This window comes from Malaclemys terrapin, chromosome 17 (assembly GCF_027887155.1).
Source record: "Malaclemys terrapin pileata isolate rMalTer1 chromosome 17, rMalTer1.hap1, whole genome shotgun sequence".
In the NCBI taxonomy this organism is placed as follows: Eukaryota; Metazoa; Chordata; order Testudines; family Emydidae; genus Malaclemys; species Malaclemys terrapin.
Window position 1 is genome coordinate 26762220 of NC_071521.1, and position 69558 is coordinate 26831777.

The 69558-nt window shown below is 48.2% G+C and overlaps 2 protein-coding genes across 3 annotated transcripts in view; one reads left to right on the forward strand and one right to left on the reverse strand.

Annotated features, from left to right (window-relative positions):
* Positions 1-4863, reverse strand: part of LOC128825297 (myelin-oligodendrocyte glycoprotein-like) — a 14933-nt gene extending 10070 nt beyond the window's left edge. The window contains exons 1-2 of the mRNA XM_054007662.1: positions 4769-4863; positions 4152-4262 (exon numbers count right to left, since the gene is read on the reverse strand). Coding sequence (XP_053863637.1) covers positions 4152-4257 — 106 coding nt within the window. The 5' untranslated portion in view covers positions 4258-4262; positions 4769-4863. The remainder of the gene's footprint in view (positions 1-4151; positions 4263-4768) is intronic.
* Positions 4864-27579: 22716 nt separating this feature from the next.
* Positions 27580-43626, forward strand: LOC128825291 (myelin-oligodendrocyte glycoprotein-like). 2 transcript variants are annotated; one of them, XM_054007656.1, is made up of 4 exons: positions 27580-27674; positions 28181-28291; positions 33934-34281; positions 42487-43626. In XM_054007656.1, the coding sequence occupies exons 2-4, from the start codon at positions 28186-28188 to the stop codon at positions 42558-42560; spliced, it is 528 nt and encodes a 175-aa protein (XP_053863631.1). In that variant the 5' UTR covers positions 27580-27674; positions 28181-28185; the 3' UTR covers positions 42561-43626. The 2 variants fall into 2 exon arrangements, with proteins under 2 accessions (XP_053863631.1, XP_053863630.1); XM_054007655.1 differs by lacking the exon at positions 42487-43626 and adding an exon at positions 38911-39174.
* The last annotated feature ends 25932 nt before the right edge of the window (positions 43627-69558 follow it).

The following is a 69558-nucleotide window of genomic DNA, read 5'->3' on the forward strand; positions in this document are numbered from 1 at the left end:
GGAGATTTGTTATTTTCTCCATGACAGGAGCTTAGGTGGGAAGGCTGTGACAGATACAGAGGCAGCAGTGGTAGTGAGACAAGGAATGGGTGAGACAATGAAGACAATCAGATGTGGAAGCTGCAGGATGTAAATTATCCAGAAGCGGGTACACAAAAAGAGCTTGGTTTGTATGAAGTGCCGCCTGTTAGACTAGATGGAAGAGAAGATCAGAGACTTGGAGATGCAAGTGGAAACTATGGTTGTTTAGTTTTGATGGGGATTCAAGCAGATGATGGAGGGAAGACAAGAGAAGGCTGAAGGGAAAAGTCAAGACTGGCAGATGCAAGCTGCACTGATGAACTCTGAGGGGAGACTGCTGGATGAGGAATGCGGCCACTGGGAGCATGTGACTATGAGAACCAGGCAGAGGGAAAGACTGGCTAATGAAGGAGAAATAGAGCTCAGGAATAGGTTTGCTGAGTTGGAAAATGAAGAAGGGGCACAGCAGGCAGTCACAGAAGGTGGGAAGTCAAGGAAGAAGAGAAGAACGGCTAGTCCTATAAGAAGAGGGGAAGGATACAGGATGACTCACAAAAGGTTGCAAGTGTGAACAAAAGACAAGAGGATTTGCAATCAGAAGGAACAGGAGGAAGCAGGGCCGGCTCCAGGCACCAGCACAGCAAGCTGGTGCTTGGGGCGGCTCATGGAAGGGGGTGGCACGTCCGGCTCTTCAACGGCAATTCGGCGGCAGGTCCCTCAGTCCCTCTCGGAGGAAAGGACCTGCCGCCAAATTGCTGCAGAAGAATGAAGCGGCGCAGTGGGGCTGCCGCCGAAGTGCCACCGATCGCGGCTTTTTTTTTTTTTTTTTTTTTTCCGCCGCTTGGGGTGGCAAAAAACCCTGGAGCTGGCCCTGGGAGGAAGGCCAGAAAATCACAACAAAACCAAGAAAAGGAAGGTCTACATGATTGGGGACTCCCTACTAAGAAGAACAGACAGGCCTGTCACCAGAGCTGATCCGGAGAACAGACGAATGTGCTGTCTGCCAGGAGTTAAGATACAGAATGTGGACCGGAGGCTGAAAAGAATTCTAATGGAAGCAGTAAAGAATTAACTGATTGTCCTTCACATGGGGAACAAATGATACTGCTAGATTCTCACTGAAATGCACCAAAGGAGACACCCCAAGCTGGGGAAGACACTTAAAGAAATGGAGGCTCAGGTGATCTTCAGTGGGATTCTGCCTGGCCCTAGAGGAGGAGAGTGAAGGCAAGACAAGATTATGATGATCAACAGATGGTTCAGGCAGTGGTGCTACAAAGAGGGTTTTGGGATATTTCATGACTGGGATGCATTCACGGACAGAGGACTGTTCTCATGGGATGGACTCCACCTGAATAGGGAGGGAAATAGACTGCTGGGGTGGAGGACGGCACAACTGATTAAAAGAGCTTTAAACTAGGAACTCGGGGGGAGACTGCTGGGAGATGCTCATGTAATCCTCATGCCTTATTCTAATATTGACCAGCAGGAAAGTCAAGAGAGAATACTCCAATGGGGAAAGGAAGAGCAGTATGTAGGAGAATGGACAGTAAGAGGAAAGATAGTGCCAATACCAATGAAGCTAAAGTCAAGTAGGCAATACTGTAAGTAGAATAACTGTACTCAATCGGGTGAGGAATCTGAGTGAAGCCAAGCAGCAACAGTTAAGATGTTTGTACACCAATGCAAGGAGCCTGGGTAACAAAATAGAGGAACTAGAACTACCAGTGCAGGAAGTGAAACCAGATATTATAGGGTTAACAGAAACATGATGGAATAGTAGTCATGAGTGGAGTACAGGAACTGAAGGGTACGTGCCATTCAGGAAAGACAGAAATAAAGGCAAAGGTGGTGGAGTAGAATCGTATATTAATAAGGAGTTAAACTGTAAAGAAATCAGAAGTGATGGAATGGATAAAACAGAGTCTGTTTGGGTCAAAATCACTTTGGAGAAGAAAGCTACCAGAGGCTCCCCTGGATAGTGCTTGGGGTATGCTAGAGACTCCCTCCCCCCACACATCTGATTTGGATATGGATAGAGACCTTTTTATGATTATGGGAGACTTTAACTTCCCAGATATAGATTGGAGGACAAGTGCTACTAATAGTAGGGCCCAGATTTTCCTGGATGTGATAGCTGACCAAATATTTCTTCACCAAATAGCCACCAAACCAAAAGAGCTGATGCTATTTTAGATTTGGCATTCATGAGTAGTGAGGACCGCTTAGAACAGCTAGTTGTAGGAGACAACCTTGGTTCAAGTGATCATGAGCTAATTCAGTTTAAACTAAATGGAAAGATAAAAAATAGATCTGCAATTAGGGTTCTTAATTTCAAAAGAGCAAATTAAAAAAAGTAAGGGAATTAGGGAACTGGACTAGACTGAGGAACTCAAGGATCTGACTGTGGAGGAGGCTTGGAATTACTTTAAGTCAAAGTTGCAGAAACTATCTGAAGCCTGAATCTCAAGCAAGGGGAAACATTTGTAGGGAAGGGTTACAGACCAAGTTGGATGAGCAAGCATCTCAAACTATTAAGAGAAAGCAAAAAACCAACAAGGAATGGAAGATGGGATGGATCAGTGTGACACTCTTTACTCAAATTAGCACCCTGGACCCCTCATATTCACTATGATCATGTGATTATGGTTTGTTTTGTAAAAAGTATGCCTTGTGAAGTATCATTTTAAAAGTGTGGATCTGTTGGACCTTAATATGCTGTGGATTTTATGTACTATCATTGTATGTGAAGTTATGAAGTATTGCTATACATGTTACTGAAATATGTTATGAGGTTGAGAGATGCCCACAGCTGGACTTTCAGTAGGGACAAAGAAGCCGCCATCGCTGGCCAGACAGGTGTTAATGGCTCATCAACACCCAGCCTTCTATCTCAGAGACTTCTTGTAGAAGGCACATATGCAATGGGGCAACCTAACTCACGTTACAGCAAGGATCTTTCTAGCATCCTGAAGAAAGCATAAAAGAGAGACAGTGACATCATCTCTTGGCCTCTCTCCCCGCCACCTCCATCTCAACACCTGGAAGATCGTCTGGAAGAGAATGGTCCCAGGCTGGAAGGGTGTCCAGTCCGTGTATTAAGGAACTGTAAGCTACCTGTAGGATCTGTTAGGGTGAGAGACAACTTGATTCAAATCTTACTTAGTCTGTTAAAGTTAAAATTTAGACTGCATTTCTATATTTATTACTTAGGTAACCAACTTTGATTTCTATGCCTGCTACTTATAATCACTTAAAATCTTAGTTAGCCTTTTTTGCATCTCCATCACATTGTTGACTCATATTTAAGGCTAAGATTTTGGTATGGGTATTTTTAATAAAAGTCATGGGCAAGATGTGGGCAATAAGCAATAAATCATGGAAGCCCAAGCCCCGCTATATGGGGCTGGAGCCTGAGCTCCACCTCCCAGGGCTGAAGCCTTAGCTCTGCCGCCCGGAGCTGAATCATAATTTTCAGGAAGTCATGGAGGTCCCATAAAATCATGGAATCCATGACCTCCATGACTGACTCATAGCCTTATTCATATTCAATCGGTGATCCACTGTAAGCCCCGGATCCTTTTCAGCAGTGTTACCATCTAGTCATTTATTTGCCATTTTGTAGCTGTGCGTTTGATTTTTCCTTCCTTAGTGAAGTGCTTTGATCTTGTCTTTATTGAAATCCATCCTGTTGATTTCGGACCAAATCTCCAATTTGTCCAGGTCATTTGGAACTCTTATCCTGTCTTCCAGAGTTGTAGCAACCTCTCCCAGCTTGGTGTCATCTGCAAATTTTATCAGCATACTCTCCAGTTCGTTATCCAAGTCATTAATGAAAATATTCAATAGTGATAGGTAGAGTCGCAAAAGTTTAAGATGAGACAGGAGGAAAGTTTAAGGTGAAATATGATGTAAAAGTCCACTGAGTACAGGTTACACTGAGACCAAGGGGAGTAAAAAGGGAGAAAAATCAATATCTTCCCCTGCCCCCCCCCCCCCAAAAAAAGATTTTCTTTCTCAAATTTACATAAAATGCTCTTATTATGAATTGTTTCAAAATAACAAAAGATCAATGGTATTCAAACTGTTAAGAGAAAGTAGAAGACACTCTGTGACAAGAGGCTTCCTACCTGATTCCAATGTAGAAACATGGACCGTAAAAAAGAAAAGGAGGTAACTGGACAGAGAGGGGTTGCCCATGGCACAATGCGAGTGGAAGGAAATCCTCATCTTCATTGTAACTTGATTCACACACCAGAAAGGAAAAGAAAAAACAAATTCCAAGTGAGCAACGTGCTGTAATTTGGGATACAAATTCATTGAGCACAATATGAACCCTAGGACATGTGTTCATTAATAATTGCATCAAAATGTGCGTGTTTGCTACTGTTTTTGTCAAAAGACATGTTACAAGACATAGCAAAACTCTGCTTCACTGTTCACCATCTCAAATTACAGTCCAATATTCTGGACAAAGGCCTTAATACTAGCATTTGCAAAATTCATTGAAAAATATCACAAAAATCACTAACTTTTTGGTTGTAAAATTACAAAGAGAAAGTAGCCAAGAAGAACAAATGTATTTTGTATCTGTTTTTATAATGCAGTGTGAGAAAAGGCATTGCAATTTCTGGGTCTGGGTCACACGGATAAATACAGAGCATCTAAAGTCATTAGTGAAGCTTTTCAAGTGGAAAAAGGAGCATTTTAAAAACAAATTAAAGGATGAGAACTTCCTGCCACGTACCTCATGAGCCCAGGAGAAACTTCCCAGCAGTTACAGGATCACTGGGACATTTCCAGCTTCTCACAGTCAGTGAAATGGACCCTTAGTCCGGGAGGTGCCTGACAATGAAAGAATTAAAGTTATAGTATAAAGCAAAAATAATTTAGGAAAAGAGAATCAGTTCAGTATCATCTGTCCTTGTGCACTTTTATGGTGATGTTTTTTAAACAGCAGCAGAATTTACTCTTTTCTCCTGCATGTAGCAAGGCTGAAGATGCAAGTGAAATTGTAAAGCAGAAAGCCACCATTATCGTTTAGATGGTGCTATGAAATTAAAGAGTCCTCATGGAAATCTGCACACAGCAATGTGCTTATCCTCTCAGACCTAGACGGCTTAGCCTCACACACACCCCGGTTGGAGCAGAGTCATTCCCACTGTGGAAGAGGCTGCTTCATCCCAGTATGATGGAGTGATGATAGTCACTCCATAGTTTAAGACTCTAATAGTTTCCTTTATAACCCTGATTTTTGACCCTACATCTATAAACTACAGGAAGATCCTATCAGCCTCAAAATTGGAACCTTAAATCTGGGACTGAAGTAAACTATTTCTACCAAATTTGATGTGAATTGGACAAGTGGTTGCTGAATTATAGCACCCTGGAAAGGAGGGTTCACCAAAGTTAAAAATCTTTTTTGCTGCTTTAAAGCATAAAGAACAACCACAACCACCCATTTTCTTATGGCTCCCTGGCCCCTCTGCTCCCTGGCCCCTCTACAGCAGAGGTTCAGGGGCTGCCCCACATATGCGATCCCCGGCACAGCGCCCTAACCCTCTGAACATTCTGCTTTCACGAGACTTGCCCAATGCTCAGCTCTTCCTGCAGCCTCTTGCCTCGTTCACGTGGCTGGGCAGGGGTAGCTCCATTGCACAGACAGCATAGCTAAGCTAGGGTTACCATATTTCAGCAAGCAAAAAAGAGGACGGGAGGAGCCCCGCCCCCGTCCTGCCCTGGCCCCGCCCCTGCCCCTCCCACTTCCCGCCCCCCTCAGGACCCCCAACCCTCCCCCGTTCCTTGTCCCCTGACTGCCCCCTCCTGGGACCCCTGCCCCTAACTGCCCCCCAGGACTCCACCCCCTACCTAAGCCTCCCTGCCTCTTGTCCCCTGACTGCCCCCTCCTGAGACCCTCCCCCCATCCTAACTGGCCATCTAGGAGCCTACCCCTACCTGTACCCTGATTGCCCCAACCCTTATCCACACCCCCACCCCCAGACAGACCCCTGGGACTCCCACGCCCCATCCAACCACTCCCCACCCCCTGACAGCCCCCCCAGAACTCCCAACCCTCCCTGCTCCTTGTCCCCTGACAGCCCCCCCAGAACTACCGACCCATCTAAACCCCTTTGCTCCCTGTCCCCTGACTGCTCCGATCCCTCTCCCCACCCCTGTCCCCTGACAGCCCCTCCAGAACTCCCAAATACCCCCCCCCCCGCTCCTTGTCCCCTGACTGCCCCCTCCTGGGACCCCTGCTCCTAACTGCCCCCCAGGACCCTACCCCCTACCTGTATCCTGACTGCCCAAAACCTTCTCCACCCCCCAAAAAGCCCCCCCCGTCTCTTGACTGCCCCCTCCAAAATCTCCCTGCCCCTTCTCCTGCCCCCTGGCCCCCTAACCCCACCGCTCAGAACATGGTGTTGGGCTCTGTGCAGAGCTGGACACGTGGCTGCGCTCCCCAGCGCAACACACAACCCGTTCCCTGCCCCCGCACAGTGCTGCCGGAGCGGGGCGCTGGGCTGCAGGGGAGGAGGAGCTGCCGAGGCCGATGCAAACGGCCCGGCAGGCTGGCCGGCTCAGAATGCAGGGGGGGGGGGAGGAGGAGCTCTACAGCTGCTCCGGAGTCCAGCCCGGCAAGCTGCAGGGGGAAGGGCTCTGGCTGCCAGAGCCCCATGCGAGAGGCTCTTTCCTGCAGCCCTCCCAGCCGCTCGCTCTGCTCTGCATGGGGGGGAAATCCCGGACATTTTTAGTGATTTACAAATTCCCCCCCCCGGACGCTATTTTTAACACAAAAAGGAGGACATGTCCGGGTAAATCCGGACGAATGGTAACCCTAAGCTAAGCACATAGATTTGGCACAGTCATTCCAAAAGGCAATGGCTAAGCGGGAGTGACTTGAGTCTGCCCCAGGAGAGACTGACCTTCTCTTCCTAACTCTGCTAGAAGTGAGCTTGAGCAGTGTTTCTGCTCCTCAGTTACCGCCTCTGTTAGAAGGGGGAGAACGGTACTTGTTGGCCTCCTAGGATAGGGACATGGGGTGGTATTCACAAAGGTACTTCGGTGCCTGAGTCCCATTTTTAGGCACTGCTGAGACCTACAAAACTGCTGCTTGGCTGCTGCCCAACCCTGTAGGTGCCTTGGCTCACTTGGCTACTTAGTGCCTAAGTTTCTGCAGCACAAATTCCCTACGTGCCTAAGTCTTTGCCTCCATGCATGTGCTCTGCTGCCTCCCTCTAGGTTTCCAGATGCCTATCCCCTGCCTAACCCCCAAATGTGTCCTTTATAAACAATTGATTAATATGGAGCTTCCCTGAAAGTTTTATTACTGGGGGCAGGAATAATTAACAATCAAACCCAGTGTCTTCATTTTAATTTCAAGGGTCAGTTTCCATATTATTCTAAATAAGGAGGATTTTGGGTCACATATTTGCAGATTTACTATGAAACAAGCGATTTTCTGTCTTTATCGAGTACCTCTATGCTTTGCCCTAGGGAGAAGGCTAATGAAAAAGAAAAGCAAACAGGGTGAGGCAGTGAAGTAGCTTCCTGCTCTGTAAAGCCTCCATCACACACAGCACATGCTAGTCAAGGGCTGTTAGAAAGAGTTCTTGGTTTCCCAGTTTGTAATCCAGGGATGACAACACACTCCTGCCTTTGAACCTGTGAAGGAAAAGCCCTGCAGAGGGGCTCAACCGGTCATGTTGATGGTGCCAACACTTGACCCCAATTCCCCACACAGCTTTGATGGCTGCTTGTTTTGGTGCCCTTAAGAGCCTCAACTGCTAATGAACAGCGCCCGGACACTTGTTTGTGCTGCAGACTTTGTGGAGAGTGATTCCCATATGGTTACAGAACTGCAGTAAAGTGGAACATTTTTCAGCTTGTGTGATTGGAGGATATCTGGATGCATATTATAAGACTGGTTTCAGAGTAGCAGCCGTGTTAGTCTGTATCCGCAAAAAGAGGAACAGGAGTACTTGTGGCACCTTAGAGACTAACAAATTTATTAGAGCATAAGCTTTCGTGGACTACAGCCCACTTCTTCGGATGCATATAGAATGGAACATATATTGAGGAGATATATATATACACATACAGAGAGCATAAACAGGTGGGAGTTGTCTTACCAACTCTGAGAGGCCAATTAATTAAGAGAAAAAAAACTTTTGAAGTGATAATCAAGATAGCCCAGTACAGACAGTTTGATAAGAAGTGTGAGAATACTTATAAGGGGAGATAGATTCAATGTTTGTAATGGCTCAGCCATTCCCAGTCCTTATTCAATCCAGAGTTGATTGTGTCTAGTTTGCATATCAATTCCAGCTCAGGAGTCTCTCGTTGGAGTCTGTTTTTGAAGTTTTTCTGTTGTAATATAGCCACCCGCAGGTCTGTCACTGAATGACCAGACAGGTTAAAGTGTTCTCCCACTGTTTTTTGAGTATTTTGATTCCCGATGTCAGATTTGTGTCCATTAATTCTTTTGCGTAGAGACTGTCCGGTTTGGCCAATGTACATGGCAGAGGGGCATTGCTGGCACATGATGGCATATATCACATTGGTAGATCTGCAGGTGAACGTGCCCCTGATGGTATGGCTGATGTGATTAGGTCCTATGATGATGTCACTTGAATAGATATGTGGACAGAGTTGGCATCAGGGTTTGTTACAAGGATAGGTTCCTGGGTTAGTGGTTTTGTTCAGTGATGTGTGGTTGCTGGTGAGTATTTGCTTTAGGTTGGGGGGTTGTCTGTAAGCGAGGACAGGTCTGTCTCCCAAGATCTGTGAGAGTAAAGGATCATCTTTCAGGATAGGTTGTAGATCTCTGATGATGCGCTGGAGAGGTTTTAGTTGGGGGCTGAAGGTGACAGCTAGTGGTGTTCTGTTATTTTCTTTGTTGGGCCTGTCTTGTAGGAGGTGACTTCTGGGTACTCGTCTGGCTCTGTCAATCTGTTTTTTCACTTCAGCAGGTGGGTATTATAGTTTTAAGAATGCTTGATAGAGATCTTGTAGGTGCTTGTCTCTATCCGAGGGATTGGAGCAAATGCGGTTATATCTTAGAGCTTGGCTGTAGACAATGGATCATGTGGTGTGTCCTGGATGGAAGCTGGAGGCATGTAGGTAAGTGTAGCGGTCAGTAGGTTTCCGGTATAGGGTGGTATTTATGTGACCATCGCTTATTAGCACAGTAGTGTCCAGGAAATGTGATCTAGGCTGAGGTTGATGGTGGGATGGAAATTATTGAAATCATGGTGAAATTCCTCAAGGGCTTCTTTTCCATGGGTCCAGATGATGAAGATGTCATCAATGTAGCGCAAGTAGAGTAGGGGCGTTAGGGGACGAGAGCTAAGGAAGCGTTGTTCTAAGTCAGCCATAAAAATGTTGGCATATTGTGGGGCCATGCAGGTACCCATAGCAGTGCCGCTGACTTGAAGGTATATATTGTCCCCAAATGTGAAATAGTTGTGGGTGAGGACAAAATCACAAAGTTCAGCCACCAGGTTAGCTGTGACATTATCAGGGATACTGTTCCTGATAGCTTGTAGTCCATCTTTGTGTGGAATATTGGTGTAGAGGGCTTCTACGTCCATAGTGGCCAAGATGGTGTTTTCTGGAAGATCACCGATGGATTGTAGTTTCCTCAGGAAGTCAGTGGTGTCTCGAAGATAGCTGGGAGTGCTGGTAGCGTAGGGTCTGAGGAGAGAGTCTACATAACCAGACAAGCCTGATGTTAGGGTGCCAATGCCTGAGATGATGGGGCGTCCAGGATATCCAGGTTTATGGTTCTTGGGTAGCAAATAGAATACCCCTGGTCGGGGTTCTAGGCATGTGTCTGTACAGATTTGTTCCTGTGCTTTGTCAGGGAGTTTTTTTAGCAGATGGTGTAGTTTCTTTAGGTAATCCTCAGTGGGATCAGAGGATAATGGCCTGTAGAATGTGGTGTTAGAGAGCTGTCTAGCAGCCTCCTGGTCATATTCCAATTTATTCATGATGACGACAGCACCTCCTTTGTCAGCCTTTTTGATTATGATGTCAGGGTTGTTTCTGAGGCTGTAGATGGCATTGTGTTCAGCATTGCTGAGGTTATGTGGCAAGTGATGTTGCTTTTCCACAATTTCAGCCTTTGCACGGTGACGGAAAGGCTGTTTCTGCACCCCAAACCCCCTCCTGTACCCCAACCCCCGGTCCCAGATCAGAACCCCCTCCTGCACTCTAACTCCCTCCCACAGCTTGCACCCCAACCCCCTGCCCCATCCCGGAGCCCACACCTCCTCCCGCGCCCCAGCCCTGAGCCTGCTCCTGCACGCCGAACCCCTCGGCTCCAGCCCAGAGCCCCCTCCTGCACCCCAAACCCCTCATCCCCATTCCAGAGCCCGCACCCCCTCTCGCACCCGAACCCCCTGCTCCAGCCCAGTGAAAGTGAGAGAGGGTGGGGGAGAGGGAGTGATGGAGGGAGGAGGGATGGAGTGAGTGGGGGGCAGGGCCTTGGAGGAGGGGTGGGGCATCAGGGAAGGGGTGGGGCGGGAGGTGGGGCAAGGGTGTTTGGTTTCCTGGGATTAGAAAGTTGACAATGGCGAGAGCCATCCAAGGGGGATCGGTATTTACAAGGGTAAGGAGAGCACCAGATCTGCCCGTTGAGAGCTGCATTGAGATGCGGGGAGCTTAGGGCAGAGAGCTCTTTGGGGAGGAACATAAAGAGTGGGGGTGGGTGCACACCACGGGAAAGTCCCAGCTATTCTTCAGCATGTTCATAAGTCCCTCCTTAAGGACAGCATCATCCTTTACTTTAGATTTCCACCAGGGAAGGGCATGAACTTCATGAGCAGCTGCTTGGATTGACTCTGCCACTTCTAGTGACTCCCATTCGGGGACCATCCAAGCTGGGTTTCCTCACCTTGCCTTTCCACTCAATCCCCTCCTGATTTACCTGAAAAAAATTCCCAACCACCCTCAATCATTCCCTTTTTTAACGAGCCTGGGTGGGAAGCAGGAGAGAGTTTGCATTAGGGTAAAGCTGTAGCATGAATGACTGCTAGGTAAATATGTATGCAGCGGTGGTGTAGCTGGGTGGGTCCCAGGATATTCGAGAGAGAAGGTGGGTGAGGTAATATCTTTTATTGGACCAACTTCTGGTGCTGAGAGAGACAAGCCTTTGAGCTACACAGAGCTCTTCTGCAGGTCGTTATTTGCTAGGCAAATAGTGAGACTCTTCTGACTAACCACGAGCTGGGTTCTCGGAACCTTGCGGTGCATACAAATCTTCGGGGCTGTGTCTGGGGCTCCTGTGTCTCCTCTTCGGGACGGAAACAGGCTGTTTGTCTCAGGCCCACAGAGGTACGTCCTGACTGGGTTTTAGCCCCTGCTCGCTGGGTCTCACACAACCGCACCGAAGTTTTACATAAAGTTATGAAATGGGGAAGTGTGGAAAGAACCCAGCAAACCAATTTCATTCACGAATGACTGAACTCAAGTACAGCTTAAACTACGGCTCATGGAGCCTGAGTCTCTTTGCTGCCCAAATAGACTCTGCTTAAAGAGGAAAGTTGGTCTTGTGGTTCAGGCACATGACTGGGGGTCAGGCAGGTCGGATTTGATCCTCCCTGACCTTGGGAAACTCCGCTAAAGCCAAGTTTCCAGAGGGGTCACTGATTTTCAGGTGGGCACTTCGGGCTGGATTTTGCAGAGGGATTGAGCCACTGGTTTCAACGGGAGGTGTGAGCGCTCAGACATTCTGGAAATCAGGTGTCGCAAGCCAGGTACACAAAAGCAGGGACTGCTCTTGAAAATGCCAGCCAGACTTCCTCATCTGTAAAACAGGAATAATTACCTGCTTCATTGAGATGTGCAAAGTGCTTTGAGATCCTTGGATGGGAGGTATTACTAGATTACAAATCGTATTTACTTAACCCAGCTAAAAAAGAGGTGTGGATGGTGTGGATCTTTGGGGTGTCTACACAGCAGCTGGAAGCATGGGTTGCAGCCCCCCCCCACCCCCAGACTGACACACGCTAGCTCTGCTTGAGAGAACATGCTAAAAAAATCAGTATGGCCACAGCGTCCCAGGCTAGCCTTCTCTCAGGGGCTTGGGTGGGTTTGGACTTGGGTGGCTAGCCCAAGCTGATGTTTTGAGCACAGTGCGAGCCTGTTGACCCACACTGGGAAGCCCACTCCCAGCTGCAAGTGTAGACGGACCCTGTAAGTCTTGGGCAAGGGTTTAACCTGTCAGCTGAATTCAGTGAATTTGGAAATATATTTAGTCATTTTGTGCCAGTTTGACAGTGCTGGGGACCAGCATCTCCTGTTTATCCACAGACCAGGTAGGGTGGCAGTGACAGTGCTGCCCATTCGGTGCGACCATTTCTAGAGGTGTAAAGAGAGGTCAGTCTGCAGGGTTCATTCAGTGCTTGGCCTCTGAGCCCAAATTGCCATCAACGGGGCCAGGGGCATTGGTGGCTTCTGTGATGCAGAGACTCCTGTCTGCTAGAGATTGGATTCAGCCCCACCAGTGCACAGCACAAGGGGCACCAATCACCCATTGGGTTGCAGTGACTTGCAGGCACTTCCAAAGTTAGCAAAGGCAGAAGATTTCACATCCTGCACTGCCACTGGATTGAATTCAGCATTGAATTACACGTCCGTCGGGGCAGATGAGCACTTTGGTCCGGTTGTATTTATATTGTGCTGGGCCATCTGCCAGCCTGATGGCTGTGTTTTGTGATGCTAAAGAAGCTCGCAGTGCACTGTAATAATGAGCGTACAATGCTTTGCCATGCTCTAGTTTCCGCTCTCTGAGGAGCTCAAAGCATTTTTACAAACAGTGACAAATTAAATCTCACAACCCACTGATAGGTAAATCACTGGTATCCCCATTTTACAGATGGGCAAAGAGAGGCACGGAGAGGTCACGTGACTAACCTAAGGTCACACAGTGAGTCAGGAGTCCTGACTCCCAGTCCTGTGATTTAACCACAAGGTACTCTTGAGTTCTGCCTTTTCAGTTCTCCTTATGGGAAATGTGTTTACATTGGAAACATATTTTGCTTCCAACACCCTAGCACATTCAGCAGGAGTCGGATATACAACCCCCCTCCTCCTGCGAATGTTGCTTTTCCACAATTTCAGCCTTTGCACGGTGACGGAAGCAATCTATGTAGAAATCCAGTCTGTTGTTTCGACCGTCCGGAGGAGTCCACGCAGAATCCTTCTTTTTGTAGTGCTGGTAGGGAGGATTCTGTGGGTTAGTATGCTGTTCAGAGGTATGTTGGAAATATTCTTTGAGTCGGAGACGTCGAAAGTAGGATTCTAGGTCACCGCAGAACTGTATCATATTCATGGGTCTGGAGGGACAAAAGGAGAGGCCCCGAGATAGGACAGACTCTTCTGCTGGGCTAAGAGTATAGCTGGAAAGATTAACAATATTGCTGGGTGGGTTAAGGGAAGTACTGTTGTGGCTGCTTGTGGCATGTAGCAGTTTAGATAGTTTAGTGTCCTTTTTCCTTTGTAGAGAGGCAAAGTTTGTCTTGTAAATGGCTTGTCTAGTTTTTGTAAAGTCTATCCATGAGGAAGTTTGTGTGGAAGGTTGGTTTCTTATGAGAGTATCCAGTTCTGAGAGCTCATTCTTAATCTTTCCCTGTTTGCTGTATAGGATGCTGATCAGGTGGTTTCGCAGTTTCTTTGAGAGTGTGTGACACAGTCTCTCAGCATAGTCTGTGTGATATGTAGATTGTAATGGATTTTTTACCTTTACTCCTTTTGGTATGATGTCCATCTGCTTGCATTTGGAAAGGAAGATGATGTCTGTCTGAGGAAAAGTTGAGGTGCCTTTATTATTCTTTTGTTCCATTCTTTGTTTCTATGGAGAATTTGCCAATGCAATATTACTGTCTTCCTTTTAAAGAAATAAAACTAAAACTAAAAAAAAAAGCAATGGCTGTTGAAAATAGCAATTTCAGTCCTAATAACCACTGGGAAGCATTTCTTGCTCAATTTATTCTACTTTTTCTACAGCAAGTTACAGTGGATCAGTATATTTGATTTGGGGGAAATGAAGTAACAGCTGCCCAAATTGCGCTTGAGCACTCCTGAATTTTGAGGGTGTTCAAATCTGGAAGGCAGGTGCTAGATTCCCTTTCTGAATATTAGCTATATCTGAAAAAAGAAAAGTCAATTTCTGCTTCCATGGCTCAGAAGTGTAAATCCTCCTACGTGCCTGGTACTGTATCTAAAGCTGCCCAGGTCCTAGTAGAGCCTCCCCTCCCTTACTTTTCCGTTTAAATTCTAGTGGGATCCACATACCTCCCTTGCTAGGCTTCAGATAGAGAGGTGCACTGTCCATTTAGTCCACCCAATTCTTTCTTTGGGGGAGAGCCCAAAGCTGGGGTGGCAGGAGGTGCGGGGGAGGGGGAGCCCAGGGCTGGGGCAACAGGAGGTGCAGGTGGGGACCAGAGCTGGGGCAGTAGAGGGTGCGGGTGTGGGGGGGAAGAGCCCAGGGCTGGGGTGGCAGGAGATGTGGATGGGGGCCAGAGCTGGGGTGGCAGGAGGTGCAGGTGGGGGCCAGAGCTGGGGTGGCAGGGGATGCAGGTGCAGCGGGGGAGAGCCCAGGGCTGGGGTGGCAGGAGATGCGGGTGGGGAGAGAGTCCAGGGCTGGGGCAGCAGGGGGGTGCAGATGGGGGCCAGAGCTGGGGCAACACGGGGTTGCGGGGGGAGCGCTGGGGTGGGGAAGCAGCAAAAAACCTAGAGCTGGCTCTGCCCCTACCATTCACAGCAAGCTGCAGCATGAGGTTTCAGTTCCACACTCCTTCCCCCTCCCTTTCCTGTTAATTGCGGCTGAGGGAATGCTGGGAAATGTAGTTCTTTCCCTGCTCCAGGGCTGGCAGTATAGGCAGGGAGCTAACTAAGGAACTACAGCTCCCAGGGCCCCCTGTTGGTTCTCAGCTCCCATGCTGGATTCTGCAAATTTGCGGCCCCAAGCAACTGCTTGGTTTGCTGGTGCCTACAGCCGGCCCTGGGTAGGGTGCCCTGGGAGGTTGGGGTCAGGGGAAGATGGGAGGATTGGCGGGTGGAGGGGGGCTGGAGAGCTGCAGCAACCAAGGCAGTGAAGGTGGCCACGCACATGTTCCCAGAATGCCGAGGGACAGGGCGGGGAGGTAATATCTATTATTGGAATAAATTCTTTTGGGGAGAGAGACAAGCTTTTGAGCCAGGCAGGGCTCTTCTAAAGGGCAGGTAAAGGTGCTCAGAGTGTCACAGCTAAATACCAGGTGGAGTCCTCTACCCAGAACACCAGCCATTCCAGTGCTTCTGGGTACAGCGTGGACCCATCTGCACCCATATTACCAACCCTAGTGCCTAACCCAGAGGTGGTGCCACCAGGGGGCACTGCCACAGTGGTGGGGGTTTACACAGGCCACTGCCCTAAATGACCATCAGGGGTCACACAGAGTGCACTGTGTTATTTGGCCACCAGATGTCACAGCCCAACAGGTGGGGTACACACAGGCAGGGCCGGCTCCAGGCACCAGGCCACCAAGCTGGTGCTTGGGGCGGCACCTGGAGGGGGGCGGCGCAGCGCTCCAGCCCGAGAGCGGGGCTGCGACCGGGCTCGCCGCCCTCCCCCTGGCCCTGCCTCTGGCCACCGCGGAGAGCGGAGCCCCGGCGCAGCCTCTGGCCGCCGGGGAGAGCAGAGCCCCGGCCGGGCTTGCCACCCTCCCCCCGGTGCTCTGGCCGCCGGGGAGAGCTGAGTCCCGGTGGGGCTCTCCGCCCTCCCACCGGCGCAGCCTCTGGCCCCCGGGGAAAGCGGAGTCCCGGCGGGGCTCGCCGCCCTCCCTCCGGCGCTCTGGCCGCCGGGGAGAGCTGAGTCCCGGTGGGGCTCTCCACCCTCCCACCGGCGCAGCCTCTGGCCCCCGGGGAAAGCAGACGCCCGGCTCTGGCAGCCGGGGCTCTGCTCTCCCCGGCGGGGCTCACCGCCCTCCCCTGCGGGGGGGGGGGGGGCGGGGCGGCGGGAGGCTTTTTTGCCTGGGGCGGCAAAAAAGCCAGAGCCGGCCCTGCTCACCGCACCCCTAGCAGAATTAGGGCTGTGATGACCATGGCACTCAGGATCCCCAGGCCTGGGTCCCGCAGCGGTACCAAGACAGCCGCTGCCCCAAAGAGCTTCCGATCCTTGGCAGGAGAGGATGGGGGCAGTAGGGTGACCAGATGAGAGGAAAAAAATATCGGAACACATGGGGTGCGCCATGAAATATCAGGACAAATTGCATCCCGACTAATCATCAGTCGGGACGCGGGACAAACGCCTAAATATTGGGACAGTCCCAAATTTATCGGGACGTCTGGTCACCCGGGGGGGAGGAGGGGACCTGCAAGAAACAACCAGGCCCCACTGGTTAGCGCAAGAGGCCGAGCGCGCAAGGCAGCAAAGTCTGTCAACGTGCGCTCAGAGGCTCGCTGCTGCAGGCGGTGTAGAGACTCCCTTAGACACGTAATTCCCATTGAAATCGACGTCAGGTAGGTGCCTAAATACCTTTGGGGAGCTGGGCCTCACAATCTTTAATATATTTACCCTCACAACACCCCTGTGCAATAGGGAAACGCTATCATCCCCATTTTACAGATGGGAGACTGAGGCACAGAGCAGCTAAGGCCTAAGCACCAGACCATGTTGTGTGTGACCAAAGCTCTCCAGGAAAATAGGTGGTTTTTCTAGCTGCCCGCCCTGCAAACTCAGCCTGAGATCTGAGAGACAGATTAACGCATTGCCAACAATACTGATCCTGGAGCTAGGACGTTGTAGGGATGTGTGCACTGGTTTTAGGGGTGTTGTTTTTTAAGCATAGCAGAGTCTTACAGATTTGCATACAACCTTGTAAAGGCCTCCATGTTTTCTTCACCCTATGAGAAAAGCAGTCTAAGTACGGCCAGCCCCAAGTGTTCCAAAATCATGAGTCATCCCCGCAAAAAAAGACTATGAGATTGGCTTCAAAATCATGAGACTGAAACCAAAAATAATGAAGTTTGGTTACTTGTTATCTTACTTCTGTGTTTTGAGCCTTTGAGCTACACTCGGATCATGTTTTTGAAGCCCAGACCTTACCCTTTTAAAAATATGAATAGTCACGTGAATCTGGGAGCTGGGGCTTTAAGAAAAAAAACAACAACCAAATACCATGAGAGTCGGGATAAAATTGTGAAAGTGGGCAACACTATAAGTGTCCCTGGAGCCAAATTCTTTTTGGAATTAAATGCTCACCCCAGTTTTTAGGCGTGATTCTTATTTCTTTCCTCCGCGAAGATAAATGATTTAGAAATATTTCCAGCTTTACTCACCAGTGCTGATCACAGTGAGCTGCCTTGTACTTCACCGCGCTCTGCATTTAGCTTCATCGCGGCTTGGGATTTGGTGAAACTCCTTTCATTCGGGCCAGTCCACGGGCTTGTCAAACCCAAAGGGCCGGGGAGCGCTGAACTTTGGCAGTTTTCTTTTCCTGTAATTGATCCTGCTCCAGAAGGAGTTTATCTCGGACACCGTCATGTGCCAGTGGCAAAGAATCCTAGAGAGCATCACTTTCTTCCAACACGGAACATGGACCTTTATTAGAATAAGCAACGCAATGCTAACCCTAAAGCTCCTCTGTTTCTGCTTTACTGTAGAGCTCTGCCTAGAAGCTCCCCAAGCCTCAGTGCTGCCTGGCGGATTGCTACAGATTTAAAGAAACAATACCCATAACGTCACCGTTTCGTTAATTCTTTTGACCATGAGCAACACAGACTAGAATCCGGATCTCTCTCTCTCTCTCTCGATGCTGCGTTGGTTCTGCAAGGAGAAGAGGCATATAAGGCAGGTGCTCAGAGGCTACAGTGGTGAAGACCAAAGTACTGAGGAAGAGAGAAGTAGTAAGCACTCATTTTACTCATGAAAGTGAGCCGATCTGACTCTGAACACACACGGGCAGCAGGTCAAGTGAGAAAGGAGGAGCCGATAGTCACTTGCTTTTAAACTGGGGCCCAACAAGCTCTGTATGGCCTGTCCTCACCAGGGTTCATAACCACATTTGAAAGGGTTGGTGGTGGCTTGCATCCATGCAATGGTTTCAAACACAGCTGAAGTAGCACCTAGCAAGCTGGAGGGTGAGAAGCGCCATTAGTGGTTTACAGCAATTGTTCCCAAGCACCTCCAGGTACTGATTCCACGGGCCTCGGAGCCTGTAGCTGGCCCGTTCCTGCCTTAATAGTTGGACCCTGATGCGCTACTGCATCTGACTCAGCTGCCCCCACCCTCGGGCTCAGGGGAGCTGAGTCGGCTCCGAATAGCAGTCACGATTTCCCAGCCAGCCGGGTTAGAGAGCGCACAGCAGACCAGGAAGCAGCTGCTGACAATCTACAGAAACCTTCACACCATTTTGCAGACTACAACCTATGGCACCTTGCCTCAGGAGAGCTGTTCCGTGTAACCGACATCAGGATCTGAATGCTGCCATCTCTAGGGTGGAGGGCAGCAGCTAACTGGTGAAAAATAAGGAGAATATACTTCAGTTAAAGACAGAGCCAAGTCCTGACCCACACAAACAGGGGATGAGGAATCAAGTTGTTAGCCTGGCAAATGAGTACAATCGGGGTCAGCCTTACACACAATCTGAACGCAAGTATCAGAGGGGTAGCCGTGTTAGTCTGAATCTGTAAAAAGCAACAGAGGGTCCTGTGGCACCTTTAAGACTAACAGAAGTATTGGGAGCATAAGCTTTCGTGGGTAAGAACCTCACTTCTTCAGATGCAAGTGTCCCAGGACAGCTCACCTAGGGCCTGTGTCCCTATCATGCTGTGATACCAGCGTGGGATGGAGAACCTCATCTCCAGCCACACAGGGGAGCAATTCGTAGACTGATCCAGCCCTTCCAGCAGCTGGTTCTAGCTTGGGGTCTTGCGAACTGCAAGACTGGCCGTGGGTACCAAAAACTCATGGGCCAATCCAGCTCCCAGTGAGCATTTTGCCCTAGGGTCAGGATGGGGCCATTATTTTGTGTCCAGACATCTTAGCTGTGTTTTGAACAATTTCTGTTTTGCCCGCACGGTCTCCTTAAACCCAAAATTCCCACCTGTGTTGTTTTGTTTTGTTTTGTTTTGTTTTGTTTTTCATTCTCTTGGAGACTGGGCAATTCTCCTTTTCCCTTGGAAGAGAACATAGGGGTGTGCCTGTTATCACATCTCTCCTGCCAATCTCCTTATCAGCAGCTGCTTTCGCAGGAGGAGGGGGGTTGTATATCCGACTCCTGCTGAATGTGCTAGGGTGTTGGAAGCAAAATATGTTTCCAATGTAAACACATTTCCCATAAGGAGAACTGAAAAGGCAGAACTCAAGAGTACCTTGTGGTTAAATCACAGGACTGGGAGTCAGGACTCCTGACTCACTGTGTGACCTTAGGTTAGTCACGTGACCTCTCCGTGCCTCTCTTTGCCCATCTGTAAAATGGGGATACCAGTGATTTACCTATCAGTGGGTTGTGAGATTTAATTTGTCACTGTTTGTAAAAATGCTTTGAGCTCCTCAGAGAGCGGAAACTAGAGCATGGCAAAGCATTGTACGATCATTATTACAGTGCACTGCGAGCTTCTTTAGCATCACAAAACACAGCCATCAGGCTGGCAGATGGCCCAGCACAATATAAATACAACCGGACCAAAGTGCTCATCTGCCCCGACGGACGTGTAATTCAATGCTGAATTCAATCCAGTGGCAGTGCAGGATGTGAAATCTTCTGCCTTTGCTAACTTTGGAAGTGCCTGCAAGTCACTGCAACCCAATGGGTGATTGGTGCCCCTTGTGCTGTGCACTGGTGGGGCTGAATCCAATCTCTAGCAGACAGGAGTCTCTGCATCACAGAAGCCACCAATGCCCCTGGCCCCGTTGATGGCAATTTGGGCTCAGAGGCCAAGCACTGAATGAACCCTGCAGACTGACCTCTCTTTACACCTCTAGAAATGGTCGCACCGAATGGGCAGCACTGTCACTGCCACCCTACCTGGTCTGTGGATAAACAGGAGACGCTGGTCCCCAGCACTGTCAAACTGGCACAAAATGACTAAATATATTTCCAAATTCACTGAATTCAGCTGACAGGTTAAACCCTTGCCCAAGACTTACAGGGTCCGTCTACACTTGCAGCTGGGAGTGGGCTTCCCAGTGTGGGTCAACAGGCTCGCACTGTGCTCAAAACATCAGCTTGGGCTAGCCACCCAAGTCCAAACCCACCCAAGCCCCTGAGAGAAGGCTAGCCTGGGACGCTGTGGCCATACTGATTTTTTTAGCATGTTCGCTCAAGCAGAGCTAGCGTGTGTCAGTCTGGGGGTGGGGGGGGGCTGCAACCCATGCTTCCAGCTGCTGTGTAGACACCCCAAAGATCCACACCATCCACACCTCTTTTTTAGCTGGGTTAAGTAAATACGATTTGTAATCTAGTAATACCTCCCATCCAAGGATCTCAAAGCACTTTGCACATCTCAATGAAGCAGGTAATTATTCCTGTTTTACAGATGAGGAAGTCTGGCTGGCATTTTCAAGAGCAGTCCCTGCTTTTGTGTACCTGGCTTGCGACACCTGATTTCCAGAATGTCTGAGCGCTCACACCTCCCGTTGAAACCAGTGGCTCAATCCCTCTGCAAAATCCAGCCCGAAGTGCCCACCTGAAAATCAGTGACCCCTCTGGAAACTTGGCTTTAGCGGAGTTTCCCAAGGTCAGGGAGGATCAAATCCGACCTGCCTGACCCCCAGTCATGTGCCTGAACCACAAGACCAACTTTCCTCTTTAAGCAGAGTCTATTTGGGCAGCAAAGAGACTCAGGCTCCATGAGCCGTAGTTTAAGCTGTACTTGAGTTCAGTCATTCGTGAATGAAATTGGTTTGCTGGGTTCTTTCCACACTTCCCCATTTCATAACTTTATGTAAAACTTCGGTGCGGTTGTGTGAGACCCAGCGAGCAGGGGCTAAAACCCAGTCAGGACGTACCTCTGTGGGCCTGAGACAAACAGCCTGTTTCCGTCCCGAAGAGGAGACACAGGAGCCCCAGACACAGCCCCGAAGATTTGTATGCACCGCAAGGTTCCGAGAACCCAGCTCGTGGTTAGTCAGAAGAGTCTCACTATTTGCCTAGCAAATAACGACCTGCAGAAGAGCTCTGTGTAGCTCAAAGGCTTGTCTCTCTCAGCACCAGAAGTTGGTCCAATAAAAGATATTACCTCACCCACCTTCTCTCTCGAATATCCTGGGACCCACCCAGCTACACCACCGCTGCATACATATTTACCTAGCAGTCATTCATGCTACAGCTTTACCCTAATGCAAACTCTCTCCTGCTTCCCACCCAGGCTCGTTAAAAAAGGGAATGATTGAGGGTGGTTGGGAATTTTTTTCAGGTAAATCAGGAGGGGATTGAGTGGAAAGGCAAGGTGAGGAAACCCAGCTTGGATGGTCCCCGAATGGGAGTCACTAGAAGTGGCAGAGTCAATCCAAGCAGCTGCTCATGAAGTTCATGCCCTTCCCTGGTGGAAATCTAAAGTAAAGGATGATGCTGTCCTTAAGGAGGGACTTATGAACATGCTGAAGAATAGCTGGGACTTTCCCGTGGTGTGCACCCACCCCCACTCTTTATGTTCCTCCCCAAAGAGCTCTCTGCCCTAAGCTCCCCGCATCTCAATGCAGCTCTCAACGGGCAGATCTGGTGCTCTCCTTACCCTTGTAAATACCGATCCCCCTTGGATGGCTCTCGCCATTGTCAACTTTCTAATCCCAGGAAACCAAACACCCTTGCCCCACCTCCCGCCCCACCCCTTCCCTGATGCCCCACCCCTCCTCCAAGGCCCTGCCCCCCACTCACTCCATCCCTCCTCCCTCCATCACTCCCTCTCCCCCACCCTCTCTCACTTTCACTGGGCTGGAGCAGGGGGTTCGGGTGCGAGAGGGGGTGCGGGCTCTGGAATGGGGATGAGGGGTTTGGGGTGCAGGAGGGGGCTCTGGGCTGGAGCCGAGGGGTTCGGCGTGCAGGAGCAGGCTCAGGGCTGGGGCGCGGGAGGAGGTGTGGGCTCCGGGATGGGGCAGGGGGTTGGGGTGCAAGCTGTGGGAGGGAGTTAGAGTGCAGGAGGGGGTTCTGATCTGGGACCGGGGGTTGGGGTACAGGAGGGGGTTTGGGGTGCAGAAACAGCCTTTCCGTCACTGTGCAAAGGCTGAAATTGTGGAAAAGCAACATCACTTGCCACATAACCTCAGCAATGCTGAACACAATGCCATCTACAGCCTCAGAAACAACCCTGACATCATAATCAAAAAGGCTGACAAAGGAGGTGCTGTCGTCATCATGAATAAATTGGAATATGACCAGGAGGCTGCTAGACAGCTCTCTAACACCACATTCTACAGGCCATTATCCTCTGATCCCACTGAGGATTACCTAAAGAAACTACACCATCTGCTAAAAAAACTCCCTGACAAAGCACAGGAACAAATCTGTACAGACACATGCCTAGAACCCCGACCAGGGGTATTCTATTTGCTACCCAAGAACCATAAACCTGGATATCCTGGACGCCCCATCATCTCAGGCATTGGCACCCTAACATCAGGCTTGTCTGGTTATGTAGACTCTCTCCTCAGACCCTACGCTACCAGCACTCCCAGCTATCTTCGAGACACCACTGACTTCCTGAGGAAACTACAATCCATCGGTGATCTTCCAGAAAACACCATCTTGGCCACTATGGACGTAGAAGCCCTCTACACCAATATTCCACACAAAGATGGACTACAAGCTATCAGGAACAGTATCCCTGATAATGTCACAGCTAACCTGGTGGCTGAACTTTGTGATTTTGTCCTCACCCACAACTATTTCACATTTGGGGACAATATATACCTTCAAGTCAGCGGCACTGCTATGGGTACCTGCATGGCCCCACAATATGCCAACATTTTTATGGCTGACTTAGAACAACGCTTCCTTAGCTCTCGTCCCCTAACGCCCCTACTCTACTTGCGCTACATTGATGACATCTTCATCATCTGGACCCATGGAAAAGAAGCCCTTGAGGAATTTCACCATGATTTCAATAATTTCCATCCCACCATCAACCTCAGCCTAGATCACATTTCCTGGACACTACTGTGCTAATAAGCGATGGTCACATAAATACCACCCTATACCGGAAACCTACTGACCGCTACACTTACCTACATGCCTCCAGCTTCCATCCAGGACACACCACATGATCCATTGTCTACAGCCAAGCTCTAAGATATAACCGCATTTGCTCCAATCCCTCGGATAGAGACAAGCACCTACAAGATCTCTATCAAGCATTCTTAAAACTATAATACCCACCTGCTGAAGTGAAAAAACAGATTGACAGAGCCAGACGAGTACCCAGAAGTCACCTCCTACAAGACAGGCCCAACAAAGAAAATAACAGAACACCACTAGCTGTCACCTTCAGCCCCCAACTAAAACCTCTCCAGCGCATCATCAGAGATCTACAACCTATCCTGAAAGATGATCCTTTACTCTCACAGATCTTGGGAGACAGACCTGTCCTCGCTTACAGACAACCCCCCAACCTAAAGCAAATACTCACCAGCAACCACACATCACTGAACAAAACCACTAACCCAGGAACCTATCCTTGTAACAAACCCTGATGCCAACTCTGTCCACATATCTATTCAAGTGACATCATCATAGGACCTAATCACATCAGCCATACCATCAGGGGCACGTTCACCTGCAGATCTACCAATGTGATATATGCCATCATGTGCCAGCAATGCCCCTCTGCCATGTACATTGGCCAAACCGGACAGTCTCTACGCAAAAGAATTAATGGACACAAATCTGACATCGGGAATCAAAATACTCAAAAAACAGTGGGAGAACACTTTAACCTGTCTGGTCATTCAGTGACAGACCTGCGGGTGGCTATATTACAACAGAAAAACTTCAAAAACAGACTCCAACGAGAGACTCCTGAGCTGGAATTGATATGCAAACTAGACACAATCAACTCTGGATTGAATAAGGACTGGGAATGGCTGAGCCATTACAAACATTGAATCTATCTCCCCTTATAAGTATTCTCACACTTCTTATCAAACTGTCTGTACTGGGCTATCTTGATTATCACTTCAAAAGTTTTTTTTCTCTTAATTAATTGGCCTCTCAGAGTTGGTAAGACAACTCCCACCTGTTTATGCTCTCTGTATGTGTATATATATATCTCCTCAATATATGTTCCATTCTATATGCATCCGAAGAAGTGGGCTGTAGTCCACGAAAGCTTATGCTCTAATAAATTTGTTAGTCTCTAAGGTGCCACAAGTACTCCTGTTCCTCTTTTTGCGGATACAGACTAACACGGCTGCTACTCTGAAACCAGTCTTATAATATGCATCCAGATATCCTCCAATCACACAAGCTGAAAAATGTTCCACTTTACTGCAGTTCTGTAACCATATGGGAATCACTCTCCACAAAGTCTGCAGCACAAACAAGTGTCCGGGCGCTGTTCATTAGCAGTTGAGGCTCTTAAGGGCACCAAAACAAGCAGCCATCAAAGCTGTGTGGGGAATTGGGGTCAAGTGTTGGCACCATCAACATGACCGGTTGAGCCCCTCTGCAGGGCTTTTCCTTCACAGGTTCAAAGGCAGGAGTGTGTTGTCATCCCTGGATTACAAACTGGGAAACCAAGAACTCTTTCTAACAGCCCTTGACTAGCATGTGCTGTGTGTGATGGAGGCTTTACAGAGCAGGAAGCTACTTCACTGCCTCACCCTGTTTGCTTTTCTTTTTCATTAGCCTTCTCCCTAGGGCAAAGCATAGAGGTACTCGATAAAGACAGAAAATCGCTTGTTTCATAGTAAATCTGCAAATATGTGACCCAAAATCCTCCTTATTTAGAATAATATGGAAACTGACCCTTGAAATTAAAATGAAGACACTGGGTTTGATTGTTAATTATTCCTGCCCCCAGTAATAAAACTTTCAGGGAAGCTCCATATTAATCAATTGTTTATAAAGGACACATTTGGGGGTTAGGCAGGGGATAGGCATCTGGAAACCTAGAGGGAGGCAGCAGAGCACATGCATGGAGGCAAAGACTTAGGCACGTAGGGAATTTGTGCTGCAGAAACTTAGGCACTAAGTAGCCAAGTGAGCCAAGGCACCTACAGGGTTGGGCAGCAGCCAAGCAGCAGTTTTGTAGGTCTCAGCAGTGCCTAAAAATGGGACTCAGGCACCGAAGTACCTTTGTGAATACCACCCCATGTCCCTATCCTAGGAGGCCAACAAGTACCGTTCTCCCCCTTCTAACAGAGGCGGTAACTGAGGAGCAGAAACTCTGCTCAAGCTCACTTCTAGCAGAGTTAGGAAGAGAAGGTCAGTCTCTCCTGGGGCAGACTCAAGTCACTCCCGCTTAGCCATTGCCTTTTGGAATGACTGTGCCAAATCTATGTGCTTAGCTTAGGGTTACCATTCGTCCGGATTTACCCGGACATGTCCTCCTTTTTGTGTTAAAAATAGCGTCCGGGGGGGGAATTTGTAAATCACTAAAAATGTCCGGGATTTCCCCCCCATGCAGAGCAGAGCGAGCGGCTGGGAGGGCTGCAGGAAAGAGCCTCTCGCATGGGGCTCTGGCAGCCAGAGCCCTTCCCCCTGCAGCTTGCCGGGCTGGACTCTGGAGCAGCTGTAGAGCTCCTCCTCCCCCCCCCCTGCATTCTGAGCCGGCCGGGCCGTTTGCATCGGCCTCGGCAGCTCCTCCTCCCCTGCAGCCCAGCGCCCCGCTCCGGCAGCACTGTGCGGGGGCAGGGAACGGGTTGTGTGTTGCGCTGGGGAGCGCAGCCACGTGTCCAGCTCTGCACAGAGCCCAACACCATGTTCTGAGCGGTGGGGTTAGGGGGCCAGGGGGCAGGAGAAGGGGCAGGGAGATTTTGGAGGGGGCAGTCAAGAGACGGGGGGGGGCTTTTTGGGGGGTGGAGAAGGTTTTGGGCAGTCAGGATACAGGTAGGGGGTAGGGTCCTGGGGGGCAGTTTGGGGGGGATCTTAGGAGGGGGCAGTTAGGGGACAAGGAACAGGGAGGCTTAGGTAGGGGGTGGGGTTCTGGAGGGCAGTTAGGAGCAGGGGTCCCAGGAGGGGGCAGTCAGGGGACAAGGAGCGGGGGGGGGGTATTTGGGAGTTCTGGAGGGGCTGTCAGGGGACAGGGGTGGGGAGAGGGATCGGAGCAGTCAGGGGACAGGGAGCAAAGGGGTTTAGATGGGTCGGTAGTTCTGGGGGGGCTGTCAGGGGACAAGGAGCAGGGAGGGTTGGGAGTTCTGGGGGGGCTGTCAGGGGGTGGGGAGTGGTTGGATGGGGCGTGGGAGTCCCAGGGGTCTGTCTGGGGGTGGGGGTGTGGATAAGGGTTGGGGCAATCAGGGTACAGGTAGGGGTAGGCTCCTAGATGGCCAGTTAGGATGGGGGGAGGGTCTCAGGAGGGGGCAGTCAGGGGACAAGAGGCAGGGAGGCTTAGGTAGGGGGTGGAGTCCTGGGGGGCAGTTAGGGGCAGGGGTCCCAGGAGGGGGCAGTCAGGGGACAAGGAACGGGGGAGGGTTGGGGGTCCTGAGGGGGGCGGGAAGTGGGAGGGGCAGGGGCGGGGCCAGGGCAGGACGGGGGCGGGGCTCCTCCCGTCCTCTTTTTTGCTTGCTGAAATATGGTAACCCTAGCTTAGCTATGCTGTCTGTGCAATGGAGCTACCCCTGCCCAGCCACGTGAACGAGGCAAGAGGCTGCAGGAAGAGCTGAGCATTGGGCAAGTCTCGTGAAAGCAGAATGTTCAGAGGGTTAGGGCGCTGTGCCGGGGATCGCATATGTGGGGCAGCCCCTGAACCTCTGCTGTAGAGGGGCCAGGGAGCAGAGGGGCCAGGGAGCCATAAGAAAATGGGTGGTTGTGGTTGTTCTTTATGCTTTAAAGCAGCAAAAAAGATTTTTAACTTTGGTGAACCCTCCTTTCCAGGGTGCTATAATTCAGCAACCACTTGTCCAATTCACATCAAATTTGGTAGAAATAGTTTACTTCAGTCCCAGATTTAAGGTTCCAATTTTGAGGCTGATAGGATCTTCCTGTAGTTTATAGATGTAGGGTCAAAAATCAGGGTTATAAAGGAAACTATTAGAGTCTTAAACTATGGAGTGACTATCATCACTCCATCATACTGGGATGAAGCAGCCTCTTCCACAGTGGGAATGACTCTGCTCCAACCGGGGTGTGTGTGAGGCTAAGCCGTCTAGGTCTGAGAGGATAAGCACATTGCTGTGTGCAGATTTCCATGAGGACTCTTTAATTTCATAGCACCATCTAAACGATAATGGTGGCTTTCTGCTTTACAATTTCACTTGCATCTTCAGCCTTGCTACATGCAGGAGAAAAGAGTAAATTCTGCTGCTGTTTAAAAAACATCACCATAAAAGTGCACAAGGACAGATGATACTGAACTGATTCTCTTTTCCTAAATTATTTTTGCTTTATACTATAACTTTAATTCTTTCATTGTCAGGCACCTCCCGGACTAAGGGTCCATTTCACTGACTGTGAGAAGCTGGAAATGTCCCAGTGATCCTGTAACTGCTGGGAAGTTTCTCCTGGGCTCATGAGGTACGTGGCAGGAAGTTCTCATCCTTTAATTTGTTTTTAAAATGCTCCTTTTTCCACTTGAAAAGCTTCACTAATGACTTTAGATGCTCTGTATTTATCCGTGTGACCCAGACCCAGAAATTGCAATGCCTTTTCTCACACTGCATTATAAAAACAGATACAAAATACATTTGTTCTTCTTGGCTACTTTCTCTTTGTAATTTTACAACCAAAAAGTTAGTGATTTTTGTGATATTTTTCAATGAATTTTGCAAATGCTAGTATTAAGGCCTTTGTCCAGAATATTGGACTGTAATTTGAGATGGTGAACAGTGAAGCAGAGTTTTGCTATGTCTTGTAACATGTCTTTTGACAAAAACAGTAGCAAACACGCACATTTTGATGCAATTATTAATGAACACATGTCCTAGGGTTCATATTGTGCTCAATGAATTTGTATCCCAAATTACAGCACGTTGCTCACTTGGAATTTGTTTTTTCTTTTCCTTTCTGGTGTGTGAATCAAGTTACAATGAAGATGAGGATTTCCTTCCACTCGCATTGTGCCATGGGCAACCCCTCTCTGTCCAGTTACCTCCTTTTCTTTTTTACGGTCCATGTTTCTACATTGGAATCAGGTAGGAAGCCTCTTGTCACAGAGTGTCTTCTACTTTCTCTTAACAGTTTGAATACCATTGATCTTTTGTTATTTTGAAACAATTCATAATAAGAGCATTTTATGTAAATTTGAGAAAGAAAATCTTTTTTTGGGGGGGGGGGCAGGGGAAGATATTGATTTTTCTCCCTTTTTACTCCCCTTGGTCTCAGTGTAACCTGTACTCAGTGGACTTTTACATCATATTTCACCTTAAACTTTCCTCCTGTCTCATCTTAAACTTTTGCGACTCTACCTATCACTATTGAATATTTTCATTAATGACTTGGATAACGAACTGGAGAGTATGCTGATAAAATTTGCAGATGACACCAAGCTGGGAGAGGTTGCTACAACTCTGGAAGACAGGATAAGAGTTCCAAATGACCTGGACAAATTGGAGATTTGGTCCGAAATCAACAGGATGGATTTCAATAAAGACAAGATCAAAGCACTTCACTAAGGAAGGAAAAATCAAACGCACAGCTACAAAATGGCAAATAAATGACTAGATGGTAACACTGCTGAAAAGGATCCGGGGCTTACAGTGGATCACCGATTGAATATGAATAAGGCTATGAGTCAGTCATGGAGGTCATGGATTCCATGATTTTATGGGACCTCCATGACTTCCTGAAAATTATGATTCAGCTCCGGGCGGCAGAGCTAAGGCTTCAGCCCTGGGAGGTGGAGCTCAGGCTCCAGCCCCATATAGCGGGGCTTGGGCTTCCATGATTTATTGCTTATTGCCCACATCTTGCCCATGACTTTTATTAAAAATACCCATACCAAAATCTTAGCCTTAAATATGAGTCAACAATGTGATGGAGATGCAAAAAAGGCTAACTAAGATTTTAAGTGATTATAAGTAGCAGGCATAGAAATCAAAGTTGGTTACCTAAGTAATAAATATAGAAATGCAGTCTAAATTTTAACTTTAACAGACTAAGTAAGATTTGAATCAAGTTGTCTCTCACCCTAACAGATCCTACAGGTAGCTTACAGTTCCTTAATACACGGACTGGACACCCTTCCAGCCTGGGACCATTCTCTTCCAGACGATCTTCCAGGTGTTGAGATGGAGGTGGCGGGGAGAGAGGCCAAGAGATGATGTCACTGTCTCTCTTTTATGCTTTCTTCAGGATGCTAGAAAGATCCTTGCTGTAACGTGAGTTAGGTTGCCCCATTGCATATGTGCCTTCTACAAGAAGTCTCTGAGATAGAAGGCTGGGTGTTGATGAGCCATTAACACCTGTCTGGCCAGCGATGGCGGCTTCTTTGTCCCTACTGAAAGTCCAGCTGTGGGCATCTCTCAACCTCATAACATATTTCAGTAACATGTATAGCAATACTTCATAACTTCACATACAATGATAGTACATAAAATCCACAGCATATTAAGGTCCAACAGATCCACACTTTTAAAATGATACTTCACAAGGCATACTTTTTACAAAACAAACCATAATCACATGATCATAGTGAATATGAGGGGTCCAGGGTGCTAATTTGAGTAAAGAGTGTCACACTGATCCATCCCATCTTCCATTCCTTGTTGGTTTTTTGCTTTCTCTTAATAGTTTGAGATGCTTGCTCATCCAACTTGGTCTGTAACCCTTCCCTACAAATGTTTCCCCTTGCTTGAGATTCAGGCTTCAGATAGTTTCTGCAACTTTGACTTAAAGTAATTCCAAGCCTCCTCCACAGTCAGATCCTTGAGTTCCTCAGTCTAGTCCAGTTCCCTAATTCCCTTACTTTTTTTAATTTGCTCTTTTGAAATTAAGAACCCTAATTGCAGATCTATTTTTTATCTTTCCATTTAGTTTAAACTGAATTAGCTCATGATCACTTGAACCAAGGTTGTCTCCTACAACTAGCTGTTCTAAGCGGTCCTCACTACTCATGAATGCCAAATCTAAAATAGCATCAGCTCTTTTGGTTTGGTGGCTATTTGGTGAAGAAATATTTGGTCAGCTATCACATCCAGGAAAATCTGGGCCCTACTATTAGTAGCACTTGTCCTCCAATCTATATCTGGGAAGTTAAAGTCTCCCATAATCATAAAAAGGTCTCTATCCATATCCAAATCAGATGTGTGGGGGGAGGGAGTCTCTAGCATACCCCAAGCACTATCCAGGGGAGCCTCTGGTAGCTTTCTTCTCCAAAGTGATTTTGACCCAAACAGACTCTGTTTTATCCATTCCATCACTTCTGATTTCTTTACAGTTTAACTCCTTATTAATATACGATTCTACTCCACCACCTTTGCCTTTATTTCTGTCTTTCCTGAATGGCACGTACCCTTCAGTTCCTGTACTCCACTCATGACTACTATTCCATCATGTTTCTGTTAACCCTATAATATCTGGTTTCACTTCCTGCACTGGTAGTTCTAGTTCCTCTATTTTGTTACCCAGGCTCCTTGCATTGGTGTACAAACATCTTAACTGTTGCTGCTTGGCTTCACTCAGATTCCTCACCCGATTGAGTACAGTTATTCTACTTACAGTATTGCCTACTTGACTTTAGCTTCATTGGTATTGGCACTATCTTTCCTCTTACTGTCCATTCTCCTACATACTGCTCTTCCTTTCCCCATTGGAGTATTCTCTCTTGACTTTCCTGCTGGTCAATATTAGAATAAGGCATGAGGATTACATGAGCATCTCCCAGCAGTCTCCCCCCGAGTTCCTAGTTTAAAGCTCTTTTAATCAGTTGTGCCGTCCTCCACCCCAGCAGTCTATTTCCCTCCCTATTCAGGTGGAGTCCATCCCATGAGAACAGTCCTCTGTCCGTGAATGCATCCCAGTCATGAAATATCCCAAAACCCTCTTTGTAGCACCACTGCCTGAACCATCTGTTGATCATCATAATCTTGTCTTGCCTTCACTCTCCTCCTCTAGGGCCAGGCAGAATCCCACTGAAGATCACCTGAGCCTCCATTTCTTTAAGTGTCTTCCCCAGCTTGGGGTGTCTCCTTTGGTGCATTTCAGTGAGAATCTAGCAGTATCATTTGTTCCCCATGTGAAGGACAATCAGTTAATTCTTTACTGCTTCCATTAGAATTCTTTTCAGCCTCCGGTCCACATTCTGTATCTTAACTCCTGGCAGACAGCACATTCGTCTGTTCTCCGGATCAGCTCTGGTGACAGGCCTGTCTGTTCTTCTTAGTAGGGAGTCCCCAATCATGTAGACCTTCCTTTTCTTGGTTTTGTTGTGATTTTCTGGCCTTCCTCCCAGGGCCAGCTCCAGGGTTTTTTGCCACCCCAAGCGGCGGAAAAAAAAAAAAAAAAAAAAAAGCCGCGATCGGTGGCACTTCGGCGGCAGCCCCACTGCGCCGCTTCATTCTTCTGCAGCAATTTGGCGGCAGGTCCTTTCCTCCGAGAGGGACTGAGGGACCTGCCGCCGAATTGCCGTTGAAGAGCCGGACGTGCCACCCCCTTCCATGAGCCGCCCCAAGCACCAGCTTGCTGTGCTGGTGCCTGGAGCCGGCCCTGCTTCCTCCTGTTCCTTCTGATTGCAAATCCTCTTGTCTTTTGTTCACACTTGCAACCTTTTGTGAGTCATCCTGTATCCTTCCCCTCTTCTTATAGGACTAGCCGTTCTTCTCTTCTTCCTTGACTTCCCACCTTCTGTGACTGCCTGCTGTGCCCCTTCTTCATTTTCCAACTCAGCAAACCTATTCCTGAGCTCTATTTCTCCTTCATTAGCCAGTCTTTCCCTCTGCCTGGTTCTCATAGTCACATGCTCCCAGTGGCCGCATTCCTCATCCAGCAGTCTCCCCTCAGAGTTCATCAGTGCAGCTTGCATCTGCCAGTCTTGACTTTTCCCTTCAGCCTTCTCTTGTCTTCCCTCCATCATCTGCTTGAATCCCCATCAAAACTAAACAACCATAGTTTCCACTTGCATCTCCAAGTCTCTGATCTTCTCTTCCATCTAGTCTAACAGGCGGCACTTCATACAAACCAAGCTCTTTTTGTGTACCCGCTTCTGGATAATTTACATCCTGCAGCTTCCACATCTGATTGTCTTCATTGTCTCACCCATTCCTTGTCTCACTACCACTGCTGCCTCTGTATCTGTCACAGCCTTCCCACCTAAGCTCCTGTCATGGAGAAAATAACAAATCTCCAAACACCCCCCCCCCCCGAACACCAAAGCAGAAACAGACCACTACACACTCCCTTCCCCAACCTCCCACTCAAACGCCCCTGTTTTCAGCTCTGTTTGCTGGTTCCTGTGCCACTGGATGGCTGCTTGGCTGCCTTTATAGACCCCCAATCAGAGAAGCCCCACTGCCTAATCAGGGAAGCCCTGCCCCCTAATCTGAACTCTGCTTCTCTCACAAAAAACTATGCCCTACCAGCCTCTGCAAACTGAAGAAAAAAGGAGAAAAAAAAAAGAAAAAAATCCACACAAACCTACAAAAACTCACTCACTGTCCCCTATGGAATAGGTGCTTGCCTCCTTCCTTCTCCTCCTACTGAACTCCCACTCAAACTCCCCTGTTTTCACCTCTTATTTATTTATTTACTTATTTTTGCTGGCTTCTGTACCAGCCATTGGATTGTGTTATAGCTTTCTCTGCTAAATTGAGCTCATTATCAAGTCATTCCTTAATCTTCTCATAGCTCTTCTCTGAACCCGCTCCAATTTATCAACATCCTTCTTGAATTGTGAGAACCAGGACTGGACACAGAATTCCAGCAGGGGTGTCACCAGTGTGAAATACAAGGAAGTTCTGTGACCTGTGTTACACAGGAGATCAGACTAGATGATCACTTCTGGCCTTGGAATTTATGAATCTATGCTGCAAAAGTTTGAATTGCACATTACACAAATAAGTCAAATATATGAAACAGAGTGATTTGAACTGACTGTGACTGACACATGCTGTAAATTCATTTTGTGTGATGTGCTACCAAGCAGAGAATGTCATAAGTGGAAGGGGTAAAGAAGGATTTTGTACTATATTTGATTGTTTTTCAAATATCTATATTTGAAAGGATACATAGCAAGTTACAAATATAAAACAAAGTACTTTTTTTTTTCAGTTTAGCTTATGTCACTGGGGAAGGGGTTTAAGGCAAACTGAAAAAGGTCACTATTATACCAGAATAAGGGGGTCCACATAGGAGTTATACCAGTATAATTACACCTGGATAACCAGTAAAACTTTCCCATGTAGACCAGGCCTTAAGCTCCACAGCATGTCACAGACACAGCCTCTCCTTTCAGGTGTTCTGTATCATCCTTCTCTCTAGAGGCCACCTGCCTCGGTTCCAGTCTAGCAAACAGTCTTCCACAGGTTAATTGTTCTGCTTTCAGCCATTAACCAGCTCACAACATTTAGAGACAGAGATCACCCATTTTTTAATTCTCTCTGGATTGGTATTGACTAGGAAAAGTGGCTGAGTTTAGCTCAAGGGTTAGCTAACATGTGCTAGCTAAGCCTGTCCTAACTTGACCTGTTTTCCAGTGCAGATACAGTGAGACACCATTAGCTCAGTTTTAGCTGGTCAAGTTGCAGCCTAGGCAGTTGTGAGAGATCACCATTCATTACCTATGAAAGCAATCCAGCTCCCCTCTGGTCTAATTTTCTGTGTGTCTTGGTTCCTTTAACAGTGAATTTCAAGGTGATTGGACCTGATCATCCCATCATGGCCTCTGCAGGTGAAGATGCCCTGTTACCCTGTCACCTCTTCCGTAACACAAGTGCTCAGAAGTTGGAGGTGCGCTGGTACCGATCCAAGTTCTCTGAACCTGTCCATCTGTATCAGAATGAAAAAGATCAGGCTGAGCAGCAAATACCAAATGATCAGGGCAGAACAGAGCTGCTGAAGGATGGTATTGTGGATGGAAGCGTTGTCCTGCGTATACACAACATCACCCCCTCTGACCATGGGCAGTTTATCTGTTTCTTCCGATCAAGCAGATTTTATGCGGAAGCCACTCTGGAACTGAAGGTGACAGGTCAGTAACTTGGGCTGCTAATTTGAATTCCCAGCAGAATAATAATTTATTTTGATGTGGAACTTGATGTGTCTCATTTTCATGCGAGTATTCAGAATTCCCTTCTATCTGCCAGTTATTTCCCATCAGTTGTTCAGGAGCCTATGCCCTGGGCATAAGCTAACAGATTTCAATGTGTGTCTCTCCACATTCATAGATTCATAGATTCTAGGACTGGAAGGGACCTCGAGAGGTCATCGAGTCCAGTCCCCTGCCCGCATGGCAGGACCAAATACTGCCTAGACCATCCCTAATAGACATTTATCTAACCTACTCTTAAATATCTCCAGAGACGGAGATTCCACAACCTCCCTAGGCAATTTGTTCCAGTGTTTAACCACCCTGACAGTTAGGAACTTTTTCCTAATGTCCAATCTAGACCTCCCTTGCTGCAGTTTAAACCCATTGTTTCTGGTTCTATCCTTAGAGGCTAAGGTGAACAAGTTCTCTCCCTCCTCCTTATGACACCCTTTTATATACCTGAAAACTGCTATCATGTCCCCTCTCAGTCTTCTCTTTTCCAAACTAAACAAACCCAATTCTTTCAGCCTTCCTTCATAGGTCATGTTCTCAAGACCTTTAATCATTCTTGTTGCTCTTCTTTGGACCCTTTCCAGTTTCTCCACATCTTTTTTAAAATGCGGCGCCCAGAACTGGACACAATACTCCAGCTGAGGCCTAACCAGAGCAGAGTAGAGCGGAAGAATGACTTCTCGTGTCTTGCTCATTCTGGGTGTTCTTTTCACATCTTTGTTGTGCAAGAACTGTGAGAAAATCTATAAGTACCTACATGGGAACATATATTTGATAATGGCTCTTCAGTCTAGCAGAGAAAGGTGTAACACAAGCTAATGGCAGGAAGTCGAAGCTAGAGAAATTCAGACTGGAAATAAGGCATAATTTTTTAATAGTGAGAGTAATTAACTATAGCAGTGGTTCTCAAATTGTGGTCCGCGAGCTCCATTCAGGTGGTCCGCAGATAGTTCCCTCTAAGGCCGCACGTGAGAGAATGAAGGGCCACCCACCCAGGCGTGGCTCCACTAATTAGGTGCCTGGACCCTGGAGAAGACACACATGTAAGGTGAGGTTGTGGCCTTGAGGGGAATATGGGGTAAGAGGGAGGGGGCAGTGGGGTGAGAAGAGGAGGTGGGGGGAATTTGGGATGTACAGGGCTGCAGCAGCCAAAGAAAGGCGACTTTCCCCAGCTCCAGGGCTGCGGCTGCTGGGGAGGGAAGGCCCTCCTTCCCAGCCTCAGCTGTCTGGCTGCTGGGGCTGGGGAGAGACCCCCCTCCTTCCCAGTCCCAGCTCTGTGGCTGCTGTGGTGAGGGAGAGACCTCACTCCTTCCCAGCCTCAGCTCTCTGGCTGCTGGGGCTGGGGAGAGACCCCCCTTCTTCCCAGTCCCAGCTCTGTGGCTGCTGTGGTGAGGGAGAGACCCCCCTCCTTCCCAGCCTCAGCTGTCTGGCTGCTGGGGCTGGGGAGAGACCCCCCTCCTTCCCAGTCCCAGCTCTGTGGCTGCTGTGGTGAGGGAGAGACCTCACTCCTTCCCAGCCTCAGCTCTGTGTCGGCTGTGGTGGGGGAGAGAGGCACATCCATCGCATTAGAAAGGTAAGAATACTGATATTAAAATATGAGTTGTGTGCTTTTATTTGTAGAACAAAAAAAAATGTTAATTATTATTAAGGTGTTTTTTTATCCAACGCGCTTTACAATAGCTAGTTAATGGTACAACAACGTTTGGAAAGATCGTTAAGTGGTCCGCTGACACCCTCAGCAATTTTCAAGTGGTCCCCAAACAAAAAAGTTTGAGAATCACTGAACTATTGGAACAACTTACCAAGGGTTGTGGTGGTGTCTCCTTCACTGGCAATTTTAAAATCAAGATTGGCTGTTTTTCTAAAAGATCTGCTGTCAGAATCATAATGGTCCCTTCTGGCCTTGCAATCTATGAATCTGTGAATGAACCTAGGAAAGACTTTTAAAGACTATTAGACCTTTAATTTTGGAGAAAACAGAAGAGGAGATAAAAAGGTGAAGAAAAATGCTTGAAAATCAGCTCTTGTTTCTTGCCACACAACTTCTAAGGGTGTGTGCAGGAGAAAGAGAAACATCCTTTTCTGATGACTTGAAGTGTCCATCCTAGAAAGGGCTGGAAACTACAGAGAGAGCAGCACCTACAGCAGCAGGACCAGATCTTTTATTGCTTCTTTTGATTATGTTTCTTTGTCTTTGACCTACACTGACTGAGATCCAAATCCATTCTGGGACTCGTGTGAAGTGAGGGGTTTCCCCTGGAAAAATACTCAGGGCTCAGAGAGGGGGTAGCTCCAGGTTATTACAACAAAGGCAATGCCGATTCTTTGATTAGAGAATGAATTGTCAGTTGCCTCCCTGCCATGCTTTGTGGGGACATTCTATGAATACTTGAGAGTCCCCAACCCAACTCCCCCCAGTGTGCAAACAAGGCCTAGCAGAGCCCCGTGTGATATTGCTAGATACAGGATTGATTTCTGGGAGCTGTAGTCTTTGAGGTTAGAGAACTAGCAGGAAGGCAAAGCGCATCTGTATGTGCTGAGGCCAGGGGCTGCTGCAGCAGCTGCTTCTGGAGCTGTTTGATGTTGGATTTCACTTTTTTGGTCTCGGCCTCCACTGCTCAACAAAGTGGTGACTAGGATGGCTCTCCTGCCCCTGAATCCACCTGCACCCTTTCTTCAAAGCCTAGGAGAGCTTCCAATTGCTTTTAATGCTTGGATAAGAGTATCTGAGTACGATGTCCTTGCAGCTAATGACAGAGAACTCTCTGAAGTAAGAAAATGTGCTTTGCTTATGTAAGTGCCTTGGAGCAGAAGGGCAGCTATATGTTACACTCTTCCCTTCTGAAGAATAACTATGATACAGCACTCTCTGCATTCATTTTTGTGTGTGTCTAAAGTGAATGTGGTAGCTGCATGCTATAAATTCCACCAGCGTGGAAACCAGGGGAATTGACAGATCAGTATATTGCTGCTTTAAGGGAACTGATTGTCACATGGGATTTTTGGCAACATGGCAGATGAAATTCTTTGAGATCGGCTCATGGAGAAAACAGCTGTGCCTCGTATTAGAGAACATCTACTGCTTGAACCAGAATTGAAATGGCAGAAAGCTGTAACCATTGCTAATCACATCGAGTCAGCAATGGTGGAGGTGAATAGAATGAGCTCAGGGAACAGCAGGTGCGATGCAAGCCGTGCAACCACTGCATCTGGACTACAACAAGGCAACTGAAAAATTACAAGGGCAATGTAAATGAGAAGTAACATGCCCAGTGATTTCAAAACACACAAGGAAAAGAATGTCACCACAGTGAATGTAACACCCCACTACAGACTACACAGGGATCGGCAACTTTTGGCACGTGACCTGCCAGGGAAAGCCCCTAGCAGGCTGGGCCAGTTTGTTTACCTGCCGCATCCGCTGCTTTGGCCGATCGCAGCTCCCGCTGGCCGCGGTTCACCATCCAAGGCCAATGGGGGCTGTGGGAAGGGTGGCCAGCATATCCCTCGGGCTGCGCCGCTTCCTGCAGCCCCCATTGGCCTGGGACAGTGAACCGCAGCCAGTGGGAGCCGCGATCAGCCGAACCTGTGGACGCAGCAGGTAAACAAACCAGCCCAGCCAGGCCCGCCAGGGGCTTACCCTGGCAGGCTGTGTGCCAAAGGTTGCCGATCCCTGGACTATACTGGAAAGCTTGCAGAGGGAGCTCAGTGGCCTGCAAAAAGAGCGGACATTTCCCTAAGGTATGCTAAAGCAACCCATCCTAATCAACAAGTCCGTGCGGTTACCATGCCAGAGGTAACTTACTGCATTGGGTGTGGATGGAAGCAGCTCCACAGACACTGGATAAAATACCGTGTGCTGTTCATGGCTCTGCTGCAGGAGTGAAGCCCCAGGTGGTGGAAGGAATGTTGAACACTGGCTCAGCAGTTTCTAGACCACCTGAATTGATTTGCTTGCAATACTTTGGACATGTATCAGTTACTGAACTGAGCTTACCCCTAGTGTGCTACTTGATGAACCACATCCCTGTGCTTGGTTGACTACCTGCAACCCTGACATTTGATACATAATGTGTACCGGCAGAATTCTGTCCTATGCCTGGGGTACTGCTATCCTAAACAGCGAGTGTAGGCAGGCAATGGGCACATTGCTTTTACCCCACCTGGCACCACTACAGCACAAACTCTGGTCTCTGCTCTTAACGAGGATGGTACAGAGGAGCCCCAGTGGCTGTGCATTTGGATTTGCTCACGAAATTAAATTTTGACCTCAAGTGACAGCTGTATGACAGAATTTCCCTCTCTACCATTCTCCGTCAGGGATGCTGTAGCACAAGAGGTTAAAAAATTAGTACAAAATGGTGTTATTGAAGAGATTGCATCATCTGAATGAGTCTCACCAATAATAGTGATAAAGAGAGACTGGAGGTGTTTGTCTTAGCATAGATTTTAGGGAGCCTAATAAAGCCATTGTGATTGACAGCTATCCACTCACACACAGAAGAAGCATTGGTGGATCTTTGTGACACAAAGACATTTTCTACTCTCGATCTACAGAATGCATATCACCAAGTTATACTACAGGAGGACAGAGAGATCTCACAGCATTATTACACTTGAGGATCTATTCCACTTGAAACATGCACCATACGGACTTGTATTGGCACCCAGCATTTTCCAAAGAATAATGTCAGTGATTCTGAAGAATCAGCCTGGAGTCCAGTATTATTTGGATGAAATTATTGTGTTTGGGAAGACTTGCGAGGAACATGAAAAACATTTCCATGCAGTACTAAATAGGGTGACCAGACAGCAAGTGTGAAAAATCAGGACACGGGGTGGGGGTTAATAGGAGCCTATATAAGAAAAAGACCCAAAAATCGGGACGGTCCCTATAAAATCGGGACATCTGGTCACCCTAGTACTAAACCACATCAAAACTGCAGGGCTGAAACTGAATTTCGCCAAATGCCAATTCTGACAAACAGAGTTGTTATTTCCGGGGCACATAATTTTGGAGACTGGATTGAAACCTGACCTGGACCACATCATGGTGGTTAAAAACCACCACCTCCAAGAGACACACAAACCTTACATGCTTTCTTAGTTTTTATGTCATTGTATGCCAAGTTTATTCTGAACAACACTTCAGTCACCGTTACAAACATACTCCAGGGAATCTCGAGCTTGGCCTGGATGACTGTTGCACAAGTTGTTTTGAAACAGTGAAAGATTTGATTGAAAATAGTCCAGCACTTGCATTGTTTGACCCTGCCTCAGACTACAGACTGTGAGCAACACTTACTCAAATCCAGGATGACAACATGGAGGACACTGTTGCATTTGCTTGAAGAACACTTACAGAAGCTGAGAGGAAGTATTCATCTGTTGAAAAGAAAGCACTTGCTTGCTATGGACTATGGAAAAATGGAGAACTTAGCTCTGGGGCCAGACTTTCAAGTTGCATACAGATCATAGCTCTTTGACGACACTGTTAACTTCTAAAGGACTTGGATGAGTGGGAGGCCAGATTGCTAGATGGTCAGCAAGACTACTGTCTTTCATGTATGTCACAGAATAAAGGCTGGGAATTCAAAATATGATGCTTGTCCTGCCTGCCCTTGCCGACAGATGGTGACAATGTAGTTGCACTTATAGCAGGCACCCCCACATCCGTTACACAAGAATAATTCAAAGCTGCTTACTTAGCATGCCCCATTCAACAAAGATTGCAGGAACAGCTGATAACAAAATGGCTACACAACCCCAAATGCTTGATCCAGCTTTGCCCCTGTCAAGGCTGTATCCCCACTTTGAACTTTAGGGTACAAATGTAGGGGCCTGCATGAAAACTTCTAAGCTTAACTACCAGCTTAGCTCTGGTCCGCTGCCACCATTTCCCAATTGGATTCCCTCCCTGGGAAGCCTTGAGAAACCTTTCACCAATTCCCTGGTGAATACAGATCCAAACCCCTTGGATCGTAAAACAAGGAGAAATTAACCATCCCCCCTCCTTCCTCCCACCAACTCCGGGTGAATACAGATCCAACCCCCTTGGATCTAAAACAAGGAGAAATTAACCATTCCCCCTCCTTTCTTTCACCAACTCCTGGTGAATACAGATCCAACCCCCTTGGATCTAAAACAAGGAGAGATTAACCATTCCCTCTCCTTCCTTTCACCAACTCCTGGTGAATACAGATCCAACCCTCTTGGATCTAAAAACAAGGAAAAATCAATCAGGTTCTTAAAAAGAAGGCTTTTAATTAAAGAAAAAGGTAAAAATCATCTCTGTAAAATCAGTATGGAAATTAACCTTACAGGGTAATCAAACTTAAAGAGCTCAGAGGACTCCCCTCTAGTCTCAGGTTCAAAGTACAGCAAACAAAGATAAACACTCTAGTAAAAGGTACATTTACAAGTTGAGAAAACAAAGGAAAACTAAGACGCCTTGCCTGGCTATTTACTTACAAGTCTGAAATAGGAGAGACTTGTTTAGAAAGATGTGGAGAACCTGGATTGATGTCTGGTCCCTCTCAGTCCCAAGAGCGAACGCCCTCCCAAAACAAAGAGCACAAACAAAAGCCTTCCCCCTCCCCCCCCGCAAAGATTTGAAAGTATCTTGTCCCCTTATTGGTCCTTTAGGTCAGATGCCAGCCAGGTTACCTGAGCTTCTTAACCCTTTACAGGGAAAAGGATTTTGGAGTCTCTGGCCAGGAGGGATTTTATAGTCCTGTACACAGGACAGCTGTTACCCTTCCCTTTATAGTTATGACAGCCCCTTTACTGTAGCGTACTCAAAACAATTCTGTACTAGACGGATGGGTATTATGAGGTACTGACTGGTTGATTGTACCCGACACACTGCAGACAAAATTCATACATCTGGCACATGATACACATCAAGGGACTGACAGAATGAAAGAGTGTCTATGTGACCTGTATTGGGGCCAAGAATGCATGCTCAGGTTGAAGCAGCTGTAAAAACGTGCATTACTAGCCAGTTACATGACAAAATGGTGGTGATCATGTGCCACCATTACAGCCTGTTCTTCTTCCAGATGCCATATGGGAAAAGCTTGCCATTGATATTATATGTCCATTATTATATTTATATGTCATCTCTGCTACACTCATCAAGTTCGTGTCGATTGTCTTTAGCAGGGAAGGGAACCTGAAAAATTTGTGTTGGACAATGGAACACAATTTTCCTCACTGGAATTTGAAACCTTTCTGGCAGAAGGGAACATAAGTGGCTCTGTTGATATGGGGAAAGTCGTGGACGTGATATAGCTTGACTTTAGCAAAGCAGACTTACACATTCTTGCCAGCAAGTTAAAGAAGTATGGATTGGATGAATAGACTATAAGGTGGATAGAAAGCTGGCTAGATCGTCGGGCTCAATGGGTAGTGATCAATGGCTTGATGTCTAGTTGGCACCCGGCAACAAGCGGAATGCCCCAGGGGTCGGTCCAGTTTTGGGCACCCCCACTACAGAAAGGATGTGGACAAATTGGAGAGAGTCCAGCGGAGGGCAACAAAAATGATTAGGGGGATAGGGCGCATGACTTATGAGGAGCGGCTGAGGGAACTGGGGTTATTTAGTCTGCAGAAGAGACGAGTGAAGGAGGATTTGATAGCAGCCTTCAACTACCTGAAGGGGGGTTCCAAAGAGGATGGAGCTCGGCTGTTCTCAGTGGTGGCATGTGACAGAACAAGGAGCAATCATCTCATGTTGCAGTGGGGAGGTCTAGGTTGGATATTAGGAAAAACTATTTCACTAGGAGGGTGGTGAAGCACTGGAATGCGTTACCTAGGGAGGTGGTAGAATCTCCATCCATAGAGGTTTGTAAGGCCCAGCTTGACAAAGCCCTGGCTGGGATGATTTAATTGGGGATTGGTCCTGCTTTGAGCAGGGGGTTGGACTAGCTGACCTTCTGAAGACTCTTCCAACTCTAATCTTCTACGATTCTATGACACTTTAACATTACATGTAGAAAATAATCATGTATTACAATCAAATTGATTGAGAAATTGAACAATTCCATAGAAGTTTGAAAGACAGTCTGGAGACAGCTATGCTGGAAAGAAAAGTGTGAACAACCTTCACTACGATTACTTTTAAATCTACAGGGCTACACGCCATGCCACAACACAAAAGTCACCTGCTGAATTATTGCACGGTAGAGAGATGCATACTAAATTAAACATTGCTGGATTACATGGGCCTATATCTGATATATCATTGCTGCCGGATATCAGACAAACAGTTCAATGAAAACCACAAAAATATAAGATGCAGATAAATGCTGTGGGGTCAGGGAACTGAAATTCAAATGTGGCTTGTTTATAGAAGTATGAAAACCTGGAATGTTAGGAAAAGGAGAACCCAGGTTCACTTCCCCACTGAAAATTGTTTCTAAAAAGGACTATGACACTCCGTACCTCAGAGTAGCACTCTGGAACTCCCATATTCATCACTGTCATAGAATTATGATATGTTTTGTACGAAGTTTGCCTTGAGAAGTATCATGTTAAAAGTCTTGATCTGTTGAACATTAATATCCTGTTGGATTGTATGTGCTATCATGGTATAGGAAGTTATGAAGTTTTGCTATGTATGTGTTACTGAAATATGTTGTGAGGTTGGGAACACCCACAACCAACCTTTCAGGTGCAACAATGGAGGAGGCAGACAGGGGTTAATGGCTCATCAACACCCATCAAGGAAAGGATCTCAGAAACTGTATACAATGGAAACTTCTCAGAGAGAACACGTAGACAATGGAGACTGCTTGACCAATGGAGACTACCTGATCCCCACACCACAGCAAAGGATTTTTCCAACAAGCTGGAAGAAACTATAAAAGAGAGGAAGTGACATCATCACTTGGCCTCACTCCCCCCCACAACTCAACACCTGGAAACGTGTTTGGAGGACAAAGACTTTGTATGTGGGAGGGTGGTTTCAGGCTGGAAAAGAGTCCCAGCCTGTGTATTGAGGAACTATACTATCCTGTTTAGTTTATAGAACTCAGATTGTGAATTTACTTTTATTTCTTAGGTAACCAACTTTGATCTCTACATTCGCTACCTATAATCACTTAAAATCTATCTTTCTGTAGTTTATATTTTACCTAAAACAGTGTGGTTTGGTTGAAGTGCTTGGGAAATCTCAGCTCAGTTTACATCGAAGCAGGGGCAGTCTGGGTAATGAACTTATTCTGGTTAGGCTTCTGACCAGGGCAAGATGGTACAGCTCTGCGGTGCAAGGCTGGGGAGCTGGGGGGAATTGGCTGGGGAGCTGGGGGGGAATTGGCTGGAGCCTCCCTATTGTTGGTTCATGAATGACTGGGAGAAGCATTCATGTAACTCAGCTGGGTGTGTCGCTGTCTATGGATGGCTGTGTAAGGGTAGTGCCTGCCAGGGGTATGTGGCTTGACACAGCATCACAGTGTGAGGGGCACCCCATGTTGGAGGGACAGAGGGCTCAGTGGTCCCACAGTCCATGTTGCACCCCAGGGACCCCGTCACAAGGACCTCACGCTTACAAGCTGTCAGATGGTCAGTCTGGAGCACTATTCATCTTGCCCCTGCTTACTAAGACATAGTGCAATGTTTCAGACTATCTAACTAGCCCTTTGCTGCTGACAGTACAGGATAACTGACAGGATATTGGGCCTGACAAATATGCTGTCAGAGTCTGACAGCCAACTGTATTGGCTAGAGACTGTGTTCTGTAATTATTAAAGGAACAGTCTTCTATTATAACTAGAATTCTAATTACAGTTACATAACTACTTCTTAGTTATTGTTTATTTGCTAATTACGTTATTTATGTTTATTATAGTAGCAGGTTATTGGATTAGTATTACTGCCGTAAGATTGAGTTTGTTCTAAGACGAGGGAAATGTGGTGTTGTTAGATCCAGCATTGATTGCTGAGAGCTGTAGTCTTGGTTTAGAAGCCAACAGGAAACAGGAAGTGTAAATATGGGTGTTGCTTCATTGTTGTCGTAATAAACCTTGTTGGATTTCACCCTTTTGGTCTCAGCTTCCACTGCTCAGCAAAGAATGAGATAATATTCAGTTAGGTAATAAATACACCATGATTTCCCCAGGCAGAGCTGCCAAGCAGCTCCTGGTGCCTTTTCACAACGAGGCTGCCAGAATGTGACTTAGGGCTTTCCTACACTAGGGGGGCTACAGTGGCACTCTAGCTATGCCGCTGCAACCCCATAGTGCAGATGCAGACTAAAGCGATGGCAGGGTTTTCCCATTGCTGTAGGTAATCCACCTTCCCAAGCAACAGGAGCTAGCTCAATAGAAGCACTCTATTGTAATTCTTCACACCCCTGAGTGACATAGCTGTGTCAATCTACATTTTAAGTGTAGACCAGGTGTGACAATGCGGTTCTGGCGGAACCCAACTGAGAGTGCCAACTCAGGACAAATTGCTCAAATAGGGCAGTTACAGCCCAAGGCTGGGGTTCTTTCCACCTCTAAGGCAAACCAAACCAGCCAGACTAGGAGGACTTCGGTCTCACCCCACTGGCTAACCGCAAGTCTCACAAGCAATCTCCTTAGACACTCCAGTTTCCCAGTACTCCCACCAGTGCCACTCGTTATGGGGACAAATGGTTATGAAAACCAATACCCCAGTAAAAGAAAAAAGGTTCTCCTGATCCCAAAGGACCAAGCCCCAGACCCAGGTCAATATACAAATCAGGTATTACCCACAAATCACGCTGCTGCCAATCCTTTAGAATCTAAAATCTAAAGGTTTATTCATAAAAGGAAAAAGATAGAGATGAGAGTTAGGATTGGTTAAATGGAATCAATTACATACAGTAATGGCAAAGTTCTTGGTTCAGGCTTGCAGTGGCGATGGAATAAACTGCAGGTTCAAATCAAGTCTCTGGAATACATCCCCCGCTGGGATGGGTCCTCAGTCCTTTGTTCAAAGCTTCAGCTTGTAGCAAAGTTCCTCCAGAGGTATGAAGCAGGATTGAAGACCAGATGGAGATGAGGCATCAGCCTTATATAGTCTTTTCCAGGTGTAAGAACACCTCTTTGTTCTTACTGTGGAAAATTACAGCCAAATGGAGTCTGGAGTCACATGGGCCAGTCCCTGCATACTTTGCTGACTTACAAGGCTTATCTGCCTTCTCTCAATGGGTCCATTGTATAGCTGATGGTCCTTAATGGGCCATCAAGCAGGCGAGGCAGAGATAATCTCAGCTTGTCTGGGATGTCACCCAGAAGCATAGCATAAGTTTTCCATACAGACAGTATAGAGCCAATATTCGCCATACAGACAGTATAGAGCCAATATTCATAACTTCAACTACAAAACTGATACACACATATAGACAGCATAATCATAACCAGTAAACCATAACCTTGTCCTAGACACCCCATTTGACCCCCTTTATACAAGATTTGGATGTCACTACAGGACCTTGGTTGCAACAATGATCTATACGGTCCCAGTTTATGTCAATAACGTCACACCCCCAACGCAAAATTGATGCAGGAAGGGATGACACAAACATCACTGACTGCATCCCAAGAGCTCCCCATCCTGGGTTCTGTCTCACTACCGCTAGTATTGGGTTAGAAGCCATACCAGTGTATAACAGAAATGGTTTATCAAAATCATGTTCAACCACATGATTGAACCTCTTTACAACCTCAAGGTAAAACTTAGTTAGAACAATAGTGGATTGGATCTGCTCTGGCAGCATGGTTCCTGTATGTGTCATGTGATCTTGCCAAGAGCTAAAGAAAACTGCTACTTTATCCATACCAGCTCGGGCAAATGTTTGGAACCCCATTAACATCGAATAAATGCAGATGTTAATGTTCTTCATAGTACAGGAATCTTGGCATTTAGCCATGAAAGCAATATGGTAGTGTGCCTCAGTCTTCCTTTTCATACAGCACATTAGGTCTGGAATGTCTTTTCCCCTGTGAAAAGTTCCCATATTGTTTATAGGCATTACCTGTGAAACCCCAGTGTAACAAGACCTTTTAACATAACGTGTGTTCTCATGTATTCCTTTTAACATGTTCAAGGGATTTGTGACGTTGTGCAGTCTATATGGTTTTATAAAAACTTGATAATAAGTCAATATAATGTAACTGAGCTGGTTTTAGAGAAAATACGGTAATAAGTGAATGTAACGTAACTGGGATATGCTTCATGCAAAAGGTCTCTTGTAAGGTATCATTACAAAGCTTATAATCTACTGAGTATGATCATCTGATTTGTATAAATGTACCACTCTTGTATCTAAAACTAGAAATATAAAATGTAACTCTGAGGGCCTATTGTAATTGTGTAAAGTGTGGACCATTAATGATGGTTTGGAATCTTGATGACTCCCATTGTCTGCAGATGGCTGTATTTACCTGTGAGTCTTCCTGTATATGTGTGTGCTGGCAAGTGAGTAATGAAGTCTTGCAGTGACATGTGATCATGTCACCTGAACTGGAATCCATCTTTAACCTGGTGCTTTTCCAGTGAGGGGGGGTGGAAACCCAGAGAGACAAAGAGTTCCCGCCTTATGCAAAAGATATATAAAGGGGGGAAGAGAAGAGAGAGGGAGGGAAGCCATCATGAAGAATCCCCTAGCTATCACCTGAGCTGCAACAAGAGCTGCACCAGGGGAAAGAATTGTGCCCAGGCCTGGAAGGTGTCCAGTCTGAGAAAAACTTACTGAAGCATCTCTGAGGGTGAGATTATCTGTATTCAGTTTGATTAGGCATAGATTTGCACATTTTATTTTATTTTGCTTGTGACTTACTTTGTTCTGTCTGTTACTACTTTGAACCACTTAAATCCTACTGTCTGTATTTAATAAAATCGCTTTCTATTTAGTAATTCACTCAGAGTATGTATTAATACCTGGGGGAGCAAACAACTGTGCATATCTCTCTATCAGTGTTATAGAGGGCGAACAATTTATGAGTTTGCCCTGCATAAACTTTATGCAGGGTAAAACGGATTTATTTGGGTTTAGACCCCATTGGGAGTTGGGCATCTGAGTGCGAAAGACAAGCACACTACTGCGAACTGTTTTCAGGTAAACTTGCAGCTTTGGGACAGGAGATTCTGACCCTGGATCTGTGTCTGGAGCCAGATGGGAGTGTCTGGCTCAGCAAGACAGGGTGCTGGAGTCCTGAGCTGGCAGGGAAAACAGAAGCAGGGGTAGTCTTTGCACATCGGGTGGCAGTTCCCAAGGGGGGTTCTGTGATCCAACCCGTCACAGGATTCTCCAAAAGATTAGACACATTGTACATTTTTACAGTTTGTGGCAATAGCAACCCATTCATTGCAAAATTAAGCAATAACAACAAGTTCATTGCAAGTGTCCATCTACAATCATGGTTGTCATGCCACCCCTTTGGCTCAATACCATTGGAGTTTGGGCATTTTAGGGTTAACCTGTGGCTTCCCTTTGCAAAATTCAGTTTTTTCTGTCCTCCTTGTCCTGCAGAATCAAACCCTGATTTCTCTTGCTTAACAGAATTCACTGGCTGATGGGGTGGGCCCTCTGTGCTAACAGCTATTAGCAAGTCCTCCCTTTCCCAGCCAGGCAAGTAATTTGCACTACCCCAGACCAGAGCCAGTCCACCAGTTTTCATATCCTTAACTGCTATAATTTCCAAGGCTGGACTCTGCCTTAAAGAGATACCACACAAATCCAAAGAGTCTGCGGGTGAGAGTTTGCTTGCTCTCCCCCGCATCCTCAAGCATTCAGCCATAAAACTGCTCTGCTCTGACACATCAGTAACCAAATCTGTCCTCAAACCCTGAAGCACAAACTGCTCGTTTAAAGAATCAGAAAGGAGACATTCCTGTTCCAACACCATTGTCTCCCCAACAAGTTGGCCCCACACAGCCACTTGGTTATAGGGCTGCCTCAATTCCTTAACAACTTTTACTTCCTCTGAGACCTTCTCAAAGCTACCCACACTGGATCTTTTAAAAGAAAAGTCAGTGGATCCATTCACAACAGACAATTTCTGGCTGCTAGGAACTGAAACTTCCTTGATTAAATCACTCTCACACCCTTCAGTTGCAGGGAACTGCTTGCACTGAGTACCATGAGGATTCCTTTCTCCAGGAGCTTTTCTAAGCAGCAAATCACCCCTCACAGAAATTCTGCCCTTACCCTCTTCACCTAGGGCTTGCTCTAAAGGAACACTTTCCTGAGCAACAACAGACTCTGTCTGGGTTTTACTTGCATTCAGGATCACCTTTGGCCCATCAGGCAGATCTCTACACAATCCCCTTTCAGGCAAACCCATAGACTTCCTAGATAAAAGGTTAGAAATACTTCCCTTCTCTTTGCCACACACAAGCTTAGGAATTTTTTCCTTTTCGCTACAAGTTGTTAAACTGTCCGTAGGTTAGGGTTACCATTCGTCCGGATTTACCCGGACATGTCCTCCTTTTCGCGCTAAAAATAGCGTCCGGGGGGAATTTGTAAAGCACTCACAATGTCCGGGATTTCCCCCCTCCCCCGGCAGAGCGAGCGGCTGGGAGGGCTGCAGGGAAGTCCCGGGCTGGACTCAGGAGCAGCTGTAGAGGAGCCGGATCCGCCCTGCATTCTGAGCCAGGGGCAGCTCTCCCCTGCAACCCGGTCCGGCAGCACTGTGCAGGGCCAGGGACCGGGTTTTGTTGTGCAGGGCCAGGGACCGGGTTTTGGTGTCCGGCTCCGCTCGCACAGAGCCCAACACCCTGTTCTGAGCAGCAGGGTAAGGGGGGGCAGGCGAAGGGGCAGGGAGGTTCTGGAGGGGGCAGTCAAGAAACGGGGGGGGCTTTTTGGAGGGGGAGTGGAGAAAGTTTTGGGCAGTCAGGATACAGTCCTGGGGGGCAGTTGGGGGGGGCCTTAGGAGGGGGCAGTTAGGGGACAAGGAACAAGGAGTCTTAGGTAGGGGGTGGGGTTCTGGAGGGCAGTTAGGAGCAGGGGGTCCCAGGAGGGGGCAGTCAGGGGACAAGGAGCGGAGTGGGGGGCTGGGAGTTCTGGGGGGGAGCTGTCAGGGGGCAGGAGTGGGGAGAGGGATCAGAGCAGTCAGGGGACAGGGAGCAGAGGGGTTTAGATGGGTTGGGAGTTCTGGGGGGGCTGTCAGGGGGCAGGAGTGGGGAGAGGGATCAGAGCAGTCAGGGGACAGGGAGCAGAGGGGTTTAGATGGGTTGGGAGTTCTGGGGGGGGCTGTCAGGGGGCAGGGGTGGGGAGAGGGATCGGAGCAGTCAGGGGACAGGGAGCAGAGGGGTTTAGATGGGTTGGGAGTTCTGGGGGGGGCTGTCAGGGGGCAGGAGTGGGGAGAGGGATCGGAGCAGTCAGGGGACAGGGAGCAGAGGGGTTTAGATGGGTTGGGAGTTCTGGGGGGGGGCTGTCAGGGGGTGGAGAGTGGTTGGATGGGGCTTGGGAGTCCCAGGGGTCTGTCTGGGGGTGGGGGTGTGGATAAGGGTTGGGGCAGTCAGGGGACAAGAGGCAGGGAGGCTTAGATAGGGAGTGGAGTCCTGGGGGGCAGTTAGGGACAGGGGTCCCAGGAGGGGGCAGTCAGGGGACAAGGAACGGGGGGAGGGTTGGGGGTTCTGGGGGGGCGGGAAGTGGGAGGGGCAGGGTGGGGGCGGGGCTAGGGCAGGACGGGGGCGGGGCCAGGACGGGGGCGGGGCTAGGGCGGGGCTCCTCCCGTCCTCTTTTTTGCTTGCTGAAATATGGTAACCCTACCGTAGGTACCACAACCAAATTACCTTTCCGCTCTCCTTGTGCCCTGGCTAGGGTATCACCCTGATCAGACAGAGTTGTTACACCCTTCTCCAACCACACATGAGCAACAGGCAAAATACAAGCACCAGAATTTTCTGGTCTCTGGGATTTTGCTAAGACACTAACTGGATGCAACCTAGTTACGGTGCCATTCTCCCCAGCAGATGCAAACTTAGGACCATTCCCTTCCTGGGCTTTAGTTGAATCCAGAACCAACTCTGAGACAGCTAAATTACTCTCAACCATCACAGGCCGAAAGGCACCTTCTGTCTGCTCCAAGCAACAGGAGCTAGCTCAATAGAAGCACTCTATTGTAATTCTTCACACCCCTGAGTGACATAGCTGTGTCAATCTACATTTTAAGTGTAGACCAGGCCTTAGAGCCTCTGGCCTTCTCTGCATGGGAACGTTGTATCAATTTAAATTAAATTGGTTTTTAATCCAGTTTATTTAGATGAGTGCGAACTCCTATGTGGACGCTCCTACATCCGTTTAAAGCTGGGGTCTCAAACTCAATTTACCTTAGGGCCACTGCCAGTCCTCAAATCCTCCAAGTGGGCCACTAGTGTCACTGAAGATGGTGCTCAGACAAGAAACGTTTATATTGTATTTTTTTATTTTGAGTTTCTTAGAAATAATAAAACTGTTATGCAACTTTATACAATTCTTCGCCTGCCAGAGAGTTTTTAGTGTTTGCCAGACACCTGGCAATGCTTCAGTTGTGTCAGTTTGTTGATGTTTGGCCTCAGTGACTGTGCAGTTGAAACCTTCAGGATTGCAGCAAGGTGTGCATCAGATAGTTGTGTTCGGTATTTTGACTTGTTTATGACAAGTTTCAGAGTAACAGCCGTGTTAGTCTGTATCCGCAAAAAGAAGAACAGGAGTACTTGTGGCACCTTAGAGACTAACAAATTTATTAGAGCATAAGCTTTCGTGGACTACAGCCCACTTCTTCGGATGCATCCTGTTCTTCTTTTGACTTGTTTATATTCATTGTGGAAAAACGTGATGCTGCCTCGATGGCTGACTCTGCCCGGCAACTAATGATGCTGCCTCCATGGCTGATTCTGCCCGGCAACTAATGATGCTGCCTCCATGGCTGACTCTGCCCAGCTATTAGTGGTGGTATCTCTGTCCCTCTCCCCCAGCCAATGGAAGCTGCAGGGGCCGCGCCTGCAGCAAACATTGCTGGCAGCGTGTCTGCATGCGTTTCTCGTCCGCAGGCCGCAGTGGGGAGGTTCTTGGGCCACAGATGGCCCGCAGGCCGGGACCTTGAGACCCCTGGTTTAAAGGCAGCTATCACTGGTTTAGTTAAACCTGTTCCAAACTGAGTTAAAATAAACAATAAAACAAAAGGCCTCTCTTACACAAAAATCAGTTTCATGTGGCTTTTTGCACCAGTTTAACTAGATGGTTTTCAACTTACACCTTGTGTTAAATCACTGCAGCTTCACAAGGTCTTTGTTTAGCAACGTAGTCACGAAAACCTGCAGCAGCCCATGGTGCTACAGCCCAGGTCTACCCTAGGAGTTTGTTCCTAGTAGCTATGCCAGAGTACACTGTCTTCAGATGTTGATAGATATTTGGCTGTGTGTGTGTTCTTTCAGCGTGCTTTCCAGCTCTGCGCAGATAGCAGGGACAGCAGGCTGTGATTGAACCACCATAATTTCACAGACTCGGTTTTCAGCAAAGGTACTTGGTCAGGTTTATTGCTGACGAGGCATGGTACTAATGCCCTGGCTCAATGGTTACAGGTACACTAACACATGTATGCCTGTGGCAATGGACCAGCTCAGTGAATGGCCCCGACTTTCCATTTTCCCCTCGGCCAGACAAAGACACCCTCTCTGAGATACATCTTTATACACAGATACAAACAAGTTACTCATTACTCCTGATGTACCAGGGTGCCACCCTCTGACATATTAGGGTGCCACCCATTGATGTATCCAGGAGCCACCCATTACCTTGTACATGTTGGTTCGATCAAAAAATCTCTATCCATCATGCTGTCATCTTGACTTTTTCCTTAAGATGGGTCAGCGTGTTCCTGTTCTCTTTGGGGAACGTGTTTGCTATCCAGATGTTCTGGTGCCACCTTTCTGGAATGTGTTTGCATATATTTGTGCCTAACACTACTTAGGAATGTGTGTTTCTGCAATATCAGCCCTATTCTTGCCAGATTCTGTCTGCTTGCAAGCAGGCAAAACCCGACTTTGCTTCTTTGCTTTATATCAACAAAACGACTTTAGTTCAGGCTAGGGTGACCAGACAGTGAAAAATCGGGACGGGGGTGGAGTGTAATAGGAGCCTATATAAGAAAAAGACCCAAAAATCAGGACTGTCCCTATAAAAGCGGGACATCTGGTCACCCTAATTCAGGCCTCGGGCCTCACACCAGACCTCTGATACAAGGGCTTATGTTTCAGGCCCTCTTCCTACTACATAAACTATACCAGCAAAATGGTCCTGGTGGTTTATACCAGCAAAGTGACTTTGTATCACCTTATTTCACCCACCCTGAGCAAATCAAGTTTTACGGGGAATGATATAAAGTTTAAACCAGAACTCTCGTTATAACATGACAAGATGGCTTCTACAAACTTTCAGCATACAGCCTCTGCGTGTATCTACTTCATGTGAGAGACCCCTGATAATGGGAGGCCTTCTGGTGATTAAACAACTAATTTTAAAGAGACTATAAATACAATATACTGCTGCATCACCCTTGCTTCATTCTTTAAACTTGTCCCAATAAATAACTGAACTTCTCAAACAAACAGGCCAGAGGCATGAGTAGAGAATTACAGCACTGATTGCTGTTAAATCTTCATCTGCCTGGGTCTGAGACTGTTAACGCTTAAGCTGCTGGCACTTATTTTTACCACTGGCGCAATCTGTCGTCTCTATGGGGGGAGGGATAGCTCAGTGGTTTGAGCATTGGCCTGCAAACCCAGGGTTATGAGTTCAATCCTTGAGGGGGCCACTTAGGGATCTGGGGCAAAATCAGTACTTGGTCCTGCTAGTGAAGGCACGGGGCTGGACTCCATGACCTTTTAAGGTCCCTTCCAGTTCTAGGAGATAGGATATCTCCATTAATTTATTTTATTGTTATTTATTTATGTCATCTCTGTCGACAATTGTCATACGAATCCTGGTCGCAAATGTGTGTGTGAGAGAGAGAGCGCGCGGGGGGAGAGGCAATAGGCCACATGTCCTCCCCTTCCTTACTAGGGCTATGGACTAACTACTCACCTGCTACTGCAACTTGGCACTTAAGGTTTCTAATCCTCAGCCCCTCATACATTCCATAGAGTCACAGTTGTTAAGGCCAGAAGGCACTTTTATGATCATTTAATCTGACCCTCTGTATGACACAGGCCAGAGAATTTCTCCCAGTGATTCCTGCATCCAGCCCAGTAACTTATGGGTGAGCTAGAGCAATTATTTATTAATGTATTTATTTTTAAGGAAGAGACTTACAATTCTGATTGAAGGACTACAGGAGATGGAGACTCCACCATGTCCCTTGTTCCAGTGATTTAAGTACACACATGGTGAAAAATTTGCACCATATTTTGTCTGGCTTCAACTTCCTGCCACTAGAATTGTTATTTCCTGGAGCTCACAGCCAGTTTAGTTGGGCTGCTCGCTGTGTTCAATGATACACCTTATCATTTTATCCTGGATGTCTGGAATGTGTTTTCCAAAAAAGTAACTGTTGTGCTATAAAGGAAGCCCATGATATGCAGGGGGTTAGATGAGATGCTCTAAAGGTCTCTTCTGGCCATAAAGTCTACTAATTTTGGAAAAACTGAGTGTAGCATTGGGAGCAGCCTCTGATGTTTTAGTGTCTAGCCGGCTTGCTTCCTAGAATGAACACGCATTGAGTGGGGTGATCCACAGAGAGCAGCTCAAACCTTCAAAGCGTTAGGCCAGCAGCAGGACATTAGCACTTCAGGGGATGGGTGGGTGTGGCAGTGACATCACAAAGGCCTTTTGCAGGACCTGAGCCTATTGGTCAAAGGTGGTAGGGAGGTGGTGACCTCACAGAGAGATGCTGACATCAGCCAGGCAGGATGGAGCGCAGGGCCAGGGAAACCTCAGAGACCCCTGTGGCTTTGCTTCAGCAAGTCTCCTTCTCGAGGTCTCTCATTCAGGACTAAGAGAGTATTAGGGTTCACGTACGTGAGCGCGAGGAGGAGCCTTTTTCGAGTTTTCTCCTTTCCTTTTACTGATTTTACTAGAAAACAGACATCCCTGTTGAGAAGGTAAAAGCCTCGGAGAGGTTTGTAACCTGTTCAGTCTGATCCACCTGGTGCCAGCTGAGTTCCAGGCATGGAAAACACTAGTTCAAGGTGGGAGAATTTTATAGCCCACCTGGGATTTTGTCCCGTGGAATCACTGGGGACATTAGGGTTTGTCCTTTTCGTTTTACCTTTCCTCCATCCCTCCTTCCTTTCGCTTCATCTCTTACTTCTTTTGTCCTTTCTCCTGTTCCCCTCCCAACACCAGGAGGTGTGAGTGTGTGTGTGTGTGTTGCGTGTTGCGGGGGGTGCTCTGCATCTCCCATTGTGGGAGGTCCACCCAAGAAAGTGGGGTTGAAATAGTCTTCAGACAGTGATCCCTACCAGTGACCTGGGCCTTCCTTTGGGCTCTCTGGTGAGAACTCTCAGCCTCCCGCCCCTAAGTCTCTACCCTGATTGGTTGAGCAGGGGGTTATTGACAGGGAGGAGACTCAGGTCCTTGTTGTTCTCTTTTAAGAACAAGTAAATAAATCATAACCAGTCATCTGTTTGACGAATTTTGCTGCTTCTCTACATTAATTGTCTCTGCGCAGTTCATGAACTGTTGTTGGTCTGGAGCTCATTTGAGAGCACTTTATTCAGGCTCTGGCTTTGGCAGGGATGGGGAGGGACCAAAAAGGCTGGTTAGTGAGAGGCTGCCTTGACCCCAGACTCACTCCCACTCCCCGCTCGGTGCCAGGATGGCCAGGCTCCTGAGGATGTTCAGGAAGAAGGCTCTGCAGGTGGCCCCAGAGCCTGAGGGAAGCAGCTGCCATCTTCCCCAAGAGCAAAGCGGCTTCTCCGTCCCTGCTGGCAGGGAAGGAGCTCCCCGCCGAGCCAGGAGGTGGAAGTGCCCAGCCTTCTGGCAGAGGAAAGCCACTCCTGGCGCAGGCGCTGAGGTGAGAGAGCCACCGGCCAGGCCGAAATGGAGCTTGCCCAGGATGCGGCTGCGCAGGCAGGACCCAGCCCAGAAGGGGAGCCGGGCAGGGTGGCTCTGGGGCTTGTTGTGTGGGAAGCACCGGCCCCAAGAGCCCAGCCCTGATTCTCAGCAGGAGGTATCGCCCTGCCTAGTCCCTGAGGACCTTCCAGCCTCCCCAGGGCAGGAGGTGGAGGATCCCTGTCGCAGCACCAGCAGCTCGGCCCACTCCCCAGGGGACAGCAGCAGCACCTGGGACTCAGGCAGCAGTGAGGCTGATGGGCACTGCTGCTTTGTTCCAGGTGAGGCGCCAGGCTGGGCTCAGGGAGGGGTGAGGAGGGGGCTGTGAACACCCTGGGCCATGCACTCGACCAGTACTATGGGGGCGGGTCCCCAGCCCAGGTGTCTGGTCTGAGCCACGTGAACCCCACTGACACTAGATGCTGCGATCCTGTGGCTTAGCATTAGTGTCTGGGATGACTTGGGGCAAGATCTCAACCTCCCCGCAACCCACTTCACTGCTGCCAGAATCCCTCCTGACCCCCCTGCTAGAGCCGCCTCCCTGCCCAACCTGGGTGGGGGTGGAGAAGAGGGTTCTGAGAACTTGAGCTATGGTTTGGAGGTGGATCAGCTGTCAAGGGCACTGAGGGGGAGGTGGCAGGAGCTCACCCTACAAGGAGGGGGTGTTACCAGATGTGTCCATTTCTTTGGGGTAAGCTGATTTATTCGGGTTACTCTTCTGGGGAAGGGGGTTCTGTAATTCTATCAATGTACTGCTTGTGTCACTTGTTTTTTCATATGAAGCTCTACTTCTCCCTTCTGCAAGTCCCCTCCCAGTGGAGCTATCCTGCAGGACCTAGGCTCCCTAGGGCTGGGTTACTCCAGCCCCAGAACCGGATGAACACCCACACACCCACACATACATTAACAGAGCAAGTGTGAGCAGACCGGGTCAATCAGCACTGTCAAGCTGACCCCTTCTATGTCTCTGGACTCACTGGGCTGGATGAAGCAGCACTTTCAAGCTACCTCTCCTTATATGCCCCTGGGCTCCATGGACTGGGTCAAGCAGCACTTTCAAGCTGTTACCCTTATGCGTCCCAGATTCAGCACGTCTCTAACCCCATTCCCCCAACACAATTGTACTGGCAGTAACCTACTTGATGAGCAAACCCCACAGTATTTTGGGCGCTGCAGGGATCTTTAGTTTAGGTAAAAGAAGCGTTGCTGTAGAGTGAATGGGGGAAGCTAAAAACACAAAAGAGTAAAGTTCAGCAACAGAGAGAGAAGCAACCAAGTTAACCATAAAAGTTATTTATTGAATAATAGTGATAACTACACAAGGAGAGCTAAACCAACATAACATACATTATTAAAGGTTTCAGAGTAACAGCCGTGTTAGTCTGTATCCGCAAAAAGAAGAACAGGAGTACTTGTGGCACCTTAGAGACTAACAAATTTATTAGAGCATAAGCTTTCGTGGACTACAGCCCACTTCTTCGGATGCATATTATTAAAGGTTAATACCTAAGGTAGAAAGGAAAACACAGAGAGAGAAAGAGGGGGGATCTCACCCACTCCATGAGGCTTGAACTGGTCGCAGTTCCCAGGTGATGGTGGTTGCAGAGGGTCCTGAATGTAGGAGACAGGCAGAGCTGCCAGCACGATCAGCCAGGAGAAGATGAAGTTCCAGTGGAACTGATGCATAGTTTGGATCTAAGCATCAGAACCCTGACTACAGAGTGAGTAGGGTTTTTTGTAGAGAAATTGCAATTGTTCAAGGGAGAACACTAGATTTGTTTATAGGTAAACTGATGACTCAAGGGGTTTCTTTAGACTAGACAATAGGAACTGATCACTCTTGGCTATGGGTGGTATTTTCTTCCAGGGAGCTCACAATGCAACTAGGCTACTTCAGTATTTGGATATCAATTAAGGATTCATTAATAGAATTGGTCTGATAATTGCTGAGCCGGGTGTGTGCAGCCATAGGTTCATTAGCATCTGGAGCAGAGATTCCCATGATGCAGTGCTTCTCTGCTTTTTCTGGTCCCAGAGTTCACTGTGGTTCTCTGTTCTCCATTCTGTATGTAAATTGAGATGTCTTCCTGTCTCATCTTTCATGCAGATGAGGCTAGGGGAGTTGTCTCTCCAATGCCCTTCACTGCTCTCTGCAAGTTTTTTCCTCTGATGGGTTTTAGTTTAAGCAGAGGTGGTGGGGGGGTGTCTTTCATGAGTCAGGCTGGAGACTGCACCCTGGTTCCCCAAGAACACAGAAGTGTCTAGTATCAGGGAGTTGGCACTAGAGATTACTAGAAAGAACAAGAAGACTCCATTCTGGGGTTCAGGAGGTGAATTCATCCCTCAGTGGTGGGCAGGTGCTGGGTGGAAATACTGCCATTCCAGGTGCCCTTAATTCCCCCTGATTCCTCGGGGCGTTTGAGTCTCTGACAGGTTCTCGTTCCCTTGCAGCAGGAGGACGTCACAGCCAAAGTGATGCACCAGCTCCGCATCATCCAGCACTTACGCCAGGTGCCTGAGACACTGCAGGGGCTGTGCCTCTGAGGCCATCAGCAACTCCCGCTCCCTGCTGCAGGTACTGCTCTGGCTCACTGTAAATGGGGAGCTAGTGGAAGGGGAAATGGAGCCCCCTGGCACTCAATAAAAGGGAAAGTGGTGGATTCTCCGTCTCTTGATGTCACTGAATGAAGACTAGATGCCTTTCTGGAATGTGTTTTCCAAAAAAATAACTGTTGTGCTATACAGGAAGCCCATGATATGCAGGGGGTTAGATGAGATGCTCTAAAGGTCTCTTCTGGCCATAAAGTCTACTAATTTTGTTAAAAGTGAGTGTAGCGTTGGGAGCAGCCTCTGATGTTTTACTGTCTATCCGGCTTGCTTCCTAGAATGAACAGGCATTGAGTGGGGTGATCCACAGGGAGTAGGTCAAACCTTCCAAGTGTCCGGTCAGCGGCAGGACATTAGGACTTCAGGGGCGGGGTGTGTGTGGCAGTGACATCACAAAGGCCTTTTGCAGGACCTCAGCCTATTGGTCAAAGGTGGTGGGGAGGTGGTGACCTCCCAGAGAGATGCTGACATGAGCCAGGGAGGATAGGGGCGCAGAGCCAGGAAAACCTCATAGACCCCTGTGGCTTAGCTTCAGCAATTCTCCTTCTCGAGGTCTCTCTTTGAGAGAGTATTAGGGTTCACGTAGGTGAGTGGGAGGAGGAACCTCTTTTGAGTTTTCCCCTTTCCTTTTACTGATTTTACTAGAAAACAGACGTCCCTGTTAAGAAGGTCAGAGCCTCGGAGATGTTTGTAACCTGTTCAGTCTGATCCACCTGGTGCCAGCTGAATTTTAGGCATGGAAAACACTAGTTCAAGGTGGCAGAATTTTATAGTCCACCTGGGATTTAGTCCCGTGGAATCACTGGGGACATTAGGGTTTGTCCTTTTCGTTTTACCTTTTCCTCCATCCCTCCTTCCTTTCTCTTCATCTCTTACTTCTTTTGTCCTTTCTCCTGTTCCCCTCCCACCACCAGGAGTGGTGTGTGTGTCTTGCTGGGGGTGCTCTTCACCTCCCCTTGTGGGAAGTTCATCCAAAACTGTGGGCTGAAATAGCGCTTGGACTCCACTGACACTAGATGCTGCCATCCTGTGGCTTAGCATGAGTGTCTGGGATGACTTGGGGCAAGATCTCAACCTCCCCGCAACCCACTTGACTGCTGCCAGAATCCCTCCTGCCCCCCGCTAGAGCCGCCTCCTTGCCCAACCTGGGTGGGGGTGGAGAAGAGGGTTCTGAGAACTTGAGCTATGGTTTGGAGGTGGAACAGCTGTCAAGGGCACTGAGGGGGAGGTAGCAGGAGCTCACCCTACAAGGAGCGGGGTTGGCACTGGAGGTTACTAGAAAGGACAAGAAGACTCCATTCTGGGGTTCAGGAGGTGAATTCATCCCTCAGTGGTGGGCAGGTGCTGGGTGGAAATACTGCTGGTTCCAGGTGGCCTTAATTCCCCCTGATTCCTCGGGGCGTTTGAGTCTCTGACAGGTTTTCGTTCCCTTGCAGCAGGAGGACGTCACTGCCAAAGTGATGCATCAGCTGCGCATCATCTGGAACTTGCGCCAGGTGCCTGAGACACTGCAGGGGCTGTGCCTCTGAGGCCTTCAGCAACTCCCGCTCCCTGCTGCAGGTACTGCTCTGGCTCACTGTAAATGGGGAGCTAGTAGAAGAGGAAATGGAGCCCCCTGGCACTCACTAAAAGGGAAAGTGGTGGATTCTCCATCTCTTGATGTCATTGAATGAAGACTAGATGCCTTTCTGGAATGTGTGTGCCCAAAAAGTAACTATTGTACTATACAGGAAGCCTATGATATGCAGGGAGTTAGATGAGATGCTCTAAAGGTCTCTTCTGGCCATAAAGTCTACTAATTTTGGAAACACTGAGTGTAGCATTGGGAGCAGCCTCTGATGTTTTACTGTCTATCCGGCTTGCTTCCTAGAATGAAGACGCATTGAGTGGGGTGATCCACAGAGAGTAGCTCAAACCTTCCAAGTGTCAGGCCAGCAGCAGGACATTAGCACTTCAGGGTTTGGTTGGGTGTGGCAGTGACATAACAAAGGCCTTTTGCAAGCCTATTGGTCAAAGGTGTTAGGGAGGTGGTGACCTCACAGAGGGATGCTGACATCAGCCAGGCAGGACAGGGGCGCAGGACCAGAGAAACCTTAGAGACCCCTGTGGCTTTGCTTCAGCAAGTCTCCTTCTCGAGATCTCTCTTTGAGGTCTGAGAGAGTATTTGGGTTCATGTATGTGAGCACCAGGAGGAACCTCTTTTGAGTTTTCTCCTTTCTTTTTCCTGATTTCACTAGAAAACTGACGTCCCTTTTTAGAAGGTAAGAGCCTCCGAGAGGTTTGGAACCTGCTCAGTCTGATGCATCTGGCGCCAGCTGAATTTTAGGCATGGAAAACACTAGCTTAAGGTGGCCAAATGTTATTCCCCACCTGGGATTTTGTCCCTTACAATCTCTTGGGACATTAAGGTTTGTCCTTTTTCTTTTACCTTTTCCTCCATCCCTCCTTCCTTTCTCTTCATCTCTTACTTCTTTTGTCCTTTCTCCTGTTCCCCTCCCACCACCAGGAGGGGTGTGTGTGTGTCATGAGGGGTGCTCTACAACTCCCATGGTGGGAGGTCCACCGAAAAATGTGGGTCTGAAATAGTGCTCAGACAGTGATCCCCAGCGGTGACCTGGGCCACCCTTTGGGCTCTCTGGTGAGAACCCTCATCCTCCCGCCCCTCGGTCTCTACCCTGATTGGCTGAGCAGGGGGTTATTGACAGGGAGGAGACTCAGGTCCCTGGTGTTTTCTTTTAAGACCAAGTCTATAGTCATAACCAGTCATATGTTCGACAAATTTTGCTGCTTCTCTGCAGTTCATTATTTTCTCTACCATTCCAGTTCTCCTAAAATACTTGCTGAATAATTACTATGAACTCTTGCTGGTCTGGAACTCACTTGAGAGCACTTTATTCAGGTCATTCAATGTCTGAAATTCAAGATCCGATGGTTAGTTTGAAAATCAGGGCTCTTGGGTCCTATTCCCAACTCTGCCACGGACTGGCTGTGTGACCTAAGACAAGTCAATTCTCCTTTCTCAGCCTTAGCTTCTCCCTCTTTCAAGTAGGGATAACAATCCGCCCCTACCTACCTCCCGGTGGGTGGAGGATGGGGATCTATTGGAGCGTGTCACTAGGAGCAGTGCATAAGATGAGGTGTCCTATCATGTTTACTCAGATCAGATTATGACATAATAGAATGGCTGAAATAGTCTATTTCATTTGTATTTTATTATGTTGCAATTGTTAAGAGCAGCAACTACTTAGCTCAGACTGAAACATCTTATCTAATTTTTGAGAGCTAAGTGTCTCCTCTTTGTGTGCGACGAGACAATTTAACACACTGTGACACAGAAGATGCTTTTGTTTTGCAACAAAATATTTTTGCAAAGAATTTTCATGCCACTTGATATGATTTCAAGAAACAAACTGGTTTAGTTTGAATGGGATTTTCGGACAGAAACGGTTTCAATTAAATTTCCCCACCATCTCGATTCCTGGGCTCTATCCCTGTCTTTGGGGGGTTTGCTGTCTGTTAGAACAGGAGTCTGATTTGGATAGGGATAGAGACCTCTTCAATGTTTTTAATGAAGTAAATACTAATGGGAATTGTGTGATCATGGGAGACTTTAACTTCCCAGATATAGACTGGAGGACAAGTGCTAGTAATATAATAGGGCTCAGATTTTCCTAGATGTGATAGCTGATGGATTCCTTCACCAAGTAGTTGAAGAACCAACAAGAGGGGATGCCATTTTAGATTTGGTGTGGGTAGTGAGGATCTCTTAGAAGAAATGGTTGTAGGGGACAGCCTTGGTTTGAGCGATCATGAGCTAATTCAGTTTAAACTAAATGGAAGGGTAAACAAAAATAGATCTGTGACTAGGATTTTTGATTTCAAAAGGGCTAACTTTAAAAAATTAAGGAAATTAGATAGGGAAGTGGATTGGACTGAAGAACTTGTGGATCTAAAGGCGGAGAAGGCCTGGAATTACTTCAAGTCAAAGTTGCAGAAACTATCAGAAGCCTGCATCCCAAGAAAGGGGGGAAAATTCATAGGCAGGAGTTGTAGACCAAGTTGGATGAGCAAGCATCTCAGAGAGATGATTAAGAAAAAGCAGAAAGCCTACAAGGTGTGGAAGATGGGAGTGATCAGCAAGGAAAGCTACCTTACTGAGGTCAGAACATGTAGGGACAAAGTGAGAAAAGCCGAAAGCCATGTAGAGTTGGACCTTGCAAAGGGAATTCAAACCAATAGTAAAAGGTTTTATAGCCATATAAATCAGAAGAAAATAAAGAAAGAAGAAGTGGGACCACTAAACACTGAGGATGGAGTGGAGGTTAAGGATAATCTAGGCATGGCCCAATATCTAAACAAATACTTTGCCTCAGTCTTTAAGAGGCTAATGAGGAGCTTAGAGATAATGGTAGGATGACAAATGGGAATGAGGATATGGAGGTAGATATTACCACATCCGAGTTAGAAGCCAAACTCGAACAGTTTAATGGGACTAAATCGGGGGGCCCAGATAATCTTCATCCAAGAATATTAAAGGAACTGGCACATGAAATTGCAAACCCATTAGCAAAAAAATGTTAATGAATCAGTAAACTCAGGGGTTGTGCCATATGACTGGAGAATTGCTAACATAGTTCCTAGCTTTAAGAAAGGGGAAAAAAGTGATCCAGGTAACTACAGGCCTGTTAGTTTGACATCTGTAGTATGCAAGGTCTCAGAAAATGTTTTGAAGGAGAAAGTAGTTAAGGACATTGAGGTCAATGGTAATTGGGACAAAATACAACATGGCTTTACAAAAGGTAGATCGTGCCAAAACAACCTGATCTCCTTTTTTGAGAAGGTCACAGATTTTTTAGACAAAGGAAACGCAGTGGATCTAATTTACCTCGATTTCAGTAAGGCATTTGATACGGTTCCACATGGGGAATTATTAGCTAAATTGGAAAAGATGAGGATCAATATGAAAATTGAAAGGTGGATAAGGAACTGGTTAAAGGGGAGACTACAACGGGTCGTACTGAAAGGTGAACTGTCAGGCTGGAGGGAGGTTACTAGTGGAGTTCTTATATTATGGGAACAAGTAAATAACTTTTCCTTATTCACTTTCTTCACATCACTCATGATTTCATATACCTCTATCATATCCCCCCATAGTCTCCTCTTTTCCAAGCTGAAAAGTCCTAGCCTCTTGAATCTCTCCTCATATGGGACCCCTTCCAAACCTCTAATCATTTTAATTGCCCTTCTCTGAACCTTTTCTAATGCCAGTATATCTTTTTTGAGATGAGGAGACCACATCTGTACACAGTATTCAAGATGTGGGTGTACCATGGATTTATATAAGGGCAATAAGATATTCTCCGTCTTATTCTCTATCCCCTTTTTAATGATTCCTAACATCCTGTTTGCTTTTTTGACTGCCGCTGCACACTGCGTGGAAGTCTTCAGAGAACTATCCACGATGACTCCAAGATCTTTTTCCTGATTCGTTGTAGCTAAATTAGCCCCCATCATATTGTATGTATAGTTGGGGTTATTTTTCCCAATGTACATTACTTTACGTTGTCCACATTAAATTTCATTTGCCATTTTGTTGCCCAATCACTTAGTTTTGTGAGATCTTTTTGAAGTTCTTCACAGTCTGCTTTGGTCTTAACTATCTTGAGCACTTTAGTATCATCTGCAAACTTTGCCACCTCACTTTTTACCCCTTTCTCCAGATCATTTATGAATAAGTTGAATAGCATTGGTCCTAGGACTGACCCTTGGGGAACACCACTAGTTACCCCTCTCCATTCTGAAAATTTACCATTTATTCCTACCCTTTGTTCTCTGTCTTTTAACCAGTTCTCAATCCATGAAAGGATCTTCCCTCTTATCCCATGACAACTTAATTTACATAAGACTCTTTGGGGAGGGACCTTGTCAAAGGCTTTCTTTAAATCTAAGTACACTGTGTCCACTGGATCCCCCTTGTCCACATGTTTGTTGACCCCTTCAAAGAACTCTAATAGATTAGGAAGACATGATTTCCCTTTACCTAAACTATGTTGACTTTTGCCCAACAATTTATGTTCTTCTATGTGTCTGACAATTTTATTCTTTACAATTGTTTCAACTAATTTGCCCGGTACTGACATTAGACTTACTGGTCTGTAATTGCCGGGATCACCAATAGTGCCCTTTTTAAATATTGGCGTTACATTAGCTATCTTCCAGTCATGGATACAGAAGCTGATTTAAAGGACAGGTTACAAACCATAATTAGTAGTTCCGCAATTTCACATCTGAGTTCTTTCAGAACTCTTGGGTGAATGCCATCTGGTCCCAGTGACTTATCAGTTAATTCCAAAACCTCCTCTAGTAACACCGCAATCTGTGACAATTCGTGAGATTTGTCACCTACAAATGCTGGCTGAGGTTTGGGAATGGCTGGAAGGTGAAAAGAGACAAATTCCTATGACAAATAAGGCACAAATATTCAACAGCGAGGATGATTGACCACAGGAAGAAGCTACCAAGGAAAGTGGTGGATTCTCCGTCTCTTGATGTCATTTAATAAAGACTAGATGCCTTTCCGGAATGTGTTTGCCCCAACAGTAGCTATTGTGGTAGACAGGAGGCCTGTGATATGCAGGGGGTCAGATTAGATGCTCTAACTGTCTCTTCTGCCCATAAAGTCTACTCATTTCTGAGAAACCGAGTGTAGCATTGGGAGCAGCATCTGATGTTTTACTGTCTAGCAGGCTTGCTTCCTAGAATGAACACTCATTGAGCGGGGTGATCCACAGGGAGTAGCTCAAACCTCCAAAGTGTCTGACCTGTGTCAGGACATTAACACTGCAGGGGAGGAGTGGGTGTGGCAGTGACATCACAAAGGCCTTTTGCAGGACCTCAGCCTATTGGTCAAAGGTGCTGGGGAGGTGGTGACCTCACAGAGAGATGCTGACATCAGCCAGGCAGGACAGGGGCGCAGGGCCAGGGAAACCTCAGAGTCCCCTGTAGCTTTGCTTCAGCAAGTCTCCTTCTCGAGGTCTCTCTTTGAGGACTGAGAGAGTAATTAGGTTCACGTACATGAGCACCAGGAGGAACCTCTTTTGAGTTTTCTCTTTTCTTTTTCCTGATTTTACTAGAAAACAGACGTCCCTGTTTAGAAGGTAAGAGCCTCCAAGAGGTTTGGAACCTGTTCAGTCTGATGCATCTGGCGCCAGCTGAATTCTAGGCATGGAAAACACTAGCTTAAGGTGGTCGAATTTTATTCCCCACCTGGGATTTTGTCCCTTAGAATCACTGGGGACATTAGGGTTTGTCCTTTTTGTTTTACCTTTTCCTCCATCCCTCCCTCCTTTCTCTTCATCTCTTACGTCTTCTGTCCTTTCCTCTGTTCCCCTCCCACCACCAGGAGGACTCTGTGTGTGTGGCGTGGGGGGTGCTCTGCAATGGGAACAGGGACAATTCTCCAACTTTGGGCAGTCGAGAGCCTGGGTGAGATAAGGGGCGTTAAAGCCCTTTGTGAAGGAGAAAGGGGAGTTTCACGGTGTTGAGCACCAAGGAATTCTAAACTTTGCTAAAACATCTAGTCTGCAGAAACCAGAAATGGTCGGGGCCACATTGTAACCATTGTCTCTTTTAAAGCCCATTGAGGGATGTGAGTCCCACCCTTTTAGGTATCTGGGGTGCTGGGAGAAGAGAAGAGGTGCCTGTCTCCATTTTATGGCTTCAACAAACTAAGTGCTGTGCCCCAGTTCTCGTCAGAGATCCCTGAAAAAGAACGTCTTCCCATCCATTAACATACCTGGAAAGATACTGGAACTCCTTATTAAACGATCAATTTGTCAGCACCTACAGGACAATTTGGTTCTTAGGACTAGTGAGCATGGACTTGTCAAGAACAAATCATTCCAAACCAATCCTAGCTCCTTCTTTGGCAGGGTTACGGGCCTAGTGGAGGTGGGTAAACAGTAGATGTGATCCATCTTGGTGTTAATAAGGACATTCTCACAAACAAACTAGGGAGATGTGGTCTAGATGCAATTAGTATAATATGTGTGCACAGATGGTTGCAAGCCCGTACTCCAACAGCCCAGAACCAAACACTCCTCCTCCTGGGCAGAGCGCTCCGACCTCTAATGGTCAGATGCTGCTTAGCACTGTCAGAGCAGCTTTTGCTGGGGGATTCTCCCAGCACTTTCCAATAGTGGGAAAGTATGAAATCCCCATTTGACTGCTGGGGACAGAGCCTAGAGGGGGCAGCAACTTACCCAAAGTCCCACAGGTCAATAGGAAACCAGCAATGGAACCCAGGTGTCCTGACTCCCAGTTCCCTGCTCCAATCACTCCAGCGGAGCACACTCCCTCTCAAAGCAGGGGGACCGGACATGAAGGCCTGGTTGTAATTGCCAGCTGTGGGAGGGAGTGTGCAGCAGTGGTTAGTGAAGGGGCCTGGAAATAAGGACTGCTGGGTCCCATCCCTGGCTCTGACACTTGGTGTGACCCTGAGCCAGTAGCTTCCCCGCCCCAGGCCTGGTTCTCATCAGTGGGGTTGGGGTCGCAGCCCCTACAGCCCAGGGGGGTTGGGAGGCTCCAGGAAGGTGTGTAAAGTGCCGGGATGTCAGTATCCCGGAGGCGCTGTCACCCCCGCACTAGGCCAGTGTTCTGCACCCCTGGCTGCTGGCCGAGTTTCTCTGTCCCTTGGCAATAAGACAGACTCTTGTTTTCACAGCCAGTCGATCGCCCAGTGCTATCACATTGCCTGCTGGCTGGGCAGGGTAACTCCTCAGGTCACCACCACCCTCTCCAGCCTGCCTTGGCTTTGGGGAGTGAGGAGAAGGGCGAGGTATGACACTGAACATCCTCCATCCATCGCTCCGTCAGCAGAGCAAGTGAGTGGCATTAGGGTTCCCCGTTGGAGTCCCCTGTCTGTCTGGGGAGAGGCAGAAAGAGGGGGAAAGAATCTCTCCCAAAGGAGATTGGATTTGCAAACTGCCCCCAGGAGCCCCTCGCTCTCAGACCGGGGAGGGACTTCTCCAGAGCCGTCTCCAGTGTGTTTGGAAAGGTCCCAGCAATGGGGCTCCCAGCCCTTCCCTTGTGGGAGACCGTTCCTCAGGCTGAGCGTCTCTAAGCTGGGCCAGACCCTGTGAGCTGCTGAGCATGGAAATCAATGGGAAAGGCGGGGGCCCTGGCCTTGCTCTGCCTCGGGACTTTGACGTGGGGAATGGTTTCCCAGGAGAAGTCTGGACTCCTGGGTTCTGTTCCTTCTCTAGTCTGGGGGGGAGTGTGGCCTGGGACGGCAGGAGGGAGCTGCTTGTCCAACGTGACTGAGCCCAGTGATGGAAAAGGAGGAGACTCCCCGGGCATTGCAGCCCCGGGGTGACAAGGGGGAACGCTGGGAGCAGATCATGCAATGAACTCCTGCCAGTGCGTGTAGATTGCATGACATGCACCCCTGTGCGGGGAGGAGGAGCTGCTCTGGCTGGGGCAGGGATGGGGAGGGACCAAACAGGCTGGTTAGTGAGAGGCTGGCTTGACCCCAGACTCACGCCCGCTCCCGGCTCGGTTCCAGGATGGCCAGGCTCCTGAGGATGTTCAGGAAGAAGGCTCTGCAGGTGGCCCCAGAGCCTGAGAGAAGCAGCTGCCATCTTCCCCAGGAGCAGAGCGGCTCCTCCGTCCCCACTGGCGGGGAAGGAGCTCCCGGCCAGGCCAGGAGGTGGAAGTGCCCAGCCTTCTGGCGGAGAAAACCCGCTCCCAGTGCAGGCGCCGAGGTGGGAGAGGCCAGGTCGAAATGGAGCTGGGCCAGGCTGCGGCTGGGCAGGCAGGACCCGGCGCAGGAGGGGAGCCAGGCAGGGTGACTCTGGGACATGTTGTGTGGGCAGCAGCGACCCCAGGAGCCCAGCCCTGATTCCCAGCAGGAGGCATCGACCTGCCCGGTCACTGATGACCTTCCAGCCTCCCGAGGGCAGGAGGTGCAGGATCCCTGTCCCACCACCAGCAGCTCGGCCCGCTCCCCATGGGACAGCAACAGTGCCTGGGACTCGGGCAGCAGCGAGGCCAATGGGCCCCGCAGCTTTGTTCCAGGTGAGGAGTCAGGCTGGGCTCAGGGAGAGGTGAGGGCGGGGCTGTGAACTCCCTGGGCCCAGGCCCTCGATCAGTGCTATGTGGGCGGGTCCCCAGCCCAGGGGTCTGGCCTGAGCCACATGAACCCCACTGACACTAGATGCTGCCACTTTGGTCCTTGGTGCTCCAGTTGGGGGGAGGCACCTCTCAGGGAGTCCAGGACAGTCTGGGGGGGTCTCTTTGCTATGGGCTCCTGAAGGAGTTGGGGGCTGAAGGCATCACTGAGAGGGGGGAGTGTGGGGCCCGATCTGCCCTGGGTCCCGGTGGTGGGAAGGGGACACATTGCCCCACCGTGCCCCTGTCCTTCCCCCGAGTGGCAGCAGGCGTCACCCTGTCCCCTTCTCTCCCTGGTGCAGGGACAGCAAGGGACTCAGGGGACGAGGAGGAGGAATGGGTGGACGTGGCCACAGAGGAGGCTGCTCGCAATAACAGCCGAGAGCAGCTCCAAGGCGGAGAAAAGGTACAAACGTACCCAGCTGTGCTGGAACCGAGACTGTCCTGCCCCTTCCCAGCACCTGACCCCCTGCAGAGGGTCTTGTCCCTGATGATCCACCAGCCCTAATGGGGACCTTTCTCCTCCATGATCTGGGACCCCAGAGGTGGGGGTGTCTGTCACACACCAGCCCGGTCTCCTCCCCCCACAGGCACTGTCCCAATTCCTGACCCTGCTTGTGGTGGAGTGGTGGGTGATTTGGACAATGGGCGGGTCCCCACTATCCCCCATTCAGGCCTGAGTCCTGCAGCTGCTGTGTGGGGGCAGGGAGGTCCCTGGCTAACTGGCTCTCTCTCCCCTAACCCCACTCCTGGTGGGTGCAGAGGAGGCCCAGCAGCTCGTGTTCCTGCTCGCCATCCACCCCGCGTCTCGCTGCACAGCAGAGAGGGCAGGACACAGTGGAGCCGCACTGCTGCAAGGCGGCTGTGGCGGAGAGGATTGTGGTGAGTGAGACACGGTGCCCAGCAGCTGGAGGAAAGACAGAGACATGGGAGGGGCAGCGGTCTCCCCAGGCCAATGGATGGGGGATTGTTGGTGCTGGAGGGGCAGCAGAGGGCAGGGATTGCTGGGGCTGAAGACTGGGGAGAAGAGACGGGAGAAATTCGGAGAGTGGTCACTATTGGGCAGGAATCGGAGGAGCGGGAGGTAGGTGGGGAATCCTGCTGGCTGTGTGGGGCCCTGGCTGTGTAATCTCCTCACTGGGAAGTGTCAGTGTGGCCCGAATCTCACACGCTCCTTTGTCTCCTTTGGGTCTCACAGGAGCTCATTGAGGAGCTGCCTGATAACTCTCCACCCGGCGCCGTCCTCGCTAACTCCCTGATTGCTGTGGGCAACTTCAGGTACCGAGACCCTCCGGCCCGGTTCCCCTAACCCCAGTGCTGCTCAGGCCCAGGGCTGGGAGTCACTGCCCCTCCCACTCCCAGGTCACCGCCCAAGGGTGGCTCCTCTGGCAGAGGTGCGGGGAAGGGTCACTCTCTCCTGGCTG

Excerpts from the sequence above, each read along its gene's own strand:
- LOC128825291 (XM_054007655.1), top strand. The coding sequence starts at position 28,186 with ATGAAGATGAGGATTTCCTTCCACTCGCATTGTGCCATGGGCAACCCC. Across the intron at positions 28,292-33,933 it reads TGTTTCTACATTGGAATCAG|TGAATTTCAAGGTGATTGGA; the intron begins GTAGGAAGCCTC and ends TTCCTTTAACAG. Across the intron at positions 34,282-38,910 it reads TCTGGAACTGAAGGTGACAG|AATGCATATCACCAAGTTAT; the intron begins GTCAGTAACTTG and ends CTCGATCTACAG.